The following is a 72,089-nucleotide window of genomic DNA, read 5'->3' as shown; positions in this document are numbered from 1 at the left end:
GCTTAGTGAGGTTTAGATGCTTCCCCAAGTTTCTTACTTACACAGCAAGTAAGGAACAGAGCTGACTCAAATTGTTTGACTTTAAAACCTGCACTGTGCTTTTATTAAGGACAATGCAGTGAGTTATCTGTGATGCTAAATTTACCCAACATAAATAGTAGTACTTTCTAAAAGATTAGGTCCTTCCTGCTTTTTTGAGAGGAACATAACCATTCTTTAATGAAAAGATGAGATTGTAAACAGTAACTTTTATTCTTCAATGTCCTTCGTTAGGACATTAAAAAGTTAATAACCTGATATCAGTTCTCCCATTTTATTTGCACTGGTCCTAAAATGTAAACGTTAAGGAGCCGTGGATGATTGCAGGAGCAGCATCGGCAAATTTCATGAAACTACATGTAAAAATATGGTTATATGTGACAACATGCTTTCTTCTGGAGAAAGGCTCCATAGCTTCCTGATTCTCAAATCAGATTCTCAGATCAATCAGATTCCTGACTGAAGAGATTAAGAGCCTCTCTTTGATTGTTTCTCCCTTTATTATCTAACACACACCTTCACTAGGCCATGGGATCCCATTCCCTCCCCTTTTTCTGAGACCATCCTTCATGAAGTATCTTTTCCCTCCCCTCCTCTTTATACCTTCAATCTCTTTCTCTATTCTGGTGCCTTCTTATTATCCTACAAATATGCCCTAGTTTTCTTAAATTAAAAAAAAAAAATTCTTCCCTCTCCCTTAAACTGTCATCTGTCTCTTCACTCATACAATGAGAACATACTAGGTATCTACTCTGTCAACCCCTAGAAACAGAGAAACAAGACAAAGTCTCTGTCCTTATAGAACTTCATTTTTGGAAGACAAGCAAGGAATACCTTATCAGTTAAGAATGCTTCCAGCTATAGGGACACCTGGGTGGCTCAGTCAGTTAAGCATCCAACTTTGGCTTGGGTCATGATTTCATGGTTCATGAGTTCGAGCCCCAAATCAGGCTGTCTGCTCTCAGCACAGAGACCACTTCGGATCCCCTGTCCTACTCCCCCCACCCCACCCTCTCCCTCTGTCTGTCTCTCTCTATCTCTCTCTCTGTCTCATGTGTGCATGCACACACACACTCTCTCAAACACAAACAAAAAATATTAACATTAAAAAAAAAAGAATGCTTTCAGCTACAAGAACTAGAACCTCATTAGCAATGGCTTAAACTCTTCTCAATAACACTAAGTCCAAAGGTAGGTGATGGCTGGCATCAGTTGCCATCAAAGCAACTGTACTTTTTTTTTAAATGTATTTCTGCTCTGGTGTCTTTAGCATGTTGACTTTTTGCCATTATGCTTGCCACTCATTGTCACAAGGTGGCCACAGCAGCTCCAGGATTCCACTTTCAGGGTGCAAAGAAGAAGGTAACAATAGAACAACAGAGGCTACCTCTTTTATGAGGAGAGAAAAAGCCTCCTTCCAAACATACCAGAAGACTGACTTCCTTCCATTTCATTTGTCAGGACGGAACAAGGAAAACAGGCATCTGGGATTCCTGCATCTGCTTGCAAACAGGTAAGAAGGAGGCTGGGAATATCTGTGGGTTAGCCCAGTAACAATGTTCAAAACACATAATCAAACAAATAAATACAATAAACTCGAAAAGTAGCAAGGGTGTCACTTCCTACTCCTTAAGTATGGGTTGTGCATACTGACTTCCTTCCAAAGAGTACAGGATCAAATGGAGGAGGGAGGGGGGAGAGTAATTTTCTAGTGGAGAACCTAATAAACACTACCTCAGCCAGGTGATCAAGGTCAACACCAACATAAACCAAACCAGATCATAAATCATAAACCCTTGATACAATGTGATGAAAATACTCTTTTACGTCTATAGTCTTTCTCCCTTGAACCTGTAATAATCATGGAGTCCCCCAAACTCCAGGATAATCATGAGAAAAACACCAGACAAATCTCAGTTGAGAAACATTCTACATAAGAGTTGACCTGTACTCAAAACTGTCAAGGTCATCAAAAAAAACATTATCACAGCCAACAGGAGAACTCAATGCATGTACTGTGGTACCCTGGATGAGGATGGGACCCTGGATAGGATCCTGGGCTAAAACTAAAGAAATCTGAACAAAGTCTGGTTCAGTTTCATATAAGGCATCAATATAGGCTCATTAATCATGACAAATGCTCCACACTAATGTAAGATGTTAATAATAAGGGATATTGGGAGTGCAGGCAGGAGTATATGGGAGTTTCCTATATGATCTTTGGGGGTGTTACTGTAAATCTAAAATTATTCTAAAAGAATAATTATTCTTAATGAAATCTAAAATTATTCTAAAAATATAGCTTATTTAAAAGAATAATAGGTGCTATAAAGTAAATGAAATAGGGTAATGAGAGAGAAGGGTGGGAAGGGCTACTTTAGAGGGGATAGTCAAAGAAAATCTCTAAGGAGGTGACACTTATGCTGCCACCCAAATGCTTAAATAAGCTGGCCATGTAAGAGCTGGGTGAACAGCATTTCAGGCAGAAGGAATGGCAAACAAAGGCCTGAAGGAGTTTAAGGGAGAAAGAAGGTTCATGGGGCTGAAGCAAAGCAAGTGAAAGGAAAAAGGCAGGTGATGAGATTGGGAGATGGACAATGCTGACGGAGCCTGGTCTGCAGACAGTAGCCAGCAAGGAGTGTGTGATGTCCACAGGTCGACCTCTGGATTTGACAGCATGTGGATATCAAGTAATATAACTGTGTTAGTCTCCTATTGCTGCCGTAACAAACTGCCACAGATTTAGTGGCCTAAAATAACACAAATTTATTATCTTACAGTTCTGTAAGTCAGAAGTGTGACACGAATCTCATGGGCTAAAATCAAGGTGTCACAGGGCCACGTTCCTTCCACGGGCTCTGTTTGCCTTGCCTCTTCCAGCTTCTAGAGGCTGCTGGCATTTAGGGGCTTATGCCCTCTTCCTCCATCTTCAACCCCAGCAGTCACAGCCCTCCACCCTCTGCTCCCAGCATCTCCTCTCCTGAGAGTCTGCCTCGCCTCTTTCACTTCAAAGAACTCTTGTGATTACATTGAGCCAAACCAGACAATCCAGGAGAATCTCCCCAACTCAAGATCCTTCCTCACTCAATCATTCCTGCAGCGTCCTGTTTGCCATTGCCATGTAAAGTCACATTCATGGGTTGCAAAAATTAGGATATAACATATCTGTGGACCATTATTCAGCCTATAATAACAACAATGACAACAGGACTACAGACATCAGATTGTGGACTCTTGTCAAGTTGAGGCATTACAAAAAAAATCGCCATATACCAATTACAGTGGAAAATCATCCTCAGGTTTTAAACCGAGGAAAGGCATGATAATGGCCACCATTTTCTGTAGAGACTCCTTTGGGAGAATGCCGGGCCCCCTGAGAGATTCTGTCCTGCAGATTTCTGCCTCCCATTGTCCCCCAGTCTGGCACACTTGAGCACAGCATAACCGCACAACCATGAGCAGTCACCTTGGATATAACCTCGTTTATGGTCTAAAAGTTTACTTTTAAAAACCCCTTACTATAGGAATCTCAAGCAAATACAAAAGTAGAAAATATACTAAATCTCCATGTGCCCATCACCCAGCTCCAACAATTACTAATACCTATCATCTATATTCCCACCAACCTCCCTCCCCCACTGGGTTATTTGAAGCAAATCAGACATCATTATTTCAATCATAAGTAAACACTTTACCCTTGATATTGGGCAGAGAAAGGTTGTTTAGGGAAGAGGCAGTGGGAATGCAAAAGTGTGCAGGGCAGAGTGGAAGTACGGAGACCCGCTAGATGGCTTGGAGTAAGACAGGAGAAGTGGGAAAAAAAGAGATGTGGATACATTGGGGCTATACCGTGGAGGCAGAGCTAACAGTGATAGCCAGTGGACTGTACGTAGGCCATAAAGAAACCCGTCAAGATGGCACCTACAGAATGGCAAACAATGCTATGGCTTCACCAAATTCTAGTTCCTCTTCTTCCTGGGCACCCAGCAAGACTACATTTCCCAGGCTCTCTTGCAGTTAAGTGGGGCCATGTGACCAAGACTGGGCTGATGAGATTTTGTCAGAAATAGCATCTGTTACTCCGGGGCCTCAGATCTCCCACACAACCCTCATGCCCCCGCTCCTCCTTTCTCTGCTGATCAGGGGCAGAGAGACCTAGGACTCTGAGGCTGAGGTGCTAAAAGAGTGCTTCCGAAACTATATGTAGTGAGGAGCTTTTCTTTTTAGTTCTAATCTATCATGGCCTGCTACTTTTATAAAATACAGTAAAAATAATCACTGAGAAAATTACATTTAAAAAAAGACAAAATATAAGCCCAATTCTATTTTTTATTATTAGATTCAATAGACCTAAAATTATTCTGTCAAACTGCTATAATTTCTGAACACTCCCAGTTCCATAATTATCTTGGCACAAAATGGTGACAAAGAGTTCATGAACCCGCACTGGCCTATGGACCACATTCTGAGTAGCACCTTGCTAGAAGACGGCAGAGCCAGGTAGAAGAAGCCTGGGTCCTGACTGGCCGCGTGGAGCGCAAGCATCCCCTCCCCCAACACTCCTTCCCCAGCCAACATACACTGGACTCTGACACGAGTAAGAAATAAACCTTTGTTGTCTCAGGCCACTGAGAGTTTGGAGTTGTTTGTTAAGACAGCTAGCACATCCCAACTAATACATAGGGTTTTGGTCTGAGCAGCTGGCCAGATGCTAATAATTGAGATGGGAAGACTGAAAAAAGTCTTTCTCTCTCTCTCTCTCTCCCTCTCCTTCCCTCCCTCCCTCCCTCTTCTTCCTTTTAAGCCAAACTGCCTGGAAGTATAATTTAACCTTACTAAATACTTTCTTAACTTCCTATAATTTGTTTTCCACCCTTATGGTACTCCTGAAATCGCTATGCTCAGGGTGATATACACTGAGCCCCAACCATGTACCAGTTCAAAAGTCACCTCCTCTGTAAACACTTTGCTGATTCCCTCAAGAAAGGTTAGTTGTCATTTCTGTGTGAATTCTATCCACCTACACACCGCTGAGCCTTATGAGTCCTTGAGGATGTATTCCCTCTCTTTATACCACCCCAACCCCTAACACCTAACTGGGGCTTGTCCGGGATCCTTCCTAATAAGTGTTGCTAACAGACTCAGCCACTATGCACTTCCTTATGAAGCCCAGGTTTAACGCGTAGTAACCTCCAGGTAAAGTTCTCAATTTTAGCCAGAATCCTTCAAGCACTTCAGTGCTTTTCCTATGGAGAGCTATCAGGGGAAAGGTAGCAAAGAATATTTTGTCAGTTCCTTCTTTCGCTTGTTACACTATTGTTGTATTTAAAAAGATACCATCCTGGGGCACCTAGGTGGCTCAGTCAGTTAAGCATCTGACTTCAGCTCAGGTCATGATCTCGTGGTTCGTGGGTTCGAGTGTCAGGCGGGCTCTCTGCTGTCAGCGCGGAGCCCTCTTGTGATCCTCTGTCCCCGTCTCTCTCTGCCCCTCTCCGCTTGCGCTCTCTCTCTCTCATTTCTCTCTCTCAAAATAAATAAATAAACTTAAAAAAAAGGTATCATCCTTCAAAGGAGTGTAAAACAAGATCATGTTAATTGACCTCAAGCACAGTCAGCAACCAGACTGAAATTCTTTTTTTAAAGAAGGCGAATCTTCAAGGCTGCTGTTTGTTCACTCAGCAAATCTTCATTAAGCATCTACTCTATGCTGGCACGGAGTTAGATGCTGAGGATACAGCAAGAAGCAAAATAGGTAACATCCCTGCTTCTGTTAGCTTCCTAGGGCTCTGTAACAAAGCACTGCACACATGGTGTGGCTTACAACAAACATTTTTTTCTCTCACAGTTCTAGAGCCTTTAAGTCTGAAATCACAGTGTTGGTAGGGCCACACGTGCTCAGAAACCATAGGGGAGAATCCTTCCTTGCCTTTTCCTAACTTCTGGTGCTATGCTGGCACTCAGCTTGCAGCTGGACCTCTGATCTCTGCCTCCATCCTCGCATGGCATTCTCCCTGTGTGCCTCTGTTTCTGTGTCTCTTCTTTTTATATAAAAAGACACCCGTCATGTTGGGGCAGTGACCCACCCTACTCCAGTATGGCCTCTTTTTAACTAATCATACCAATAACAACCCTATTTCCAAATAAGGTTATATTCTGAGGCACCAGAAGTTTACAACTTCAACATATCTTTTTGAGGGGACACAATTCAACCTACAACACTGTTTTTGTGTTTTGGGTTTTTCTTTTTTAGTTTGTTTATTTTGAGAGAGACAGAGAGAGAGATCATGCACGCAAGCAGAGGAAGGGCAGGGAAAGAGGGAGAAAAAGAGTATCTGCACTAATAGTGGGGAGCCTGCGTGGGGCTTGAACTCTCGAACCGTGAGATCATAACCTGAGCCGAAACCAAGAGTTGGTTGCTTAATGGACTGAGCCACGTGGGCGCCCCTAAAACACTGCGTTTATAGAGTTTATAGCTTAGGAAGGAGCCATAACTCGACATGAAAATGCCATTTGTGGTAAATGCTCTAATGGTAACAAGAACCGGGAAGACATTATAACAAGAAAACCTAAGCTAAGGTAGTAGTCAGGAGGAGATAGTCAGGAAAGAAGGAGGGAGTCAGGAAAAGTTTCTCTGGGGAGGAGAAACTTGAAGTGAGGCCTGAAGAATTTTCAAGCTGGGAGCATTCCTGGGCATGGAATGACAAATAGGGAGCCCCAGGCTGAGGAGAAATTTGACAAGGGACACATAAAAGACCCTCCAAAAAGGACAGCTAGAGAAAACTTGAGACGAAATAAAATCTCTCTCGTTTCATTCACTTCAGTAATCTGAATGGCCCCAACAGGTTGTGTGCATAGGAAATTCAGTTACTCCACTGAGTCTATGAAAGAAGGAAGATCTGTCCTATCATCAGGTTCCCCGACTATTTTAGTGATTGTTTTGCTTAGTCTTTTCAAGACCGTGTTGAGTGAGCCAAATTTCACTTACCGTCTTCTCCCTTTGGGAGCTGGCTGAGGCCGCCGGGCGTTTTGTCTGACCAGGCAAATGTGATAGAGTCACTTCCAGTTTGAAATGTTTGAGAGAAACATATCACATTTACAAGATTTCTGGATTAGCGAACATCGATTTGAGTGTACGATTTCAGTCAGTTGCTGCTGGAATCATTGTGAGTTTTCAGCCAAACACTGTTTAGTGAGCAAACCTCTGAAAGTATGCTTTTATACTTTCCACTCACCCCCCAGAAAGTCTCCAAAACCCAGCTATCCTAAAGGGAGTTAAGACTTCCTGAAGCAGTAGACAAAGAATTGAGTGTTAGCTTCTTGGCCAGGTTTGGATTACCTCCGAAGGCAACTGGGCCATCGTACGTGGCATATATTTTTAGAGTTAGATGGGGAGAAGGGGAGGGCCTGTTGTCCCGGGAAAGGCTGTGCTGTGGCTGGGTGTGGTAGGAAGTCACCCTCCCTCTTTGGGGACAAAGTGTCCCACCCTAAGCCGGATTGTGACATATCACAGCTCAGCCTCCCAATTTCACCCACTGGCCTCTTTCCCATATCATCCAAGGTCAGAGAGACCCAAACCAACAGAGGTGACTCCACAGCCCACAGGAAGCTGAAGCTGTGAGAATAAGGATGTGCCACCCCGTGCACGTCCCCAAGGAACTGTCTGTGCACCGGGCCAGGGCTGCTTCCGGGCCAGCGGCCAGGTCTACCGCTGAGGGCCAGGTGGTGTTGGAGTTGACCCATTACCCCTCCTCCATCACATTTTCCAGGAAGGGGTGGGTAGGGACTGGTGGTAGGTGGGGACATTGTCGGCAATGAATGTTGGTGTTTTTTGAGTGGGAGCCAAAGCATTGTGTGTTTCTGGGGGTCTGGCAGACTGCCTCCATTGAGGGAGACACACATGACAAGATCGCCACCTCGGCCTCTAGCAGATTTGTTTGAACTTTGCAGGGTAAGACGGACACTGGGGTGAGTTCCATCATGAGGGTCAAGCCTTTCTCCCCCTTCAATCTTCAAGCAAATGAAGGAAAGGGGCTGAATGATGGGCTTGATGAAGTGGGAGGGTGCTGTTTACTACCAGCCCTGTCAATTATTTCCAGGGGTTAGATATTGACACAGAGTTCTTCTCCTTCTATTGCCCTGTACATGAGTCTAGATCTTAGCTGAAGCAAGTGGGCATTAACAGTGGTCCAGGGCCCCCTGAGTGTCTCAGTTGGTTAAGCGTCCAACTTCGGCTCAGGTCGTGATCTCGCAGTTCATGGGTTCAAGCCCCACGTCGGGCTCTCTGCTGACAGCTCAGAGGCTGGAGCCTGCTTCGGATTCTGTGTCTCCCTCTCTCTCTGCCCCTCCCCTGCACTCGCTTGCTCTCTCTCTCTCTCTCTCTCTCTCTCAAAATAAGTAAACATCAAAAAAAATATTTTTTAAATAATGGTCATCCAGCCCACAGCCAGGGTAGCATAATCAAGCTGTGTTGAGTTCCTAATTGTTTGTCAAACCACTTTCCCACTGTGATTAGTCTTCTTTCTCACATAGACTTCAGTGGCCTAAGAATAACTCAGGAGAACAAAAGCAGGAGAAGAATGTCAAAGTCCAGAATGGCCAGCTTCTAGCAACTCTCCAGGATCTTTTCTTTTTTATTTTTTTTTTAAGTTTATTTATTTATTTTGAGAGAGAGAGAGAGAGAGAGAGAGAGAGAGACCATGCATGCACATGCACCCAGTGGAGGAGGGGCAGAGAGAAGGAGAGGCTAAATCCCAAGTGGGTTCCACGCTGTCAGTGCAGAGCCCGATGCAGGACGCAAACTCAGGGACAGTGAGATAATGACCTGAGCCAAGACTAAGAGTCAGACGCTTAACCCACTAAGCCACCCAGGCGCCCCTCTAGGAAATTTTCTACCAGAAGTGGGTCTTGCCAGCACAGAATGTTCTTCAGGAGCTAGGTTGCTGTGGGATTTGGTTGGCCCCTTCTACACTCTGCCTGATCACAGCTTGTTTGCATTTGGAAGCTTCAATGCTGCAGGCTGTTGCCCACCTGATGTACATCACAGGGGCTACTACTGCCACCAGGCCTGGCATTTGTTACAAATTTGAGGCTTGTGGTCTTTGAAGCCAGACAATCATTTGGGAGACTGAATATTCATGGAGTGGAGGTGGGGTTTGGTGAGGGAGGCTGATGACGTAGTACAAGCCCCAGAGGAGACCGTGCCTGCTCTGAACTCCCGGTCTGAGCATAGCCTACAACCCTATCAGTCAGAATTTCAGAGAGTCCTTCAGAGGTTGCCAGATGTAACAAGTAAAAATACAGGACATCCCAGTAAATTTGAATTACAAACAGGCAATGAAGACGTTTTCAATATAAGTATGGCCCAAATATCACATGGGATATACTTACGCTTAAAAAAGTATTTGTTCTTTATCTGAAATTCAAATTGAACAGGGCACCCTTATTTTCTCTGAAAACCCTAACCCAGGTGCAGGATGCCTCCAGAAGCCTCTACTAAAGGCAGAAGTGAAAGGAAACTCTGTGAATGCTGGCTTTTTAAAAATTTGATAATTAGCCTTTAGAGGCTAAAATTAACCAGTTTAGAGGCTGTTGTCAGACTCCAGCAGTGTTTGCTTATGGGATGAACAACTTCATGCAGAGAACCTGAATGGCCAGTTATCACCAACGCAGCCAAAGGGACTGTCACAGAAAAAGAAATGTTGGGGTGCCTGGGTGGCTCAGTCGGTTAAGCGTCCGACTTCAGCTCAGGTCACGATCTCATGGTCTGTGAGTCCGTGAGTTCGAGCCCCGTGTCGGGCTCTGGGCTGATGGCTCAGAGCCTGGAGCCTGCTTCCGATTCTGTGTCTCCCTCTCTCTCTGCCCCTCCCCTGTTCATGCTCTATCTCTCTCTGTCTCAAAAATAAATAAACGTTAAAAAAAAAAAAAAAATTTTTTTTTTAATTAAAAAAAAGAAAAAAGAAAGAAAAAGAAATGTTGTTTCCCTTGTAGAAAAGTTAAACCTTCAGGTATTTTAGCTTTATCTCAATGGCTGGCTGAGGCCTTGGCAAGGAAGTGCCTCAGCCCACGCCCTGGGGCACCTGGGCTTGTCTTCTCTTTTTTCTTTGCCCTCTTGGCCTCTGGCTGTGAGGAAGGCAAGCCCTTGGGTGTCTCTCCTCATTCCTCCATGTACAGTATTTCCCTAACCCTGGTTACCCGAGAATCTGAACCATTACTTGGCAGGAAAAGTAATTTAAGTTTTGTACCGAGGTGAAATTCACATAACATTAACCACTTTAAAGTGTATGACTCCACAACATTTAGTACCTTCACAATATTGTGCAACCGCCCACCTCCATCCTGTCCCAAAACATTTTCATCGCCCCGAAAGAAAACCCCGTCCCCATTAAGGAATCTCCAGCGACTCACTTCTGGTTTCTTCGAAAAACAGAGTGCTTCCCGCTGCGAGGCTGGAATAAGGGAATGAGAGAAAAGGAGGCAGCACAGCACGGCTGTTAGGAGCCTAATCACACACCTTTAACTGGTTTGTAAAATGGAAGATCTCACGGTTAAAGGGCCCCAGAAAGACAGGTGTGAGAGCAAGTGAGGCTGTGGTTGACAGGAGAGGGTGTGGTGCAGGGCAGGGCTTCCCAGGGAGAGTTTGGAGAAGTTGCCAGCCTGTGAAACAATGGGAAGGGAGCCTTCCGGCAAGAAAGGGTGGGAAAGGTATAAATCTGCTCACGGACCACATTCTTGGGGGATAGAGTAAGGGAAGGGGCACCACAAAGGTGTAGAAATGGGCCTGACTTTCCGGGTTCCGCGGGAGTAAATGACTCACTTTGGGGAGGTGCCGGGCCTTCCCTTGGACTGTCAGTACTTCGACGTTTCCTGATTTTCAGAAGTTGGTTCCTTCTTGAAGGAACCCTTGACTGTCTCCTCTCCAGAGGGACCAGCCCTCCCTATTATATATAAAATCTGGTGCAATGGCATTTTTGGAGACAGCTGCTACTTCCTGCAGTGACTTGAGGCAGCTTTATTATCCAGATGCTTCCAGTTTCCTTTATTCTTTTGCTGCCAACAGGGGTCCCCAGCTTACTGCAAAGTCAGAAGCTTCCTCGCTTTGAACAGAGCTGCAAGGGGAGCTCTTTGTTCAAGATTTAGCTCAGGTATTGAGCAAATGCCCCTTTTGTTAAGGGAGGCAAGAAAAAGAACCAACCGATCTCCCAAAAGGGAGATCTGAGACAGTTCAAGCCACCAGGGTGCACAGAGTTGAACGTCCATCCACTCAGCAAACACCTGTCGAGTTCATGTTTGCATAAGGCACTGGAGGAGAGGAACGAACGCAAGGGAACGGTGTTGCGTTCTTAGGTGTTCGGTGTTGCATTCTGTGTACGAGGCACCGTTCTGAGTGCCTCACTGATATTCACTCACTGAAGTACAACAATCCTGTGATTATTGACATGAAAATGAGCTCCTCTCAGGGTGGGGGTTGTCCTCAGTGTGGTTCACCCTATGTCCAGGCCTTAGCCACCACCCCAGCCACCAAAAGGAATTCAAACCCCCTCCTCTCCCATCTGAGGTAATTACAGGACCCAAAGAAGTTGCAATAATGACAGCAGAGAAGTGGAGGGACAGAATACTCCCACCCTTGTGTGCATAGTTTGCCCTACAAATATCTTTACCCCGTCCCCTTGCCCCTGTGTCCGTGGAGTTGAAACAGTTGCCCACTCTGTACAGCCTATGGACACTTTGCTCAGGTATCAGAGAAGTAACAATATTCAACTAGATGCCCTAGATAACTGAACCAGGAGAATCTCTGGCCCACTCTGCAAGGTAACCAATCATTCATCCTGGGTTTGGGGAATGAGAGATGTAATTATACCTTGAAATTAAGAACTAAAGGAGGATTTAGTAGTAAATTGAGAATAGAGAGCTCAATTGAATTGGGCCACTTATTTCTAATAATTTATTAAACGTATAACAAGTTGAGGGGCGCCTGGGTGGCTCGCTCGGCTAGCATCCAACTTCGACTCAGGTCATGATCTCACAGTTTAGTTCCTGAGCTCAAACCCCACGTTGAGCTCTGTGCTGACAGCAAAGAGTCTGGAGCCTACTTTGGATTCTGTGTCTCCCTCTCTCTCTGTCCCTCCCTCACTCGTGCTCTCTCTCTCTCTCTCTCTCAAAAATAAATAAACATTCACAAAATTTTTAATGTATATAACAAGTTGATTTTACACCCTTATACAATTTCTTTCATACTAACATCCATAAATTAGGAAAAACTCTTTATTGTGCCCAGTAGTGCAGATCAGGAAATATAGTCCCTATGTTTTGCCTTCCACACTGTATTTAAGCAGAATTGTGACTTCTCTAAACTACATTCCAACTGAAATTAAGTCTCACTTTCAAATGTACTCTTGAATGCTGCATACTCTTACCTTGTTTTCCTACCTCGGATCAGGGTGTAGATGCTGTGTGTGTGTGTGTGTGTGTGTGGGTGTGGGTGTGTGTATGAGAGAGAGACAGACAGAGAGAGAGAGAGATTGAAGTCTTTCAAGGAAGGGTTAAAGAATCTGTGCAAATCAGCTTCTTTCTCATGGTGGACACTTAGAATCACAGTGCTTAGAAGAAGTGGGATAATGAGGGAGTTGCTGGTTGTGGAATTGCTTCCCTGGGAAGCTTCAGGAAGGGTGAAGAGACTAATTGGCTGGTCTGGCAAACAATTCAAGATGAGTCCAAAAGGAGGAGCCAGCTGCTGTTAGGAAGTGAATGGAAATTCATCTTCCCACTGGCCCTTCAGTGGTGGGTACGCAGATGTGAAAAGCAGAGCGCTTAGGGAGAGAGCAAAGACCCTTCTCTAAATCACCTGCCAAGAGGAAAGCAAAGAGGATTTGTCATTGCCTCCGGGGAACAGCCTTTGCTGTCATTTCAAGATCACCTAAGGAGTTTGCCTACATTGCAAGCCTGTTAGCATGAGCTTAATGGCTTCAAGGGAGTCTCCAGGCAGCATAACTAGGGAAGGGTTATGAGTGAGGCTTTAGTGGCAGCAAAATAGATGGATGTAATTAGTTTAAAATACTGGACATGGGGGACGCCTGGGTGGCTCAGTCAGCTAAGCATCCAACTCTTGATTTCAGCTCAGGTCATGATCTCACGGTCAGTGAGTTCGAGCCCCACGTTGGGCTCTGTGTTGACAGTGTGGAGCCTGCTTGGGATCTCTCTCCCTCTCTCCCTGCCCCTCCCCCGCCTGTGCTCTCCCAAAATAAATAAATAAAAACTTTTTTAAAAATTAAAAAAAAATACTGGACATGGGCACCCTCTAATGTGGGATGACCTAGGGTAGTTACACAGGTCGTGCACTACAGAACACTAGGGGGCACCGTTGACATGGAACCGGCATTCCCTAAAACACCCCACCCCACCCCAATCCTCCCTGCTGCAGCTCACAGCCTACACAATTCCCTGTGGCAGTCCTGCTCTTGACTGCTTGGAAGCTGAGTCTCTTATCCAATTTCATTCTACCTGCTCAAAGTGGCTCTTCTAGTTTCCAACCAGGAAGCATTTTCAGGGGCAATGCTCTCCGTATCCTCATTTCCTCAAGGGACTGGTAGTGTATGTTTTTCCAACATATTCACCTCCAGCAAAGAAATCTCACAGATTCAGATTAACTTGATAGCGGATAGAAAATAAGGAAGAAGGCAATATAAGTTAACCAAAAAACATCTGAGTACTTATAATGACATGTAAAATCTTTATGCTTGAGTACATAAAGGGAATTAATTAGGACAGGGCTATAATTTTTTTTTTAAGTTTAAATAGTTTAAATGATATTGAGAATTTACTATGTTGCTTAACAAGAAGTCTTGTGGTAGGGCAGAAGCGAAGTTAGTTAATTTAACGCTTCAACAATGTCTAGAAAGACAGGTTTTTTACAACCATCCCATACCATTCTCACTTGGAAGGTCAGCTTTGTCCCTCTGGCTACCTTACCTCATAGTAACAAGATGGCATTCATGGTTCCAGACATTCTGCACAAACCCCACATCGTCTTTCGGACAGAGTCATTTCCTGTGTGTGTGCAGGTGTGTGTGTGCGTGTGTGTAGGTACACGTGTGTCTTTTATCAGAGCGGAAAAGCTTAGTCAGAAGCACTCCATATTAGAATACAAGTCAAGCTGCTAAAACAGAAAGTCTCAAAAATATGATGGTTTGAATAAGAGAGAAGCGTGTTTATCTCTCATGTACCAATCCCAATACGCGTAAGTCTGTCTTATTACTCTTGAAGTCACGCTGTGTCTTCAAGTTGAATCACCAATATCACCTCCCAGTCTGCGGGAAGTGGAAAGGAGAAAAAGTGAAGCACAGCAATCCCCTTTTAAACACACGATCTGGAAATGAGACTCAACACTTCTTCTCATATCCCCTTGGCCAAAACAGCCACATGGCCATACCCTGCAGCAAGGGAGGCTGAGCAGTATGGTTTTGTGGATGGGCATATGCCTAGCTCACACTGAAGGGGTGTTACTACTAAAAAGGAAAAATGAATAAGGGCAGGTAATCAATATTCTCTGCCCCATTCCCCTCATGGATTGCTGCTCATGTCTTATTGACCAGAATTACTTCACATGATCGGATCTAAAGCACTCACTGCATGAGAAGTGGAAACGCCGCGATTGGCTTCGACCAGGGTTTCTCAACCTCAGCACCGCTGACATTTTGGATTTGATGATTCATTATTGTAGAAAGCTATCCTAGGGTCTGCGAAATGTTTAGCAGAATCTCTGAGCTTTACCCACTAGATGTCAGAAGCATAACCGTCCCCCTATTATGACAACCAAGAGTGTCTCCAGACACTGCCAAATGACATTTACTTGAAAATCCCTGGCTTAGAGCAGGAATAGGATGCCTCTTCCTTGAGTCATATTTGAGCAAGATGGACACAAAATCAGAGCTATTCCAACTGGAGTGATGGAAGAAATAGCAACCGACAGTGCCTGTGATTGCCAGTAACACAACAAATGTCAAACAACATGTTACCAAATGGATGTCCTGTCAGATCATTTTAATTAAATAATTTATTTATACTACATATATATGTTTTAAGAGCATACATGGTGGCAAAGTGTTCCAGGTACATTCTTGGCTCTGGAAATACAGTAATAACAAAGCAAAGTATAAAATCCCTGCCTTTGTGGATCTTGAATTTTAGCACATAGCTACCTAATAGTTACAAGTCAGCTCTGGGGGCAGTATAGGGTAGTATGGCATTGGAATTAAACACTCCTGCACCCAAATTCTGATTTTGCCACTTATCAGATACGTGACCCTGGTCAAGTTACTTTCAGCCCCTTGAGTTTCACTTTAGAAGAAACTTATACTATCACCTCTTAACATTATTTGGAGGATTAGTTGAGATATACTTTGTAGCCCAGCACCTAACACAAGTCTTAGATGTGTGATAACAGAAGAGCACTGGACTGGGAGTCAGAAGTGTTTCATTCAACAAACATTTATTGAGCAGCTACTATGTGCCAAGCTCAGTTCTAGATACGGGGCATTCTGAGAGTCAGGTAGCTAAGACATACACTCTGTGCTTAAAGGGACCTCCAGGTTTAATACCTACTGGGATGATACGGTGGGGGTGGGGGTGGTAAGAGGATGAATATAACCTGTGTATAGGTCCCAGTTTAATCAGACCATTTTCTTTCTAGCACCTGGACCAATGCTTGGCACATAGGAGGTGCTCAATAAAATATTTATTAAATGAAGAAATGAATGAATGTCTCTATACAGTGAGAACAAAAATTCTGACTCACAGAAATGTTTTGTAGACTTACAAAGTCCAACGTAAATATCAGTGAAGTCAGGAACCTTGATAATCATTTGTCATTATCAAAGTAAATGACTTACATGCAAATTGAAAATGTGAAAGCTTTTTCAAGTACTTGGAAGCCATTTGACTTCTTAAATAGATTGAAATCATATTTATATTATTTTCCTAGTAAACCCTTTCCCCCAGTAACTGGAAAAGTAAACTTTAAACCAACTCGTATCCAAATCATGGCAAACATGGGCGAAATCCAAATGAATGGGATTTCACTACATAATTTATCTGGATTTAAAAGTTTTAAAAAATGATCATGTTAAATTCATTGACTTCATCTATAAAAATACATTCAAATGTGCTTAGAACTTGTTTTGGCTGGAGATGTGGAAACAGAGAGTAATAACAAATGACACTCTACAAATTCTAAAAATTATTGGTGACAAAATTGAGTCTGTTCTTCCAATTTGCTTATAATTATTTTACTCTGATTTTTATTATTTTTTCTTTAGAGAATCAAGCTGTTTCCACTTAGATTACCTCTAAGTCTTCAAATCTGGGTATATTTAATATAAATCAGGGGGCAATTCCAAAGTTTGAGTGAACACAGAGGTCCAAATTAATGTCATGCTGTGGGGAAGGGCTGCAGGAACTGTTATCACATGCTTCATTTCTCTAAAACACTGTATTTAAATCTAGACAATTAAAAAGGTAAGGTGTTTGTTGGCTGGGGGCAGAGGTGGAAAAAGAAAAGATAAGTTTTACAGAGAACTAAAGTTGGCAGGAAGTTGCAAGATGAGATTCGGCTTGAAATATAAATTTATTTACCAAGAAGGAAACTATGAAAAGATCAAAGTACCCACGTCCCCTTGCACATTCCCCCAATTGATTCTGGGTATGACTTGCAAGATCAGGGTAGCCACTACCTATGCACTATATTAAAACTAGAGACACTTGAAATATTCCCCTTGCTACTTTGCTTGAAATATGGGTCACTGCCCCAAGGTGCACGGAGGTACTCAGCTTACAGCTTTGGCCAATGAGCTATGCTTTTGCATGCATGGATAACTGCATTTCTTTTTATACCCTATAATCCATTTATATATATATTTTTCCACTAAAAGGATGTATTGAAATAAGAAGCAGAAGTCATAATCACTAAAGGCATTTTTTACATATGCAAGACAAAGAATAGGCTAGAACAAGAATGAAAGACATAAAAATAAGGGAGTCTAATGGAGAACCTTCCTCATTAAGTTAACTCTAATATTGTCTGATTTGACCTCAGAGATTGAGGCATTTATTGTGAATCAAATTTTATTAGGGACAAAAGAATTCTTTGCCGTCAGAGCTTACTGTACCTAACAGACACCTTTGGGAGATGTGCCCAACCCACAGCCCAGCCCATGTGGCCTCAGCTTCTTCTTGGGTGTCTTCTCCATGGCTCTAGTTCTGCCGGTCTTCAGTGATGCCCTTCTTTCTTCCATGCCCTTCAGGCCTCAGGATGGTACTGGTTTCCTGCTGTTGTTAATCTCTTGGTGCTTCTCCATCACTTTGTGGTGTCCTTGACCTCCATAAAACCATTACTTACAGTCTGTTCATGTGCCATTTGTGTCTCTCAGGGACCCAGACAACCACACTCCTTGTATAAGTAGTTCCTATTGCTAAAAAAAGTACCACAAGGTTGGTGGTTTGAAAAAATGTATTATCTCACAGTTCTGGAGGTCAGAAGTCCAAAATGGGCTTGACTTGGCTAAAATCAAGATGTTGGCATGGCTTCATTCTTCTGGAGGCTCTGGGTGAGAATTTTCCTTGGTTCATGGCTCCTTCCTCCGTCTTCAAAGCCACAGTGTACCATCTTCAAATCTCTCTTTCTCTGACCTCTGCTTCTGTCATCCTCTTGGCTTCTCTGACTCTCCCTCTCCTGCCTCCCTCTTTCCCTTATAAGGCCCCCTGAGCGTAGACTGGGTCCACCCAAATAATCCAGGATAATCTCTCTATCTCAAGATCCTTCATTTACCAAATCCCTTTTGTAGTGTAATTTACTCACAGTTCCAGGGATTGGGACATGGATGTCTTTGGGGGGTGGGTGGGTATCACTCTGTCTACCACACCTTCTTTCAAGGCAAAGGATTCTTCTGTTTCCTTCCTGGACTCTCTGTTCTCCCATGCTCTATTTTACCCGCCTCCCTTGTGGCATTCCATTAAATTTTGTGTGTCCACTGCTAGGAATTTACCCAAGGGATACAGGAGTACTGATGCATAGGGGCACTTGTACCCCAATGTTTATAGCAGCACTCTCAACAATAGCCAAATTATGGAAAGAGCCTAAATGTCCATCAACTGATGAATGGATAAAAAAATTGTGGTTTATATACACAATGGAATACTACTTGGCAATGAGAAAGAATGAAATATGGCCCTTTGTAGCAACATGGATGGAACTGGAGAGTGTTATGCTAAGTGAAATAAGCCATACGGAGAAAGACAGATACCATATGGTTTCACTCTTATGTGGATCCTGAGAAACTTAACAGAAACCCATGGGGGAGGGGAAGGAAAAAAAAAAAAAAAGAGGTTAGAGTGGGAGAGAGCCAAAGCATAAGAGGCTCTTAAAAACTGAGAACAAACTGAGGGTTGATGGAGGGTGGGAGGGAGGGGTGGGTGGGTGATGGGTATTGAGGAGGGCACCTTTTGGGATGAGCACTGGGTGTTGTATGGAAACCAATTTGACAATAAACTTCATATATTGAAAAAAAAATTTTTGTGTGTCCATTATCCCTTTCTGTCTCAACCTTGACAGGTCAGATAGCATGAGAAATTACCTAGTACCAAGAGTTCCATGGTTATAATGGATTTTTGTGTTGCCCCTCCCACATTGTGTTTACATTTTAACCAGATCTCTACTGCCCCAAAGAAGGGGATAATCATGGGGTTTCCAGGTATTCAATGAAAAGATTATACAGTTTGTGTTTTACAGCCCATTTGGCTGTCCTTCAAAGCCCAATATAAGGGGTGGTCTTGCCTGGAGATTATGAACTTTTGGAGGAATAAGATCTTATTATACAGTCAGTGGTTAAGCTTAGGCTTTGGATTATTGTACAATTAGCTCGGGTTCTGGATTCAAATCATTACCTGAGTTAAAATCCTTTTGCTGTCATTTATTACCTTGGTGATCTTGGGCATGTTACTTAACTTCTCCATTTTAGTGAAAGAACATGCTAAGATGCTGTAATAAAGACACCCAAACTATAGTGATTCAAACAAGACAAGTTTACTTCTTGTTCACATAATAATGCAAAGATAGATTTAGGGTCAGCATGTACATGGCTTTGTCCCATAAGCTCATCTACAGACCAGGTTCCTTCTATGTCGTTGCTCTTCTCTTCATCCTATGGTCCTTGTTTCCATGGTCAAAGCTGGCTCACTACTGTCCAAGCATGGGGACAAGGAAAAGAGGACAGAGAGAGCAAGAAGCTTCCTTTCAAGGATGGAACACTGAAATTGCAGCCCTCTTTTCTATTCACATCCAACTGGCCCAAATTAAGTAATGTGGCCACATCAAACTGCAAGGGAGGCTGAGAAATGTGGCCATTCTTGGGCACCCCTGGGTCTAGCCAAAATCCATCAGCTTCAATTACTTAAAGAAAAATAGAGAAGACAGAAATTAGGGAACAATTAGGAGTCTCTGCCCGTTGTCTACAGCTTAGTTTTCTCATCTAGAAAATGAGAGCACAGTTTTGATGATTAAATGTAATACGCAGAGAGAATTAGAACTGTGTGCAGCGCATGGTAAGTGTTCAATAAATGCTAGTTTACATTACAATACTACATGTCTCCTCTTCCCTTCCCTGCCTGGGTCCTAATGTCTGTACAAGGGAAAGGCAGACAGTGAATGATCCAAGGACTGTTGGAGGCTCATTCCATTGGGTGTTGTCCTGCTGGGTGTGGATGGACTGGCTAGTTAAAGGTGCAAGTAGGTGCACCATTTGGTATTCACAAGACAGCCTGGCCCTAAGGTACTGAATAATGTGTGCTGTGATGAATTAATCTCTTTATGAACATGGAGCAGGTTCAGCCTAAAGAGGAGAGTAAGGAAGGAGAGAAGCTGAAGCAACAATGATGAGAAGGACAGGAACACAGTGGAGGGGGCCAGCACCTTTGTGTGAATTTGAAAAAGACTCCTCTTCTTCAAGACATCTTACTGCCATCTGCCTCAATGCTGTCGTAATATGCAAATGTACGCTATGATATGAATGATGCCCCCTAGAGTTGTTCAGCTACAACCTGTACAAGTCCTAGAAAAGCCATATAAAGATTCAAGGATGGGTGAATAACAGGAAGTAAGAAAGAAAAGCTACATTGGTAAGAAGTATGAGAACAGAGTTTATAAATAAAAGTGGTATTATGGACTGAATTGGGTCTCCCCAAACTCATATGCTGAAGTCCTAATACCCAATGTGATTGTACTTGGAGATAAGGTCTTTAGGGAAGTAATTAAGGCTAAGTGAAATCATAAGGGTAGGGCCCTAATCTAATATGGACTGGTGACCTTACTAGAAGAGGAAGAAATACGAAAGCGCTCTCTCTGCATGTGCCTAGGGAAGAATCACGTTAGGATATAGTGAGAAGGTAGCCATCTACAAGCCAAGAGAGGGGCCTCACCCAAACCAACCCTGAAGATATCTTGATCTTGAACTTCTAGCCTCCAAAACTGTGAGAAAATGTCTGCTGTTTAAGCCATCCAGTCTTTTGCACGGTAGCCCTAGCAGGCTAATACACGGGTGGGGCGGGGGGCAAGGGGAAGGAAAGGTTTATCACAGTAGAGAGAGGGCAGATATTAGAGGAAAAGGAAGGACAGAAGAGGAAAGGGGTTCAGTTCTTCATACCGCATCTGGGACTTCATGAAGGAGGGAGTTTCGCCAACTCCAATGAAGTCCTCTGGTGGTTTGGTTAGTCCCTATAAGTGAGGCACTACTGCCACCTGGTGGCAACACACTTAATCCAGTCCTCATTCTCTCAAACTTCTTTTGAGCACCTGCTCTGTGCAAAGAAGGTTGCCAAGCAGAGGGAATAATATTAGTAAATGTTGATTAACACCTGCTATGTGCTGATCTCTGTCCTATGTGCTTTACACACACACACACACACACACACACACAATTTAAGATTCACCACAACCCACCACAATAATATAGCAATATTATTATTGCTGTTTTACAGAGGAGGAAACTGAGATACTAAGAAATTCAGTAAGTTGCCTAAGAGCCTACAGCTAATAAGTGAGAGAGTCAGATCTTAAACCAGGAAGTCTGGCTCCAGAACTCTTCACAGGCATCTTTCCTGCTCTTATAGTTTCTTCCTAATAAGAAGTAAATAACCAGCTAAGGGAGTTGTGTAAAATACTAACAATTTGAAATGATAGCATACCATTTTATTTTTTTATGTTTTTGAGTCATGACCAAGAATCCTCAGGGTGCCTGGGTGGCTCAGTCAGTTAAGCCTCCGACTTCGGCTCAGGTCATGATCTCGCAGTTTGTGAGTTCGAGCCCCACGTCGGGCTCTGTGCTGACAGCTCGGAGCCTGGAGCCTGCTTCAGATTCTGTGTCTCCCTCTCTCTGGCCCTCCCCCTCTCACGCTCTGTCTCACTCTCTCTCTCAAAAATAAATAAACATTAAAAAAAAAAGAATCCTCCTCTTTAGCTAAAAGACTGACTGACTCATTGTGCATCCACTGGGTTAGGGCACTGGCCCAGAATGTGAAAGTCCATATTCCACAGAAGCTATTTCAGCAGAAGGGAGAGGGACGGGTGAAGAAATAGGTAGAAGAGGCAAACCAAGAGAGAGGAGAGAGAAAGAAACTATAGAGCTATGCTATCCAATACAGCAACCACTGGTCCTTGTTTAAATTTTCATTTTAAAAATTAAATTAAATTAAAAATTTTAATGCTTCAATTGCACTAGCCATCAATTCATCTCAAGTGCCCAGTAGCCACTGTGGCTGATGCTGTCATAATGCACTGCATACAGAACATTTCCATCATCACAGAATGGTCCATCTGTACTGCTATAGATCCTTTATCCCGGAGAATGGAGTCTTCTCCATGGCTGATCTGGGCATAAGTTATCCAGAATCCACCTTGCAGCTGGCAGTCTGCAGGTCAGTGACAAAGTAGGAGGGCAAAAGTACAATAATCCCAGAGCAAAACGGATGGTACCTCCCTTGCCCTCTAGCCTGTCCTGGGGCAGGCTGAGAGTGAAGATGTTGAGGCTAAGTAGGACTTAGCTCCTTTTTTAGGTGAGCTGATGGGAAGCAAAGAGGCGCCTTGTTCCTCCCTTCCGCTGGGTCCTGGAGCTGGCTGTAGGGTGCTGTTGCACATAACTCTCAGGGTCTCTTACTGGATGTCCTCTTAGCTGGTGGTTAGGGAAGGCAAGGACAACTTCACCACCCAGTTTCCATTTTACTCAGGGCCTTTGCTCTTAGCTGATGCTCCATTACATTGTCCAGGAGCTGCCTATCACCACACGCTGAGTTGTATGGGCCTCTCAACTCCCAATCCTATCCCTAGGAAGACCTGAATGTTGTTTAATAAAGCTCCTTTTTTGTGATAATCACGGTTATTGGCTCATACGTGAGCCTCTGTCTAACATTAATTTTTCTACTGTGACAAACTGGCAGAGATGGGTAATTTAGACAGGCAATAACCAGCTAGCAATATGAAATTTAATTTAGTTGGCTGCTCAAGAGAAGTCTACTAAAACACACACAGAATGGTACATAAATACACAGAATGGGGTAGCACTCGAGTTTCAATGTAACTATTGTGCACCCCATTCTGTACCACTGCCTTGTTCATTCTTTGATTCCTGTCCCTTTTCTTCAATCCCACTCTTCAGTCCCTCGATTATATTTTGTACCAGCTAAGTTCATTAGCCTCCATAAAGGTGTCCCCGCTCTAGGCTCAGTTCCCTCCAAAACACTCCTCAGCTAAATTCATTCAACAAATATTTACTCAGCATCTACTGCCCCCAAAGAATTATGGTCTAGTTCACATCGGAACAGTCAAATAGCTATAGATACATGGTAGAATACATCTACTGGTTAGTATTCTCTGGTCGCAAATGAGTGAAAATTCCATCTGGAGTAAGCTGAAAAAGGGAAGTCTAGCTCATCGAGTCCAAAGGGTGTATCTTGAATTTAAGTGGGGTTTGACCCAGAGGTTCAAACAATGTCTCCAGCAGGCTTTTTCACTCTCCTTCCTTTCTCCCTGTCTTCAGTTTGGCTTCATTCTCGGGCACAGTGTGAAGACAGAAGGCTGCCGGCAGCTCTGGACTTGCAATGGAATCATGTGTTTCTCTCCACCAGCTCCCGTCGTGTCCCAGGATTCACTTGGATTAGACCAACCTGGTTCACATGGTTGCCTCTGAATTGTGGCATTAAGGAAAGCCTCAGATCACACGGACCACCCCTAAAATGGGGGAGAGGTGCATCACAGAACTGGTAACAGAGAAGGTAGACTAGAAGCCGAGTAGATTAAAAAATAGCCCATGTCTCAATAAAATGATCAAAGCATATTAAGAACACAAAGAAATAGGTGCATAAATCTTTGACTTCCAAGTCATGGAAGGCTTCATAGTAGAGGGTAAACATGAATTGACTCTTAGGAAAAAAAAAAGCGCAGAAATTGCTGGTCAGGCAAGAGAAGGGGTGAGAATGGGAGGGAGGGGATGCCAGTGACAAGAATGGCCTATGAGGTCACAAAAGAGAATGACCTAGGCATCCATATTTTGTTCCAGGCAAAAAGCTTGACTAAAAGCCAGGCTCTGCAGCTCTAGTGCCTGGTTGGAACCCAGTCTCAATTCTGAAACTTACTAGCTGTGTAATCTTGGCTGGTTACTTAACCTTAGGTTATTTTGTAACTTGTGTAATGTGGAACTTAACCAGGACAGTGCTCGTGCCTCAGTTTCCCCTTCTGTAAAATGGGAAAAGCAATCATACCTACTTCTCAGGGTCGTTGTCAGGATTAATAGAAATATGTAAAACAGTAAAGGTCATCTATGATAAGCCCACAGCTAACATCCTACTCAATGGTGAAAAGCTGGAAGCTTTTCATTTAAGATCAGGAATGAGACAAGGATGACCATTCTAACCACTTTTATTCAACATAGTATCAGAATTAAAATCTTTGAAACCTCTGTACTATCCAAGGCAAGCTACAAATTCAATACAATCCCCATCAAAATTCCAATTGTATTTTTCATAGAAACAGAACAAACTATTCTAAAATTTGCACGGAACCACACAAGACTCCACGTTAGCCAAAGCAATCTTCAGAGAGACGAACAAAACTGGGGGCATCATGCTCCCTGATTTCAAACTACATTACAAAGTATAGTAATCAAAATAGTATGGCACTGGCACAAAAACAGACACATAGATCAATGGAACAGAATGAAGACCTAGAAGTGAGCCCAAGTATATATGGTCAATTAATTTGTGGCAAAAGGAGCCAAGAATGTACTATGAGGAATGGACAATCTCTTCAATAAATGGTATTGGGAAAACTGAACAGCCACATGCAAAAGAAGGAAACTGGACCATCATCTTATACCATATACAAAAATAAACTCAAAATGGATTAGACTTAAATGTAGAACCTGAAACCATGAACTCCTAGAAGAAAGCATAGGCGATTAGCTCCTTGACTTCAGTCCTGGTGATGATTTTTTTAAATTGGACACCAAAAGCAAAGACAACAAAAGCAAAAATAAACAAGTAGGACTATACCAAACAAAAAAGCTCCTGCACAGCAAAGGAAACCATCACCAAGATGAAAAGGCAACCTGCCAGATGGGAGAAAATATTTGCAAATCATGTATCTGATAAGAGGTTAATATCCAAAATATATAAAGATGTATTCAACTCAATAGCAAAAAAAAAAAAAAAAAAAATCTGACTAAAAAAATGGGCAAAAGATCTGAAAATACGTTTTTCCAAGGAAGACATCTTGATGGCCAGCAGACACATGAAAAGACGCTTAACATCACTAATCATCAGAGAAATGCAAATCAAAATCAAAGCCAAATGCAAATCAAAACCACAATGAGATATTACCTTACACCTGTTAGAATGGCTATTATCAAAAAGACAAGACATAACAAGTGTTGGTGAGGATGTGAAGAAGAGGGAAGCCTTGTGCACCGCTGGTGGGAATATAAATATGATGCAGCCATTATGGAACACAGTCTGGAGGACCCTCAAAAAACTAAGACAGAACTACCATATAGTCATTCTCTTTTCCTCCCTGGCTCCTTGAAGCTCAGCCACCATCAAGAAGGACACAGTACCTATCTAGGCCAGGAAGTTCATGACCAACCAACTACTTCAGAGGAAACAAGTGCTCATTGATGTTCTTCACCCTGGAAAGGCAACAGTACTTAAGACAGAAATTCAGGGAAAACTAGCCAGAACGGACAAGACCACACCAGATGCCGTCTTTGTATTTGGATTCAGAACCCATTTTGGTGGTGGCAAAACAACTGGCTTTGGCATGATTTATGGTTCCTTGGATGATGCACAGAAAAATGAACCCAAACGTAGACTTGCAAGACATGGCCTGTGTGAGAAGAAAAAGACCTCCAGAAAACAGGGAAAGGACCATAAGAACAGAATGAAGAAGTCAGGGGACTGCAGAAGCCAATGTTGGTATGGGCAACAAGTGAGCCGGAGATTGGAAAACAGAAGGAATAAAGGTTCTGCAGTGACTTTATCTGTGGTGATGGTGCAGATTTTTCATGAGAGGATTAATAAGCCAAGAACTTAAAAATATATATGAGGCGCCTGGGTGGCTCAGTCGGTTAAGCACCCGACTTTGGCTCAGGTCATGATCTCATGGTTCAGATAGTAAGTTTGAGCCCCACATCAGGCTCTGTGCTGACAGCTCAGAGCCTGGAGCCTGCTTTGAATTCTGTGCCTCCTTCTCTCTCTGCCCCTCCCCTTCTCTCTCTCTCTCTCTCAAAAATAAATAAAAATTTAAAAAAAAAGAAAGAACTTAAAAAAAATAGAACTACCATATGATCCAGCAATTCCACTCTGGGTATTTATCTGAAGAAAATGAAAACACTACCTTGAAAAGATATATGTACCCCCATGTGCATTACAGCATTATTTATAATAGGCAGGATATGAAAACAACCTAAATGTCCATCAGTGGAAGAATGAAAAAGAAAATATGGTGTGTATGTCTGTGTGTGTGTGTATATGTATACATACAGTTATACACACATATATACACATATACCTACACTTACAAACACACACACACACACACATGGTTCAGCCATAAAAACAATCCTGCCATTTGCAACAACAGGAATGGACCTTGAGGGCATTATGATAAGTGAAATAAGTCAGGAAGAGAAAGATAAGTATATACCTACATACCATATGATCTCACTTATATATAGAATTAAAAACAAAACCAACCTGAGAGTTACAGAGAACAGATTGGTGGTTGCCAGAGGTTGGAGGCAGGGGGAGTGGACAAAATACATGAAGAGGGTCAAAAGGTACAAACTTCCAGTCATAAATAAGTAAGTCACGGAAATATAATGTGCAGCGTGGTGACTGCAGTTAATAATACTCTTGCATATTTTAAAGTTGCTAAAAGAGTACATCTTAAAAGTTCTCATCACAAGAAAATAAAATCTGTAGGTATGGTGACAGATGTTAACTAGACTTACTGTGGTGATCATTTTGCAATATACACAAATATCAAATCTTTATGCTGTATACCTCAAATTGTTGTAAAAAAGAAGTTTAAAAATTATGTTAATATGTCTAAAGCACTTAGAATAGGGCCTGACGTAGAGAAAATGCTAACATAAATTACTAAATAAAACAAAATGTGTTTATTGATGAATGCCGTGCCATATCTAGTTTAAAATGATGGCCTACAATTCAGTGCAACTACAGATTTGGTTAAGAAAACATCATAACAAAAGAACAACAAAACTTTACCTTTCTCATGATCATTTATACAGATAACATTAAATGTCATATATAGTCCTACTCCTTCTCACACATAGATCGCCCTCTATCCAGTCATACTGTTGGCAAGATGTTATCCAGTAGTTCCACTTTTTATAGGAAATGTAGTTTCTCTTTCCGGCTTTTGTTTCCTAAGGTCTAATATTGCAGACTTATTTTAGCAAAATATTGCTCAATTTAGCCCACCCAGACTCGTGAGACAACCTGACCGAAACAACCAGGAAGGGAGAAATGGAACAGGATGTACATACAACCCACTACCTTGTGATCATTTTGTAAATGTCAGATTCTGAAATCGGGTCAATGGTCTTGTTATTCTCAGTCTCTGGATGACATTTTCTTAGTTAATTAATTAACGTGTACATGTTAGGGACTTTGGCCAGATATTCTCATTGTATTTCCTTCTTTGGAAACCCTCCAACCTCCACCCTTAAGAAACAATGACTTTTGAAATGGTCTAAGCAAAAGGAAATCTATCTCATTTGCAATGTTTCATGCAGTGGGGTGAAGAAAGGAAGTTAGAAAAAGGCCTGCGGTGAGATCAGGCTGCAGTGCTGTGCTCAAAAAGGATGTGCTCTGGGGTCACACTCCCTGGTTGGAACCCACGGTCTGCTTTTTCCAAGCTAGTGACTTGAGCAAATTACTTATTTATCAGACCCTCGGTTTCTTCCTTTGTAAAATGGGGATGATAATAATGCCTACCTCGTGGTAGTAGCCAGCTCCAACAAGGCTCCCAATGTCCTCTACCTCCTGGTATTCATGTCTTTGTGTAGTTCCCTCCTATGGTATCAGGGTTGGTCTTGTGTGACCAATCAAATATGGCAGAGGTGATGGTACGTCACTTTTCAAGGCTCAGTGATGCTAGTTTAACCTGGAAAGGTAAGTTTCCAGTGGCTGTGATTTCTTCCGGTTCTAGGGGACAGAAAACCTCAATGAATCCCTGCCCTGATCACTAGGCCAGGGTGGAATGCACAGCCCCAGTGCACATAGGCATCACAGGTAAAATGTGATGGATTCGTCCTTTGGAAATACATCTGGGGGTTCAAGAAGTGTGAGCTATTTTTCTGAATTTGCATTTGGTATCTGACTATGCTCTTAACCATTAACGTCTTAGGAATTACTGTCCCTTTCAATTACCCATCCAAACTTTACACATTCACTCAGGAGAGGTTTCCAAAGCAGGATAGACAATGCATGCAGCAATCATTTGGGTACAGGCAGGAAATACTAAACCTCTAATTTTATTTATGAAAGGGGTCTGCTTCACAGATACGACTTGTGAGATGTAATCATAAACAACTGTATTTTGTTCTTCTACTGTCCCTTTAACTTTTCTCAGTGGGCTGGCATTATTTCTGTTGCCCCTGGCCAAACCCCTATGCAGGCTCATGACTTTTCTGAAGGCTCAGGTAATTGGAAGTGCTATGCTTAGGTTTCACAGATTGCAGCCTCAATGCAGAAGTTACCATGTAAGTATAAGTAAGCAAACGAAAATGGCAGAACTAATGCTTCTATTCCAAGATAAGGTAGGTTACCTCGATTTAACAAACAAAATGAAACAATGATGATCAAATCAAATCTGACAGGAAGGTAGCTCTATACGATGCAAAGCAAAATTATGAAGATGGTTATTTAAAATTAAGGATTTATATTCACTATCATTGACCATGACCCTTCCTCTCAATGTATTTTGTGCCATGAGATATTCATTAGTTACATTAGCACATGTAAAGAATTTATAAACAAGCAAAAAACCCCACATTTTTTGAGGGTGTGCCCCCCAAATTTTTATTGATATTGGTTAGCAATTTAAAAAAATGAGACCTCTGCTTTATGTTTCCATGCACGCCTCACTGCTTCCAGAAAGATGCCCACAGACCTCTCCACTGAACTCCTACAGCATTTGTGGACTGGTCCACCTGAATACCCTTTAGTTATTCAGTCACCCACTCTGTTCTCTGGCGGTTTCATTTTATGGTCTTCATTTGCCCAATAAGGTAATGAATTTCCCAAGGACAAGCCAATATCCATGCTGCTTGCTACCCATGAAAGGTGTCTGGTAATATCTCAGAGTTGTATTTAAGCCTGCCTTGAGTACAGTTCCTTTTGGCCTAGAGTTGGGGAATTATAGGGCTTTCCTGCTCCAAGTGAACAATGGGTGAAGAGTGGGCAGAAGGAGGAAAAGGAAACATTTTTTTAAAATTCCAAAGAATCTGGAAGATTTGCTCTGTGTGATTCCTTAAAGAGCAGAAATAAAAGCCAAAGCTATCACAAAATAGCACTTAATTTCTAATTTTATGTTATTCTAGTTCAATGATTCCTCTCGGAAATAAAGAGGAAGCATTTGAGGACTGTGAAATTCCGGGAATCCAAGCTCTCTTTGACAAGCAATAATCTCAGCTTCCACTGTTCTTTCCTCCCCCCCACCCCCCCACCCCTCCTTCCTTTGTCCCATCCTCCCTCCCCTCCTTCTTGGATTCCTTTCCCATCTACTGAGGACCCACCTACCACATTGTACTGAGCTGGGTGCTCTGAGAGAGTAAGGTATCCCTAGGGAAAGCTTGCCACCTTAACTGCTTTGGGAACAGAGAGAGGTTGAAAGAAACAAATGTGAACTGACTGGAAGGGCAAGAATATGTACAGTTGACTCTCCTTACTTGCTGTGGTTGTGTTCTATATAAAGTTGCAGTGAGCACTGAATTAGTGAAACCTGAACCACTGCTCCCAGGGGAAACACAGTGGGGTTCTGTGAACTTTTGGTGGCATTTCTCAATCAATACATAACTTGTTTTAATTTTTTTTTAATGTTTATTTTTGAGAGAGAGAGGGAGGGGGGGAGAGTGCAAGTAGGGGAGGGGCAGAGAGAGAGGGAGACACAGAATCTGAAGCAGGCTCCAGGCTCTGAGCTGTCAGCACAGAGCCCAATATGGGGCTCAAACCCATGAACCATGGGATCATGACCTGAGCTGAAGTTGGATGCCTAACTGACTGAGCTACCCAGGAGCGCCTTAATACATAACCTTGTTTTATGTGTGCTTCTGTCCAAAGATACCTTATCTAATACAGGGTTGATTCATTAACATCAAACTCATAGCCCCCAGCAATGTGAGTCATGCCTGAACGAAGCTTCTCTAACACATGTATGTTCTCCATGGGGCACATCATAGCGTTCCTGTGCTTAGGAAAACAAGACAGCACTTCAGCATTTGCTTGGAGGACATTTAGAACAGTGAAATGACCCCCCCCCCAAAAAAAAGCACAAAAATGTGAAAAACATGACACTAAACACCACAAAAAGGACACTTGTTTACAGTGTAAGCTGTAGGCAGAAACAAGAAGGCTCAGCTTTGCCTTGTTCAGCTTCAGCTGAGAATGTGAGCCTCAGGCAACTCAATTTTTTCACTGTTCTGCATGTGTCCACAAAGGACCATGAAAGGGCTTCAAGTATTGATTTGGGGTAACAACTAAATTTTAGTGAGTGGATGAACACACAAATATGAAATCTGCAAATAATGAGGGTTAACTCTGTGTGTTGTGTGTGTGTGTGTGTGTGTGTGTGTGTAAAGTTCCTATTCAGAAAACTTCAGGACCAACAAGGGAAGGACAATACATTGGGAAGATATTTCTGGAGAAGGGGACCAGCAAACAGGGGAGAGAGGAGTGAGCAGGGAATCAGTCCAGCACCTTGGCCTGGGGGAGAACAGTGGGGTGCACCCCTGGGAAAGAGTAGAGTCTGGCTGGAGAAGGGTCTGTGTTGGATGCCCGGAGGAGGCAGCACTTGGAAGGGAAGTGGAAAGCAGGGTGGGAGGTGAGGGGACGTGCATGGCTCAGCTGGAGAAGTACTAAGGCACACACCTGCCGGAGAACGTGAGAAGTCAACTATATGAGCCTCTTACTTGGGTTTGCTCAATTCCAAATACACAGCACAAGAGCCCTTTTATAAGAAATGACAAAATACTAGTTAGTTCTTCAAACACAAATTTGTAAAGGAGAAGAATGTTTAGAAGGAAAGACTTTTAGGTAGGTCTTTGCTGCAAACGTATTTCATAAGCAAATAGCAATCACCCCTGCTCTGCAGGCAAACAAGAGAAACTGGGCTCAACGCCAACCAACCTGAGACAGAAATACTGTTTTTGAAATCAGTAATGACACTTGTCAAACCCCACACATGCTTTAAGCCATCAGAACAAAAGGTGTAAGTACCTACTTTGATGAAATACCACTGGCTACTTAGCAGGAAAAATGTAAGTAGAGCCGGAATCTCTGAGTCAGAAAAAACCCCAGTGCGGTTGAATCTTGCAATCAGGTGCACCTAGAAAAGAAACAGTAGGGACTGAGAAGAAAATAAAGTATGATTTAGATCAGCATTTCGGAAGAATTTTTTTAAGTTTATTTATTTATTTTTGAGAGGGGGAGAGAGTGAGCAAGAACACACACTGGGGAGAGAAGAGAGAGAGGGAGAGACAATCCCAAGCAGGCTCTGTGCTATCAGTGCAGAGCCCCGTGCAGGGCTTGAACTCATGTGAGGCTTGAACTCATGCGGGGCTTGAACCCAAGAACCATGAGATCATGACCAGAGCTGAAACCAAGAGCCAGCTTAACTGACAGAGCCACCCAGGCGTCCCTGTGAAGAAAATTTGTTTCTTGTAACTTGAAAACAGCCTCCCTTCCTGCTTGATGCACCTTTCCCTACTCCAGCTGGGAGCTTGTTGGGTTTGAGTCCATAATGAGAGAGCCTGGGTTGCTGCAATGAATGAGTTTTGGCTTGGTGCAGAGGTCCCAAAGGAATGGGACCTGGCATGGGTCAAAGCAGCACGTCCAAACCTGGCTGCAATATGTCCACCAAAAGACATGTTCTGGAATGTGCTATAGCAGCACCATTCACAGTAATGCAGAACTGAAAATTATCCTAATGTCCATCCACAGTAGGACAGATAAATATATCGTGGTCTACCCACACATGTAACACTACACAGCAATGAGGACACATAACCCAGAACTATACATAACAATATGGAAGAATCTTACAAATATAAGAGCTAAAGAATCCAGGCATGAGAGTACCTACTGTACATTTCTGTTTAAGTAAAGGAAATATAAATAACAAAACAGGTAGAAGTAATATGTTGTTAGCAATCAAGCAGTGATTACCTCCGGGGAGCGAGGCTTATAGAGAATAGGAGAGAATTTGAGGGGGCCATCTAGTGGGGTGGTGGTGATGCTCTGTATCTAATCTGGGTACTGATTGCACTGGTGTGTGTTCAGTTTATAAAGCTCAGTGAGCTATGCACTTATGATATGTGCACTTTTATGAGTAGATACTATGGTCCAATGAAAATGTTTGTAAAGCGTTTACCATTTACAAGAGGACAGTAAGTGCATTTTCTGTTGCAAGCAAACATATTGCCTGGTGACATCAGAGGACAAGAAAGAGTTCAAGAAGCAGCTTTTTCTTTGCTTCAAAGCCATCAAAGAGTAAAGCACTGAATAAAAGTATCCCTGGAACCTCATATGAAAGCCTCATTCATTTGTACGTTTATTCATCCATCCAACAAACACGCTCAGAGATGGAAAATATACCATCTGGAAATTCAGGACACTCCATCGAGTGGGGAAAAAGGACAAATAAACTGATACTTATGCTGTATTGGGGATGACATTAGAGTATTAGAGGAGTACCAATTTGAGGATCCAGGGCCAGGACTCCAAGAGAAGGAGTCCTGATATGTTTGATAACTCTTGAACTGAATTTCCTCCAATCCCAAAAGTATCCTTTGAGTCTCTAAGGCAGTGGTTTAATTTAATATTCATACTGATCCCTGGGAGTATCTTATTAAGAAGCAGATTCTGAGCCAGCAAGCCAGGGCCAGGGCCTGAGATCTGTATTTCTGGTGAGGCTTTTAAGAGACACTGATACTGCTGGTCTTGGAACCCTACTTGGTGTGGGGGAAACAGAGAAGGTCATGTGACCAGCAGGCCCACCCAGCACAGCTTGACAATCTATCCTGTTCTGGCCAGTGCCTCCCGTGGGCACAAACAGAGAAGCAAATGGCAAATCTGTGTGAGAGGCTCTCCAGACCCAGCCTGCTTTCAACCAGGGATAGGGGCCGGGGAGGGGGAGAGAGGAGGTAGAAGGAGTCAGGGCAGGTGGAGAGGGTCGCTTATGCTATTTTACTAACTGGGAAGAACTTTGTCTTGTGCTCCCTTCATTTCTGGCCTCCCCAGCTGCCCTCACCTTTTCTTGTTACGACCAGACTACAGATGTGAATATCAAGTATAACATTCTTGAACACACAAAAACAGATTTCATAGAAAAATGCAGAAATGGGTCAGGGCTGCCTCAACCATTTTGTGAACTAAACATGAAAAAAAAAAAGTAGCTAAAATAATTTCTTCCACTTTCTCACCCATTGGAAGGAGAACAGGAAGGGCATCACGTACACTTCTGTTCTGTCAGGAAAAGAGATTCTGCTAGACTCCTGTCCAGACGAGAGGGACGGGAGAGAGCTCCTGGGAGAGAACTCTTTCTAGGAGCCCTGGGGACTGGGTGGAAGTTAAGTCTTAAGGAAGAGCTCCAGAGAGCTGAGATCTTTCTTGCACAAGCTGCTCTGAGCTTGGCTGAAGTTTGGCGTGTGAAGGTGACCCTGAAGAGCTAGACATGATGGAAATAGGAAGTCATGTGTTAATATACCTATTGCGATTTCCCAAGTTTCCTAAATGTAAATATATTTCAAAAACAGGTGATCATCACTAATGTTGGGAACTCTCTTTAGAGGTCTCTTTTGGCTCTATCTGCTGATTTCCCATGTCTTGGTTGCTTCTCATTTTCCAGGTCTTCCTAAAAACTCTGGCTAACAAAATAAGGAAAAACACATATTAACATGACCAAAATGGACAAAATAAAAGCCAATAAAAATAATAGCAGCAAACATGTAACAAATGATCACTATGCCAAGTACAATGCTTAGCACTTCACATGCATTATTTCATTTCATCCTTCCAACAACCCCATGAGGCACAGGTATCTCAATTTTCCTGAAAAGATTGAGGATTCTAGGGATTAAGTAATTTTTCCAGGTGAGCAGTAGAGCTAAAATACTCCCTGTTCAAATGGCTCTGTAAATATATTTACTACTTCTTTTAATAAAATTTTACATTTCATCCTTAATAAAGTCTCCTTTTGTATATCATTCTTAGTGTTATCATTCTTTTATAGAAGCAATGGAAAAGTTCATGTTTTTATTTTTTTAATGTTTATTTATTTTTGAGAGAGAGAGAGAGAGCGTGAGTGGGGTATGGGCAGAAAGAGAAGGAGACACAGAATCCAAAGCAGGCTCCAGGCTCTGAGCTGTCGGCACAGAGCCCAACGCAGGGCCGAAACCCATGAACCATGAGATCGTGACCTGAGCTAAAGTTGGATGCATAACTGACTGAGCCACCCACGTGGCCCAAGCTTCATGTTTTTAAACCTTCCCAATCCACCACTGGATATGAAGAAAACTTCTATTGTTTGTGAATTGCTAATTTTGTACACTGTATTTGGGGTCAGTGGTATCTTAGAAGGTAATTGCTACTGAATATCTATCTTTTGACTAATCTATTAATCAATTTGAGGAATTCATTTGTGGTTGCCTGTGACTACCACTTTTTGCACACATTGGTATAAACCCTGTGGGCTCCTGGTAATCGATAATAGAAGATGATGATATTGACATTCTTTTATTAAAACAAACTATCCTTTCTCCATGAGGAAGATCATTTGATCTTCAAATGTATGCAAATGTCAAAAAATGCAAATCTCAAAAAAATGTGTGCAAATGTCAACTATGTCACGGATTCTTAGGTCCTATGAAATTCAGACTTTTGCACATGTAAAATATTGGATTTCATAGTTTTGGATGTTTTTATTTTATTTTGTTTTCCTTTGGCTTGCTTAAGCCAACACCAACCACACTTCCTAAATCTTCAATTTCTTCTTCTCTAGAAACCCGTTCACATCTATATCTAAGCATGTTAAAGAATCTCTTTCCCTAAAAAAAATAAAAAACACTCTCAATGCCACATTCTTCTCTATTCCTCTTTTGTCTTCCTTTCTCAACTTGGCCAAACGTCTTGACACGTTCTATCTCCCTGTTCTCTTTTATTGCTCAACCTACTGCTCTCCGGCATCCACCTTCCACGAAATTACAAACCTCAATAAAACCACCATCCTGCCTACTTCTACCCCGTTGCTGAATCCAAAGGAGGCTTTTTATTTTTTATTTTAATGGCCCTCCAGGCTGCATTTGACACTGCTGTTTGGCTCTTCCTAGTTTGTTTCATGAGTTCTTACTCTCCTTGACCCTTTTTAAAAATTTCAGCTTTATTGAGATATAATTGACAAATAAAACTGTAATATATTTAAAGTATACATTGTGGTGATTTGATATATGCATACATTGTGAAAGGATTCCCTCCTTCCTTTAGCCTTTTTTGTTAGAACCTGCTGTTCTCCCAGCTTTCAACCTGTTTTCACTGCTGTTCCCTTTACACACTCTACTTGGACTGAGCTCATTCACTGCCAGAGCTTCACCTGCCACATTCCCGGATGTTCTGATATCTGCCATAAACTTCCCCAGATCTATGGATTTAAATATCCAAGTGATTCACAGACATCTCCACTTTGACTCCTATACATTCTAAAACTCTGAGTGTCCAAAATTAAACTTAGATCATCCCGCCTAAATCTGTCCTCTTAATATGGTTGCTCACCTTAATGATTGCTCACACACTGAAGCCAAAAATCTGAGAAACACTTTAGGCTGCTTCTTAGTCTGTGAATCCACTTATCTCTTAAGTATTCCTTCTTTTCTCTCTTTACTTATTCTCTTTTGTTAGGCCCCCTGCATCCTCTTCCTGGACTATTCTAATAGTTTCCTAACTCACCTGCCTCTGTTTTTGATAACTCATAGCCATTCTCTGAATAACCACCAGCATTCTCTCCATGACATGAATCTGACCATGTCCCTCACTTGTTTAAAATTCTTCAATGCCCCGCTTCCCCCCCCCCCCCACCACCCCCACCCCGCTCCATGAATTCAGGATTAAAGAACCAGCTATTTAAAGTCCTCTGAATCCTGTCCTCTCCCAGTTTTTTCCAGCTTCAACTCTGAGGTCCCATCCCAAAGGAAATCATCCTTCAATCTTTCCTCACCTTCTGGAAGAGCCCCAGAGCCGAGCTAGATGTCCCAGCTCCAAATTCCAATCTTGTGGCCAGCACATACTCAACATCACAGAATTCTCTCATTACAGTATATTGAAATGACCTTCCTAAATTTCTAAAACGGGAATATTGGCTTATTCTGTTTTTGCTCTCCAGGGCTTGGAAATGTACCTAAGAAGCACTAAAGAAAATCCTGTTGAACTGATGCAATATTTAGCTCACGTGTATTGGGTTGCCAACACGGCAAGCCAGCAACCAAACAACTCTTAAAAAGTAACGCTTACAGGTAATTTGACATTGGTTATTTCTTCCGTACTAACTTTTAAAATGTTTGAAGGTGCACTTTTATCACAGTTGTTGTAAAGGTAATAAAAGAAAACGAAAAAACTTTTAAAATGTTGAAGGTGCACTTTTATCACAGTTGTTGTGAAGGTAATAAAGGAGAACGAAAAAAACCTATTCGTGCCTCCCCGTCGGGGAATCGAACCCCGGTCTCCCGCGTGACAGGCGGGGATACTCACCACTATACTAACGAGGAACTGCACAAAGGCAGCCTTTCTGCTAGACCTCTTATTGCTTCTCACCCTGCCCTATCTTTACTGCCCGCTACTACCAATAGGTCTGACATTCTTCAATTGCCATTGCAATTTCTACCGAAGTTGGACGAAACTAAAATGGAAGCATTCAATTGATCTCCCCGCTACACTTGGGATCATTTCCGTCGGCCCACCCCTCCACAGGCTGCTCCCACTCCCCTCCTCTTCCTCCTCCTCCCCTTTCAGGAATGTCCCCAGTCCTTTCAGCACCCCTCCACACACACTCCCAGGGAGCATAGCGCACGCCTCCTCGCTCTGCATCACGGAACTTGTAGTTCCAGCCACGGGGGCAACCTACTCTTCTCTCACTTTGAGAAACTTCCCTTCCCGGCGGGCGCCACGAGTCCTTCAGCTCTTCTTTACCTCCCTCCCTCCTCTCGCTCTCAGTCGAGTAGTCTGGCAGCTGGGTTTTGGGGTGCAGATCGGCGTGCGGAGGGACTCCCCAGAGCCATGCCCGAGGTAGTGGATACGTGCTCCTTGGCCTCTCCGGCTTCGGTCTGCCGGACCAAGCACCTGCACCTACGCTGCAGCGTCGACTTTACCCGCCGGGTGTTGACCGGCACCGCCGCGCTCACGGTGCAGTCTCAGGAGGACAATCTGCGCAGCCTGGTACGGTGGGACGAGCGCCCAGTGTCCGCCTCTCTCCGGCCGCCCGCGTCGCGTCCCTTTCCCCGCTGCCGCCCCTTCCCAGCCCCGCACCTCGGTCCGTCTGCAGCCCTCAACTCACATTCCACACCTCCCCTTCAGCCCTCACTCATTTCTCAGCCTCCCCTTCCTCAGCCCCCACTCACCCTATATCTCCTCCTCCCATACCCACTTATGTCTCTGCATCCCTCCGTCAGCCCCTGAATATACCTAAGTGTCTTTTCCTGCGCCCCTCTCCCCAGACTCTTCTTCCCAGTCCCTGGGCACATCCTAGCGCCCCATCCACGCCCTGCTCCTCACCCAGCGCTCAGGCTTCATTTTAGCACGAACCCTCCCTCCCCTGTAATCCTAGTTTCTGGCGCTAACCCCCTTGTGGCCTCCCCATTTCCTCGGCCTGCAGCCCAGAACTCCCTCCTCGGGCCCCAGATTTCTTCCAGTCCCCCAGCGCACCTTCCTCAGTCCACAGTCTCATCTAAGTCTCACACCCGATGTCCTGCGGATGCTGATCCTTTGCTCCCACGCACCTTATTTCAACCTGCACGTCTGCAGGACGGGACCCATCGACCTATCGTAGTCTTTCCTCAGCCTCCCTACCAGTGTTTCTCAAATCCCTTAGGATTTCCAGCTCCAGACCCGTCTATCCCTACTGCTTTGGTATTTCCAGTCTCTGCTAACTCTAGATGCAGCTCTTTTTCTCCAGGGTCATGGTCCTTCTACCTTTGACTCTTATTGCCCTTCTCTTCAAATAATTTAAGGACCGTTGGGCCATTCAGGCTTTCTAAGCGTATCTCAATGCAGTGCATTATAGTTGGTTCCAAGGAGCGAGTAATTATTGCGTTTCTTAGAAAGTAATGTACTTTCACAAGATCGCTAGCCACTTGAGTGATGAAAAGTTTGTTTAGATTTATGGAGCGTTATTAAATTATTTTATGTGTACAACATAACTTGTTTTCAGTGTTCTTACTCAAAGTGATAGTATTTGGATTGTACCTTTCACCTGAAGAATTTCATAGGTGAGCATTTTAGAAATAAGAGGGACAAGGGTTTAAAATGTCAGGCCCAGTGTATTTTGCATAGAGTATTGTGGCATCTACTAAAGCACAGCCTTAAGCAACCTGACCACCATATGTTGTAGGCTTGATGGTGGGAAATTAGTGGGGTCAATTAGTTGGATATAATTATAAGTTTAGATAAGAATTGGTGGTTCTCATGACTCCTGTTTGTGTAATAGGCCTGTGTTTTGAGTTTATTAATATGAACTAATGTAGCAGGTAACCTACTCTTTGTCCTTTAACATCTTGCTAGACTGATTCTGATTTGAAAAGTAGGTGGACTCCTCTATATATTGATATTTAGTCACCAAAAATACTACAAGGAAGAAAATTAATATCACAGGCAAGAAGATATCTATTTCCTTGTAGGTTGTACTTTGTTCTGCCTGAAGTACCATGCTATCTTTTATTGCAGGCAGCTTTGCCCTGGTAGGATTGGCCACTTCAATGCAATCTCTCTTTTTATTAAAAGAAAGTAGATTTTGATAGTTTATCACTGCTTAATACGACCTTGCACTCTCACCTGCTCTGTAAAAATACTGAACTCTGATCCCTGAGGAAGCACAAGACAGGATGCTTCAATCTGGAAAAGAATGTACATTCAATGTTCCAATCTAAAAACTTGCCCATTGTTTTCTTCATTCCCCAAATCTTGAGAGAAGTAAGGTTTTTAAATCAGGATGTCTGGCTGGCATGTCTGTTTAGTAAATTAGAGCCTAGAATTATAATGTTAGATGTTATGCAAGGAAGTGTAGTTGTATACAGTGACATCTGTTTGTAATTTGCTTATTTATCACAACAACTTGAGGCCAAGAGTTTGGTTTTATTTATTCAACATTAGCATCTTTCCTCCGCTAGATTACAGGCTCTTGAAGGTAGTTCTGTGTTTCATGGCTCTTTGGATCTCAGGTTCTTAGTATAGCACCTGGCAGGTAGAGGACGTGTTGTTAGTTTGATGAACTAATGGATGAATTCAATTAGAAAGCAGTGCCTAAAGTTTACATGGGCTGCACTAAAAATGTGCTAAGTGTATCTTGAAGGTGAGAGGACCTCATCCTCACCACCACCAATAGAGAGGACCCAGTGGCAGTGCTGGGTGAGGACATCAACTGTCCTTTCTCACTTCATTCTCAGAGTCCTTGATGCTGGGAATGTTGAAGGAACCCTGCTAGGACTAAATCCCAGCTTTTCTGAAAATCCTTCTGAAGTTTTGGGTTATTTGCACTGAAGTTTAATACTCATTTGTGATAACTTCCAAGCATTTGTTTCTTGTATTAAAATTTTCAATTTCTTTAGGTGTTCTGTCAGTTGATGGCTCAAAGAGTTTGTAATGTCTTGACCAAGATCATTCACTAGTAAGTTTCAGAAGCCAGGATGTGAACACAGATCTTTCTGACTGCAAACCCTCCTGTCTTCACTAAGTAAACAGCTGAGCTGGGAATCAAATCAAGGTGTTGTTTTAGTTTTGGTTTTAACAATAACCCCATGCTTTTTTCATTATAGCATCCTGCAAATAACAAGTAGAAAATGTAGAGACATAATACTGAGGCATAAAGCTTTTTAACTTAATTTTTTTTCATGTTTATTCATTTTTGAGAGAGAGAAAGAACATGTGCGTGAGCAGGGGAAGGGAAGAGAGAGAAAGAGACACAGAATCCAAAGCAGCCTCTGAACTGTTAGCAGAGAGCCTGCTGCGGGGCTCAAATCCACGAACTATGAGATCATGACCTGAGCCAAAGTCCGGTGCTTAACCAACTGAGCCACCCAGGTGCCCCATAAAGCTTTTTAATTTAGAGCCATGCTTTGTTGAAGAAAGAATTTGAGCTTGCTTTAAAAAAGCATATACAATATTATGAGATTAAAAATACTTTAAGAATTTAGAGGAAGAGAGGGGCACGTGGGTGGCTCAGTTAGTTAAGCATGAGACTTCAGCTCAGGTCATGATCTCGTGGTTTGTAGGTTTGGGCTCCCCATCGGGCTGTGTGCTGACAGCTCAGAGCCTGAAGCCTGCTTTGGATTCTGTGTCTCCCTCTCTCTCTGCCCCTTCCCCACTCACACTCTGTCTCTCTCTCTCTCAAATAAACAAACATTAAAAAAAATTTTTTAAAGAATTTGGAGGAAGAGAGAATAAGGGTAGGGAAATCAAATGTATGGCACAAAGTCCTAAAAAAAGAGAAGTGGGTTGCGAGGTTTAACATGGAGCTTCCCAGCAGCCTGTGCAAAAAGGGAATTAGTTATATATTCCATGGCATCTAGCCAGCTGGTTTTGGGGGTGTTATTCAAAGAGGATACTGTGAGATATAGTAAATCAGTAACTTCCTACTGTTAGTAGGTCTGTTTCTTACAACTGCATGTGGGTATCTTGGTCTTATACACAGTTGGTGTTCAGTAAAACTTTATTGAAAAGTACTAATTCCAGCTTTTCAACTATCCAGTTTCCTTTTTGTCCCTATTACTATTTTTGATCAATTGCTTAATAACATTTATTAGTGAAATTTGAAGGGGAATTTCTTAATTTGAGAATGATAGCTGAGGTTAAGACTTGAGATATATAGCTTAACCACTGTGTTTTCTATTGTCTCTTGGCTCAGCTCTTGCTTCATGCTGATATCAACTGATACATACTACTTTTCAGGTACTGTGCTGAACTCTGGGAATGCAAACCTAAGAAGGTTTCTGTCTTTTTAAGAACCCTCAAGCTAGTAGAGAAAACATAGCAATATAATATGGTACAATAAATGCTATAGGAGAGATTTGGACCAACTACTGTATTAAGTTCAGAGGATATGAAAAAGATTAAAAAAATAGTCATAACAGTAATCTGACTCTCTGACTGAATAGATTTGAAAAGTTTAGGCAATACAGACAATAGAATATGTTCCTCTGGGAAATGAGCCAGTTGAGTCATCCTTTTGGTTATGAAAGTCGTGTAAACATGAGTAGTTATATACATAGATATTCAAATTAAGTTTTTAAAATAAATCAGTTAGCCAGAAATAGGTGCTGGAATAGGAAGGCACAAAGGAGTAACCCTCTCATTCTTAATAAGATATAAATCTAATAAAACCAAATATTCTGAATATGCAAGTGCAAGAAGATAAGTCAGTTCTACTAATTTAGAGTAAGGGAGATGGTTGCGGTGCCCCCAGAAGAAAGTAACCCAAAAGGAATAATTACCTATTAGCAGGAAAACAGGTGGCTCCCCTAACAAATATGGCTGCTTTAAAAAAAGATCAAACCAGAATGGAGATTTTTTTCCAACCAAGTTATCATTGACTCTAGAGAGGTAGGAATCAAATTAATGACTGCCCTTGTGACTTTTCCTGAGTTTATAATTCAGTTAACCAACTTGAAAGAGAAGCAGCTGGTCCTCTAACTCCCCATGCTACTGCAGCCAGATTTCAGTAAAAAGATGCCAGAAGTAGGGAGATCAGACCGCAGGTGGTTCTAAGGCAGGGTCTGGCCTACAGTGGTTGTAGAAGGACAGAGAAGAAAGTATGAGGACGGCATGAAAGAAAAATTTGTTAACTGGCTATGGGGGATTGGGAAGTGGGATCAATTGTGGATTATTTGAATGTCTCAAACCTTAGGTACCTTGAGGATTCTGTTAACAGAACAGAAATAAAGGGAGAGAACTGATTTCAGGGACATCCAGGTAGCTTCATTTTTGGAATTTTGAGAAGCCCACTGAATATGAGGCAATATTTCCCATGGAAATGTCAAGCAGGCAACTAAGAAACCCAGCAGCAGTCCTGGGGAAGAGGTAACAACTGTAGAAACAGACTATAGTCATCAGCACAGAGGTATTGGTTGATGATACGGGATGAGTGAGAATGAGAGAGTGACGAATATGGTAAGAAAATCTAGGGATCCAAGCTAGAACATTGGGACATATCCATTTTTAGGAGCTAGAAAGGAGGTGGAGGAAATGGCATTAGACAAAGAGGAAAACCATTCATGTTTAAACTCAAAGAAGCCAAGGAAAGGACTTCGAACAGATGAGGTGGCCCATAAGGGCTATGAGTGGGTGGGGGTCCAGATTACAGAGCAGAAAAGACCCCTCGATCAGGAGGAGTGCCCTGCCCTCTCAGTAGCAGAGGATGGAGAAGCCAGACTGAAGAGGGAGAAAGGAAAAAAGGAGGAGAGATTGATGAGGAAGAGGAAGTAGCAGCCATAGGTTGCCCATAGAGTTTAAGAATGGAAGGAGACAGGGGTGCCTGGGTGGCTTGGTAGGTTGTGTCCGACTCACGATTTCAGCTCAGGTCATGATCTCAGGGTTTGTGAGTTTGAGCCCCATGTCAGCCTGTGTGCTGACAACACGGAGCCTGCTTAGGATTCTGTCTCTCTCTCTCTCTTCCCCTGCTCATGCTCTCGCCTGTGGGTGTGCATGCTCTTTGCCGATCTCTCTTTCTCTCAAAATAAATAAACTTTAAAAAAAGAAAGGAAGGAGACAAATAAATAGGTATCAAGGCAGATTGATCAAGTGAAGTTTAAAAAGTAACATTGGGAGACTTGTTCAGGTTGTTTGGAAACAGTCTTGTGGCATAGGAAGGTTGAAGATTCTAGAGCAAGAGAGAGAGATGATGAAAGGTATGGTCTCTAGGGCTCGGATGGAGGATTATGGGGATGGAAAGCACTCAGACACCTGCTGCCACTCCCTTGCTGCCCCACGCAGTTGTCCTTGATGGGCCACGGCAAGTAGACACCCTCTCCCAGTCCTTGGTAGGTCATGTGGTAGGAGCTGACCACCACCCCACCCCCCCACCCCCCCACCCCCGCCCAGGTTGAGCTTTTTCAAGGTACATAATGGCAGTATACAGCCTGCGTATTTGCCCAGCAAGTGCCAGGGGTTCTTTTAATATTGGGATAGATGCAAGTACATAGGAGTTAGAATTTCAGGAAGAAATACATGGTGAGATACATCAAGGAGTGGTGATGAAAGAAACTTTTAAGTTCAAGGTGAATTTTTTTCATAACAGGGAAGTTAAGTTTTAGGAGATAGGAACAAAGGCATTTTAAATTAGATCTGACGTCCACTTAAAACCTCAAATTTGTGGGACTATCCCAGAATTACCTAATGATATATATGCAAACTTTAGAACCAAAAATTTTTCAGGAAGCTTAGAGCCCCAAGAGACGAGACCTACACTAACTTTTGACTTCTTTAATTCTTGTAATTTCACTCTGTATTTTACTCTCTATGAGCAACTAGTTCTACTCTGTGATCATTATAGTTAACCCATAACTAATATTAGTTTTCTCTGGTGTATATAAAACAATTTTCTTATCACTTAAAAACACTAATTTAATTCTAGATTTTGGATACAAAGGACCTCACGATAGAAAAAGTGGTCATCAATGGACAAGACGTTAAATATGCTCTTGGAGAAAGACAAAGTTACAGAGGATCACCAATGGAAATCTCTCTTCCTATTGCTCTGAGCAAGTATGAATATTATTATCTTTCTCTTTTACATAGCTAAATAATAGAGAAAAAGCATTTTTAATGTAAACAATTTTCCTATTTCTAGTTTGAATATAGGTAGTAACTGGTGCTCTTACTGATCTCCTCAGATTGAAGTTTATGGTAAAAATTATATGTTCTTAAGATACTAAAGAAATTCATTGTACAAAATCCTGAAGAATAGGAGTTTTGATAACTGTTACTTCTTTACTGATCATTTTACTAATACCTAGAGTGATGATGGGAGCATGCCATCTTAAGGAGGCATTTCAGGATCACCTGGGAAACTTTTACAAGCTGCACATTTTTCACCTTTTCCCCAGAGGCCAGCCACTTTTACTAATGGAATAATGACAATGACAAACATAGAACCGTTTCTGTATACCAGTCTTGAGATAATGCTTTAAATACGTTTATCTAACTTACCGAATTTACATAATTTATCTAATCCTTACAATAACCGTTGTGGTGTGATTTCCATTTTACAAATGAGGAGAGGGAACCTCAGGGAAATAAAATAACTTATTCAAGAAAGTGGCAGCCACAGTTGTCATATCAGGGGTGTATCCCACTCCTTGATAAATTGGGAAGGGGAGAAAGGGTGGAAAAACCATTGGCCTAAAATAAGAGTGATCTACCCTCACCTTCCAGTGGCCAGTATTTTCATGCCTCCTCTTCCTGTTTAAGAAAAAGAAACAACCACATGTAACTTGTCAGGTAGATATCATTGACCTCTTTCTGCAGATAAAGAACTATGGCAGAGGGTGGTCGAATAACTTGCCCAAGTTCCCTGAACCAGTAGGTTGTAGACTCAGGATTCATAGGCATGGCTGCCGGTCTCCACAACTCTTGCTATTTCCTCATTATGAGTGCTGCTCAAACTGTCTGAGGTAAAGGGCCAGTTCTTGGTATTTCCAATCTGTCACAGGCTGATTCTTTTATAAAATGCAATAAAAATGAATTGCTAGGAAGAAGAGATTAAAAGCAAGCACACATTTTTGATTACTAGATTCAGCAGATGTAAAAATGACTACAAGTTTCTAAATGCTTCTTCTCAGTGTCGACCTGTCCTGGTAAGTTTGCAGGCCAGTACAACTCTGTGTTGTGCTGTGGCATCCACTGCGGGAGTAGTCACGGTTCCAAAATTATTTCTTCCACTTTCCCGTTATCATAAAAGATTACATGATACCACCACAAGCACAAGTGTGTGACAATCAGTAGTGTACTCCATGAATATTAGTTCCTGTTCCTGTTACATCTTCGTAAGCAGTTAGCATGTTGGAGTGAAAAGGACCCGGAAGCTGGCATTCAGGTAAGAACGTGAGAGGCAAACTTGACCTACTTAGGAGGCAACATTTCCTAGAGCTTAGGCTCCATCAGTCACGAGACCTTGTAAAATATTATTTATAGTATATACTCTGTGTATTATGAACCCAAACTTTAGTTAGATTGAATTATATGCTACTAATGTATTTGTTTGTTGCATACAGAAATCAAGAAGTCGTTATAGAAATTTCTTTTGAGACATCTCCAAAGTCTTCTGCTCTTCAGTGGCTCACTCCTGAACAAACTTCTGGGAAGGAACACCCATATCTCTTTAGTCAGTGCCAGGTAAAAGAGATCTGGAATGATTCATTATACATAGAATTCCCAGCACATTCAGTTCAATGAAGCAAAGTGGACAGTGGTCTCAGGTCTCACCTAAGATAGCATTTTAATGTATGTTATAACAACAATATGTATTTTCATTGATATCTCTCATTATTAACACATTCAGATATTACTTTTAAAAAGAAACTCCCTTTGGTTTGAAATCATGTCCCTTTGAAGTAGACTATCTAGGTCATATTTATATTTTTGTCCCCAGCACCTGGCATAGAACTTGGCATTCTTGAGTGGGCACTCAAGAAATGGTTATAAAATAGAAAGGAAAAAATTAATAAGGCAAAAGTGATATGTACTGGTTATGAAAATGTTAATTATAAATGGAAAGTGAAAGATCAGATTTTTCAGTCTTCTGCAGACATCATTGCCCAGAAGTAACCACCACTGAGTTAGGTTTGCATCTATTCCAGATTTTTCTTACACATTTACAACTGTATATGTTTTGTAAATATATTAAAATACTGTTAAAATGACACGACTTAAACTATTTCTCTTTAAAAACTAAGAATGTAGATGGAACTGGAAGGTATTATGCTGAGTGAAATAAGTCAGTCAGACAAGGACAGATATCATATGTTTTCACTCATATGTGGATCTTGAGAAACTTAACAGAAGACCATGGGGGGGAGGGACGGGGAAAAAAATAGTTACAAACAGAGAGGGAGGTTAGGCAAACCATAAGAGACCCTTAAATACAGAGAACAAACTGAGGGTTGATGGCGGGGTGGGGAGGCTGGGGAGCGGGAAAAATGGGTGATGGGCATTGAGGAGGGCATTTGTTGGGATTCCCCAAAAACCAAGAGAATCTACCCCGAAAACCAAGAACACACCTTACACACTGTATGTTAGCCAATTTGACAATAAATTATATTAAAATAAAAATAAATAAAATAAAAACTAAGAATAAAGAATCCTATAATTAGAGACAATCTGTCACAAGGATAATACATATCAAACTATCTTCTAAAAAGAAAAAAGACCTAATTCTGTTAGTAATCAAATAATTTACAATTAAAGGAACTCACTTTGTTAAACACTTACTGTATTTTCCAGCACTGTGTTAGGTACTTTGCATACTTAATCCTCTCAGTATTCCTCTGGGATAGATACTATGTTAGGCTCAAATTTGAATACAAGTCTATTAAAAGAGAAGCCATAGTGGAACACAAAATAGACATGTTTCCTTTCTATTGGCAATTGGAATACCTTTTTAATCCAAGAAACCCTTAGTTCAGTAATCTGAGATACAGTTTTCTAGGCACGAGTGTACAAGTTGTGTGCTCTCTTAGAAACATCTGATTTTCAGTCAGTACTTCTTTTAGAATGTCCATAATCTAAAGTTGGCAACATGTGCAAGATTTGAGAGTCACAAGAATGCGAATTTTCAATATGGTATTCCACTTCTCATTGGCAACAATGTTTGAAATACAGGAAAGAGATTGCAGTTAAATTAAGAAATGACTGCGGTTAATGGGGAAGCTGGACATGATTTTGTTCGACAAGTTTGCTACGGTTGCCCTCCGCACGTGTGCCTGGGTGTGGGCTTTTCCAGTGAGACACTTGTCAAAACCACTTTGGTGCTGCTGAGCCACCAACTAGAGATCGTTAAGGAACTCCAAAGACATGGTCTTAGAGGCCTGTTTTCGGAGAATCAGGTGGTTCTTCTAGTCTTACTTAATCCAGGTAGAAGTCATTTAGGATCCCATGTCCTTGGAGAATCTATTAGATAGGAAGTGAAAAGGGCTAGAGTTTGGGGGTTGTAAGGAAGCATGCAGTGGCAGCAAGTATGTCTAGGATCTGTAACAAGTTCAGACAGAGATGTTAGTGTCCGTGCTCCTTTAAGCTCAGGGGACTGTCTCAAGGAGGCTGGGGCTGCTTTGCTCACCGGCAGTCAGTCCAGAGTTATTTGTCGGCCAGGGTACAAAATCATGGGTACTCTGGCCATTCTTCTTGATGGAACTGGCACTCGTGACAGATGGATGGGGAAGCAGAAAAACACTGCATCTCATGCGAATGAATCTGTCTAGATGGTATTGAGGAAGACTGTTCTTTCTCCTTTTCATCTTCGTTTTTACTTGTCAAGACTCTAGCGACATTCCCCAAGCTGTTTTCCTCAGAACACAGATGTCCTATGAGATGTTAATAACTGACCAGAGAAAAATGGTTCCCCGTCAAAAACAATTGTAAGAATTCAAACAGGTTTCTTTATTGTAGGTCTTTTCAGAGTCTTCAGGAGGCTATGTTCCAAATGACTCATTAAGACAGGGATGTAGAATGCATGGTTTGCCATTTTATTTCACCAACGAGCCTTTTTTTCTCAGGGTCCCTAACAGCTTCTCACTGGGCACTACTGTTACTCTAAGTAGAGAGTAGGAAACAATGTTTAAGGTTGCTTCCTGCTTCAACTGAAATGTGACGATTGACCATACATTAAAATGGAAAATCAAACTTTTTTGTCCACAAGTCTGCTTTTGCTACTTCAATAGATCTGAGCAAGTGTGAGACATACTTTTAAAAAGAACGTGTCTAAGGACAGTGCTGCAATTTTAACGATTTCTTAATGACTTGATTTATAAGAAAGGAGAATAGCTTTCTCTTTCTTCCCCCCCTCCGCCCAGGCCATCCACTGCAGAGCAATTCTTCCTTGCCAGGACACTCCTTCTGTGAAATCAACCTATAGTGCTGAGGTAAGTATCACAAATTATTAACTAAATTAAGTGAGTCATGTAACTAAATGTGGTAGAAATGATAAGCAGAGAAAATAGTTGGATTTTTATAGTTAGCAATACTTTACTTAATTAAATTCTATATGAAATATGTACCAAACAAGCTGGGGCCCTCATTTTGCATCTCTCAAGATTTTATTTTTAAATAATCTCTACATCCAACATGGGGCTTAAATTTACAGCCCCGAGATTCAGTGTCTCATGCTCTACCGACTGAGCCAACCAGGTGCCCCTGCATCTCTCTTTTAAATAAGTTATTTTTCTTTTATTTTTTTAATGTGTATTTATTTTTGAGAGCGAGAGAGGGAAGGGCAGAGAGACAGGGGAACACCGAGTCTGAAGCAGGCTCCAGGCTCTGAGCTGTCAGCAGAGCCCAACGTGGGGCTCAGACCCATGAACCCATGAACCGTGAGATCATCACCTGAGATGAAGTCGGACACTTAACCGACAGAGCCACTTAGGTGCCCCTGCATCTCTCTTTTAAAGGTAGTTTTGAACATAAGTGTAATAAAAGGAAATGGGTACTATTTTGATTGTAAAAGAAATTCAGAATAAAGGACCTCAAAGCAAGAACTTGGGGACAATGTCTTTTAACTTTTAAAAATTAACATTTGCAGGATTAAAGGTTCTAGAAATGTGCTCTGTAGCCACATAAACTTCTGTCTAGGTATCCTAACAGGCATATATTGCAGATTTACTGAATACGTTTCCGTCTTGTTCTTGTCATAGGTACTGCTAATCGTTTTTCAGAAAGGACTATGATAATAAATACATACTAAATAAATAATAAGCACTAAATAATATTAAGTACATACATACATTCATACATACGTACTAGCTCCCAGGCCAGACCTATTTGGACCAAGCAAATAGAATTGAGGACCAACCTGTCTTTACGGGGCCTTCTTGATTCTGAGATCATCCCACAACCAGACCACACCTACTGTGTATAGGGCTATAGAACACTATATACTTGGAGGCAAAGAATCTCAGCTTCTAGACTCTCCTCTACCACTTAATAACTGCATGACCCGAGGCAAGTCTTATGACCTCACGACCTCAGTTGTCTCATCTGTATAACACATCACTGCCTAAATAGAGAGAGGAAGCAGAACGAAATTATTTCCCAAATGCTTTTCAGTGCTAGAATTATGGTTGTTGTAGCACTGGTTCTGGAGCTCCTGATTCTGTATCTGCCCCAGAGATAGCTTTAAATACTGGGCCATGCAAGAAGAATATGAAAGTCTAGAACTTGGAATGGATGTTTCCTCGATCGTTAATACTGAGGGGATAGTCCTTGATTCCAGCAGTCCAGGCATTTAGTAAGTAGCACAGCTAGAATTTTAAACTAGTTTCTACCTAATGCTTGTAATATGGATGGATGAATGGATAGATAGATACTTCACATTTGTTTTCAAAGAAGCCAGTTTTATGTATTGCTAGCTTTATTTATAAACCTGATATGTACAAACTTACCTGGCCAACAGTCTATCGCATAGTTAAGAAGGGGAGAATACATTATTTTACATACAGAGTTGAAGATACATAGCATCTTTTATTTATAACTGGAAATGACTTCTCTTCTTGATTAGGTGTCTGTTCCTAAAGAATTGGTGGCACTTATGAGTGCCATTCGTGATGGAGAAGCACCTGACCCAGAAGACCCGAGCAGGAAGATCTATAGATTCAGCCAAAAAGTAAGTTCTTAGCGTCTAAAGTTTTGGTTTAATTGGTGGTGAACTACGAATAGCTTTTACCCATCCAGAGAGAAAATTACATTTGAAATATTTCAGAATTTAGGAAGCAGCTTCTTTTTTCTTCATTTCTTTTTCTTTTGTGCCTATAAAATGTTGTGTTCTACTTACAGAGTTGTACTAAAGAAAGGGGTTGCTGGATAAGCAAAGTGAGGAGCATGGCCTGATCCCATTTTCTCTTATCCCAGTTAGTAGCAGATTTTCTGTTATTTTAAGTTACACTTTTGCCCGCCTTGGTACCACGGTACAGGCATGTGGTTATTTAGTGTTTATAAATGGAAGGGCTATATTAGACCAAAAAAAAGAAAAAAGAAAAAAGAAAAAAACCAACAACACTGTGTTACAATCCTTAAAATTAAAATTCCTGTGTAATTTAAGCTGGTAATTTGACTTGCATCTTTGACCTTTGATGAATTGTGTGTGTGTTTATACATAGTGCTTTTAGGTTTTTTTTTAATGTTTATTTATTTTTGAGAGAGACAGAGACAGAGCACGAGCAGGGAGGGGCAGAGAGAGAGGGAGACACAGAATCCAAAGCAGGCTCCAGGCTCTGAGCTGTCAGCACAGAACCCAACGCGGGACTTGAACCCATGAGCAATGAGATCATGACCTGAGCCAAAGTCTCACACTTAACCAACTGAGCCACCCAGGCGGCCCTGTGCATGTTTGTTTTTGTTTTTTTTTTCAACGTTTTTTTTTTTTTGGGACAGAGAGAGACAGAGCATGAACGGGGGAGGGGCAGAGAGAGAGGGAGACACAGAATCGGAAACAGGCAGAGAGAGAGGGAGACACAGAATCGGAAACAGGCTCCAGGCTCCGAGCCATCAGCCCAGAGCCTGACGCGGGGCTCGAACTCACGGACCGCGAGATCTTGACCTGGCTGAAGTCGGACGCTTAACCGACTGCGCCACCCAGGCGCCCCATTGTTATTGTTATTGTTTTTGTTTTTAAATGACCTCCTTCACAGTACATGTAATTGAGCCACAGCGGACAGTTTTGCTCCTACACCAGCATCTGGGATTCCAGGCTCCCAAACCTTCAGCATCCTCTTACTGCTGGATTCTTTTATATGTCTCTCAAATATACCAGGAGCGGTTTTTAAAAAGAAAGTAAAATATTGTTTTAGATCAAGGAAAACACTGAAAAACTTAAGAGAAAAAGCACAGTTCCTTCTTACAGATTACTTTTTGAGAAATGCTTGAAATAGACCTTGTACAATCATGATTTTCACATTTCAGAATCTGTCCTTCCTAGTAAACTGAAAGAGAAATAGATGTTTTGAAATGTTTTACATCACAATTTTGAACTATTTGACTCCCTAAAAATGAGAACTGTGAAATTTGAAAAGGAATTTATTTACTTTTAAATATGAATTGTCTTGCTCTATAACATTTTTAAGCACTAATTTGAGCACGTGTGTGGGTTGTTTTTTATTGTTTTTCGTTTTTTTTTTTTTTTTCACTCCCTTTAGGTTCCGATCCCCTGCTACCTGATCGCTTTAGTTGTTGGAGCTTTAGAAAGCAGGTGAGCTTTCGAACAAATCTTGAGGTTTATGAAAAGGTTAAACTTTAGGCATCTTGAATCTCTGGCAGGATTATTAACTAATAGCTCATTTGTGCATTTCTCAAGATACCAAGCTGACAGCTCTGGAAAAATCAAATCTAATTATAAAATGTAAATAGCAACTAATTTTAAATTAAAGTCTTTACCAGTTGCCCTTCAGATTTTCCAAGTATTATAGAATGAGCATGCTCTTACCTTTTTTTTTTTTTTTTAATTTTTTAATGTTCATTTATTTTTGAGAGAGACAGAGAGATAGAGCATGAGCAGGGGAAGGGCAGAGAGAGAGAAAGACACAGAATCCAAAGCAGGCTCCAGGCTCTGAGCTGTCAGCACAGAGCCTGACGCGGGGCTCAAACTCACGGACCGCGAGATCATGACCTGAGCCGAAGTCGGACGCTCAACCGACTGAGCCACCCCGGTGCCCCCCACTTTTTTTAAAATGTGACTACTAGGCAATCTAAAATTAAATAGGCAGCTTATACTTGTGGCTCCCTTTAAATGTATTAGACAATGTAAGTTACATTTCTACTCAGTGTGGTCTAGAAACCAATAGCTTTGGCATCACCTGGGAGTTGGTTAGAAATGCAAATTCTTGGGCCCTATCCAGACCTACTAAATCAAAGTTTGCAGATGAACAAGCTTCCCAGATCATCAGTAGGCACATTATGCAAGTTTGAGAAGCAACAACCTAGAATCCACTGCCTCTCTGGGACGGGACACCTAGGCAAAAATCTTGTTGTTCGGGGTTTGGTGCTACATAAAATTTTTAAGATGAAATGTAGATGAAAAAAATATTTTTGAGTTCTAGCCCTATATAAGTGATATATGTAGTTCCATTTGTTTCTTCCTTTTTAAAAAAAAAATTTTTTTTAATGTTTATTTTTTGAGAGAGAGAGACAGAGACAGAGGTACAGAGTGAATGGGGGAGGGGCAGAGAGAGAGGGAGACACAGAATCTGAAACAAGCTCCAGTTCCAAGCTGTCAACACAGAGCCTGACGTGGGGCTTGAACTCATGGACCATGAAATCGTGACCTGAGCCGAAGTCAGAAGCTTAACTGACCGAGTCACCCAGGTGTCCTTCTTTTTTTTTAAATTGTGGTTTAAAAAACCCCACAAAATTTACTATCTTAATCATTTTTACATGTACAGCTCAGTAATCAGTAGTGTTCAGTATATCCACATTATTGTGAAACAGATTTTCAAAACTGTTTGATTTTGCAAAACTGAGACTCTATACCCTTTAGAAAACAACTCCCATTTCTAAATCCCTCCACACCCTGGTAACCACCATGCTACTCTGTCTCTATGAATTTGACTACTTTAGATACCTCATGAGTGGAATCCTAGAGTATTCATTCTTTTGTAACTGGCTTGTTTTATTAGGCATAATGTCCTCAAGTTTCAGTCATGTTGCAGCATGTGACATGATTTCCTTGTTTTTCTACTTGTTTCTTCTTATATGAGTGTTCAACCTGTAAATGCATAACAAAGTTTACATCTGCCCCTGTTCTGGAATAACCTCTTACTGAGCCATGATTGGGTTTCTATAGCTGTGAGATTGTGGGAGGAAACTAGGTCCCCAAAGTTCTTACCAGAGCCAATCAAGGCACTTTATGTCTCAGTTTTCATTTGGCTTAGCCTGTGCCTCCTTCTAGAGCTGCATATACAACAGCAGGTTTGTATCTCAGAGAAGCCATTTAACCTCACCTCCTCCCCATAAGCACATGGTAAATCACACTAGTACTGCAAGGATTTGTGTATAGTACTTCAGCTCTTTCCTAGAACCAGGGAGGTAAGTTGTCTTGAATTTCACTTATTAAGCTTTTTAATTTTGCAGGAAGATTGGCCCAAGAACACTGGTTTGGTCTGAGAAAGAGCAGGTGGAAAAGTCTGCTTATGAATTTTCTGAGGTTGGTCATCTAGTTCCCCTTTTTAATAATCGTGGTAGACAGTAGATTTAAGGTTTTAAGGATGAAATGTTATGGTGTTAAGTGATGTAGTAAGAGAATCAAATACACCTTATTTTATGTGAATTTGTAGTTGCTACACTTTTTGTGCCAATATCATTTAAAATGAGCATCATTAACTCATAACCTTCATAGAAAGCAATATACACATTTAAGAAATCCATCATTGTGATGAATGACTAAGACATACAAATATATATGCATTAATTTTCCAGACTGAATCTATGCTTAAAATTGCAGAAGATCTGGGAGGACCGTATGTTTGGGGGCAGTATGACCTGTTAGTCCTGCCACCATCTTTCCCTTACGGTGGCATGGAAAATCCTTGCCTCACTTTTGTAACTCCTACTCTGCTGGTAAGTATAAATATTTCTTCCTTTCAGACCGAGTTCTCCCCAAACATAAAGCTAGACACGAAGAGCCTTAGACTCCTAATAATATGTTTTTTAAAAACATATTTTCTCTTATTTATGTAACTCCTCTTCCTTCCTGATTTTATTGCTTATTATGGTTATTTTCATCTTATTTTTCAAAAGAAAATAATTTGTCCCTTAGGGAGAAAAGAATATTATGTCCAAGGTGTGCGGGGACGTTGGGGGAGGGAAGGCTGTATAACAATAATCTGTTGATGAATGATGCAGCCAGACAGAGAAACTAGACCATTTACACTTGGTGTAGAGGTACTGGTACAACAAAATAAACAAAAGCTTACTTGACCATGCATAGGGAAGGATTGGACCTACAGTGTATAGCTATAGCTCATATGCCTTTGTAAGCTGCTCTAAATCACTACAGATTTTTCTTAAATACACTGTGGGCAATAAGGAGAGAATAAGGTACATGAGGGAAATTAGGGCAGATATCAAAAATGGAAGTAGGAGACATGTTTTCCCGAAAGTTAATCACAGATAAGTATACTGGCCTTCCTGGTCCTGGAAAAATCCCTGAGATGAGGGAGAGAAAGCATGACGCTATTTTTTTAGTCCTGCATTTTTTGTTTAATTTTCTCCGTACATACCCTTTGGAGTGCCATAGTAGAAATACAGTGGACTACTGATACCACAATACATCCTGATGCAGGCGGCCTTCTAAATATAGTCTGTAATTTGAATACTAAGATAACTTTCTTCTTTTTTAGGCAGGAGACAAGTCACTCTCCAATGTAAGTTAAAATTTGTTATCAGGGTCTTACCCTCAAGAACTATTAAGTCAACTGATTTTTCTAAAATACCCATTGTATTGTTACATTGAAGATATGGCTATAAAAGATAATTTGGGGGTTGTTGTTACATTAACAGTTAGATTTAATAGATTTCATAACTTTATGGTCTGATCTTCATACGTTTATGAAATACGTCTTAATGGAGTGATATCTCCACTTAATATTTTCTAAATAGTTTTTTGTTTCTAATTTATTATTATTTTTTTAACGTTTATTCATTTTTGAGAGACGGAGATAGTGCGCAAGCAGGGGAGGGGCAGAGAGAGAGAGAGGGAGACACAGAATCCAAAGCAGGCTCTGGGCTCTGAGCTGTCAGTACAGAGCCTGCCATGGGGCTTGAACCCATGAGCTGTGAGATCATGACCTGAGCCAAAGTTGGACGCTTAACCGACTGAGCCACCCAAGCATCCCTGTTTCTAATTTTTTAAACTGTACTTTTGTCCTTGGCCAAAGTATGATTCATATGCTGAACTAACTCCCTGAATATCTCAGCTGATGCTAAAAAAAAAAAAAAAAAAAATTGAACATGGAATTAAAAGACCTAGAGTGTCTACTGGAGTTTAGATTAAAGTGATCCATTTCACTCCTAACCCCTTCCACTATTTACTATGAATCATTTCCATTTTAGGTTATTGCACATGAAATATCTCATAGTTGGACAGGAAATCTAGTGACCAACAAAACTTGGGACCACTTTTGGTAAGATTTTTTTATTATTTCTTTTTTTTTTTTTTTAATTTAGAGAGAGAAAGATGCGGTGGGGGTGGGGGGCAGAGAAAGAGGGAGCGAGAATCCCAAGCAGACTCCATACTGTCAGCGCAGAGCCTGACATGAGGCTCCAACTCACGAACTGTGAGGTCGTGACCTAAGCCGAAACCAAGAGTCAGATGCTTAACCGACTGAGTCACTCAGGCACCCCTATTATTTCTTTATTGGTCCTTGTTATTAATTTCTTCCCTTACTTCCTGGCCCTCTGAATTGTTTTGTGGAAACATCTTGTTCTTTGTTATCATCTCTTTGATAGACAGTTAAAAAAAAAATTCTGCAACACTTGTCACAATGTTAGGGAGAGTGGAGTATTCAGCTTAAGCTTGTTATTTAGTTCCTGGTATGGTCATATTTTAATACACACGTGAAACAAGAACCAAGGCTTAATTTTCCCCTAGGCTATCTGCTGGGCTGGGCTTCCCATTGTTCTGAATGGAATGCAGAATAGCCACTTAGGCAATCTGCTTTGACTGTAGTGTTTGTGCTTTACAATGCTTTACTCCGGAAAAGCCAAAAGGAAATTTTTGTTCATTAAAATGCTCTTTCCTTTCGACTGTGTCACTGTTTTTATTTTATTTACAACAAAAAAAATTTTTCAGGTTAAACGAAGGACATACTGTGTACTTGGAACGCCACATTTGTGGACGACTGTTTGGTGAAAAGTTCAGACATTTTCATGCTCTGGGAGGATGGGGAGAACTACAGAATTCAGTAAGTGAGTCATGATGTGAAAAGCATTCATCCAAGGTTGTACAGGCATTCAAGTATAGTTTGTAAACTAACTTTACTAGGGAGCAACAAGAAAGCCATTTTTACAGGTGTGGAAAATCAAGCAGATCTGGTATAATATTCCATTGATACATGCTAATCATTATGCTGTGTAAGGTCATGTTCATGACCAGTAGGACCTCATTGGGTCTTTACAATTAATGTAGTCAGTTACTTAGTTTGAATTTTATTTGGTATATTTATGTCATTTTTCAGTGCTCCCTCCTAAAGGTTGAATTTGCTGACCAGGAATTGAAACTTCTTTCTAGTTTTTTATAAGAATAAAACCCACTATTGGGCAGGAAATGTTATGGAACATGACACAAGTAGCCATTCCATTAATAGACTTCCAGAAATTTATGCTAACATACCCTACAACTTCTAGTCTCTCAGTTTAAGTTCTAGACTGTCCTACTAAAGTTATGCCCCTGGGCTTGCGTGGTGGTAACCAGTCTTCATATTTGAACATTCATCGAATTCTGTGTCTTGCAGATAAAGACGTTTGGAGATACACATCCTTACACCAAACTTGTGGTTGATCTGACGAATGTGGACCCTGATGTAGCATATTCTTCAGTTCCCTATGAGAAGGGCTTTGCTTTACTCTTTTACCTTGAACAACTTCTTGGGGGCCCAGGCAAGTAGTTGGCACTTTCTGATTTTTCTTTTTTTTGAGAGCAATTAAATTTTATTTAAAATTAAATAAAATTGTGGTGCTTGTCTTTAAAGAAAACACATCAGTATTTTAAAAATTATGAAAATAGTATGTACTTATTGAAAAAAAATTATGTGGTACAGAAGTTTGTAAGAGTAACAAGTGAGAGTCCCTCAGCCCCTTTCCACTCCCTAGCTAACCACTGTTAGACATCCTTCCATGTCAGAACATACAAATCTGTCTTAATGTTCTTTAATGCCACCATACTCGTTCATTATACAAATGTGCTGAGTTTATGTAACCTTCCCCTATCAGTGGGTGTTGAGGTATTCTCCTTTGCTCATGGACTTTGAAGGCCCTTCTTCACCCATACGCATTCTGCCAGTCCCAAATTATTCTTCTCCTTTCGGGTCACGCCGAGGCCATTGCTTTTAGAATTTGTGTTGTGGGTTCTTTCTATGTTTCTTTCTCTTTTTTTAATATTTATTTATTTTTGAGAGAGAGAGAGAGAGAGCGCACGCGCATGAGAGCATGAGCAGGGGAGGGGCAGAGAGAGAGGGAGAGACAGACTCTGAAGCAGGGTCTAGGCTCCAACCCCATGCGGGGCTCAAACTCACAAACTGTGAGATCATGACCTGAGCTGAAGTCAGACACTCAACCGACTGAGCCACCCAGGCGCCCCCTATGTTTCTTCATTGTATCTTCCTCTTAATTGTAATTAGGATTTCTCTTCTCCCTTCCACTAAATTACATTTATTTTTCAAGGCCCAGCTTAAGTCCTACCTCCTTTTTTGAACATTCTTTCACCACTGGAGCCCTTACTGGTTTTGCTATTCTCTGAAAATTCTCTGTTCTCTATGGTTAATAGTACTACACTAAGGACCCCCCAAAATATTAAATAGTTACCTTTCCATTAATCAACTTCTCTTTTTCTCTTTTCTTTTTATTTTTTAACTCTTAGAGGTTTTCCTAGGATTTCTAAAAGCTTATGTTGAGAAGTTTTCCTATAAGAGCATAACCACTGATGACTGGAAGGATTTCCTGTATTCCCACTTTAAAGATAAGGTTGGCTTTTAAAAACTTTCTTATTTTTCATGCCCAATATATCTTCATCTAATGGCTATTTGATAGGCTGATTTGAATTACTTAATAGTAGTACTGGTCTAGAATTTAAGATTCAACCTTTCATTGTATTTTTTCCTATTTAAAATGTGATCTCAACAACATGAACTAATGTGTATATATTTCAGAGAGATCTGCAATAGCGTGTTTCAGAAATGCATTATAATTTTCTTATTTTAGTTATGTCAGTATAGACAAAATTACAGATTTGAGGACCTATAAGTCTGTTTTAGATTCTTTTTGTTTCCAATGGAAAAGCCTATTCTGTAGCAAACTGGGTGCCCTTCCTGTTCGCAGGTTGATATTCTCAATCAAGTTGATTGGAATGCCTGGCTGTACTCTCCTGGAATGCCTCCTGTAAAACCCAAGTCAGTACTTACCTGTTAATGCTTTCCTTCTCATTCTCCTAAATCCTCAAGCTCCTCCAAGATACTGGGGAGGGTTTTATGACTTCCTTAAGCTGTAACTAGTTAGCGAGTAGACTTCATAGGTGTTTGAACCTTAACCCTGAGGTCAAAAGAATCATTTCCGTGATATAAATCAATGAATTGCAAGTAATTACGGAATGCCTCCTTTTAGCTGAAGGTTGGTGATACAGAGAAGAGTGCGATATTTCCCTTTCCTTCAAAACCTTTGTAATGAGAAATAACTTGTATAAGTATTATGTTGATCGTTACAACAGTGTTATAAGTTGTCATCCCATTTCCAGAGAAGACACATTAGGCTTAGCTAGGTAAAATGTCTTCCCTAAGTTTGCACAGTAGGTAGTAAGAGTTGAGATTCAAACCCTGGCAGTCTTTACTCCCCAGTATACTGTTGTTGTTCTTGTTGTTTGTTGTTTTCTAAGTTTGTTTATTTAGGGAGAGAGTGCACATGAGTGGGGGAGGGACAGAGAAAATCCTGACCCAGGGCTCGAGCCCACAAACCGTGAGACCATGACCTGAGCCAAAGTCAGACACTGAGCCATCCAGGTGCCACTCCGGGGTGCTGCCTTTTAAACTAAATACCCTCCTGAGGTCAGAGACCTGAACTGAGGTTGTTCACTACTATTAGCCCTTCCCGCCACATGGCGTAGTCTTGACCCGGGTAATTACAGTCTCAGCTCAAGAACCACTTGCTCAAAGGAACATTCCTTGACCTCTATGACCAGGTCAAGTCCCCGTATAGGGTTTTCTGGTGCCGTGTATGGCCTCTTCATTGTTGTTACCACAGTATTCGTTTTAAATTGGTTTGTGTGATTACCAAAGTCTTTCTCCTTCCCTACACAGAAGCACCATGCAAGCAAGGCTCATGTCTGGTTTTGCTCACTACTGTTCTTAGGACCTTGCCATAAGTAAGGGTTGCTTCTCCTCCTGCCATAAGTAAGGGCTAATTCTTACAAGGTTCTTTTTGTGACACAGAGAAGGAAGTTTCAGGGCACAAGAAAGAGATAAGCAGAGGTTTTGTACTGCCCTTTTGTTCCTTAGAAATCAGTGCTAAGAAATATTCTAGCTGAAGGTGATTTACTGCCTGAGCAGTTTACTGCCTCTGATCCCCTTTGGTTTTGGGGACAAACAAGAGGCTTTCCCTGCAGTCCACACCCTGACTACTTTATGGAGATTGACTGGCAGCTGCTTCAAAGGAGTTCCCTGCTTTAACCCATTTGTAATCTCCCCTAGGGCACAAACTCTCTTTGAGCAGGTTCAATGGTAACTTCTAATCAAAACTTTAATTTAGACCCTCAGGGGCAAGTTCCCTACTGTTCTCTCTTGGAAACATTTCACAGCAAGCAAGCATGATTTATGGACAAATAGGGATATTTTGCAAGAATTTTGCACACATTTTACAGTCTCTTCCATCGTTGCAAAACGTGTGGTTTATCTTCTAAGTTGAGAACTCACAAATTTTAATGCAGTTTGCTTTGCTTTACAATCAGAGTTTATTTCCACTTTCTTCTGAGAAGAAATAAAATCATCACATTGTTTTGGAGTCTCCCAAGGGTCTCCTGGGACACCGTTATTTCCCCGGTGTCTAGAACAGTGCCTGCCACGTAGGCACTCGCAGATTTGTGGGATGATTAGATAGCTGGAACAACAGAATGTAAAATCCACGAAAGCAGCATGTTGTCACATTGTCATGAACACCTAGAACTGTGCCTGCCATACAGCAAACACTAGATCTGCCCAACTGAGTCCCAGCTCCTTCAGCACACGCTACGGAAGCATCTGTCTTTGCGGAGATGTTGGGGTGTTCTCTCTGAAGGATAGTCAGGTGCTTCACTAATTTGGCATCCACGTGGATTTCCAGGTTCTTAGATGATGCCAGAATATTTAAGTCAGGTAGAAGATTTCCTGTTTCCATCACTCTGGTGTTCCTGATCTTTATTTAAAAAGAACTTTGAAAGTTAAGTGCGTTCTGTAGTTTCAACGTTGCATTTATGGAAAAGCATGTACATCTTTATGAAATTTAATCTCCAGTATTTTTTCATCTTTGCAGCTATGATATGACTCTGACAAATGCTTGCATTGCCTTAAGTCAGCGGTGGATGGCGGTGAGTACTGATGTGTGATTTTTGGCTCCTTGTTGAAATGTACAAATATGTCTCTACTCCTCAGGGACTTTACTTATAAACTCATGTATTTGGAAAGGTTATTCATAAATCAAGTCTGGGGGTGCCTGGCTGGCTCAGTCAGTGGAGTATGTGACCCTTGATCTCGGGGTTGTGAGTTTGAGCCCCAAGTTGGGTGGAGAGATTGCTTACATAAATCAAATCTTAAACAACAACAGAAAATAAGTCAAGTTTGTCCCAAGTGATACCAGCCCTCAATGTGTAAAGTTAAGTTTGGGGTGGGGGGGGGAGCAAATAGATGTTTGGTACTAGTTCTCATTTTTCTTGCTCCTTTTTCAAGTCTTAAAAAAGGTATGCAAAAATATTTGCATTTTCTCTGTCTTCTTTTCCTCATAAATCACTTGTAAGATACTGTTTCAAATATAGCGCTTACCCATACCAGGTAGGTCTAAACTGGTCTCAGGTGAGTGCTAATGCCAGCTGTTAGGGAAGAACCGAGGCACGTTTGCTCTGTCGATCGGTGTTGTTCACATCTATGAAGCCTCCTAAAGAAGAGCCTCTCTGTGTATATACTGAAACATAACCCTTAGAGAAACCTGAGTGAAGATGTACCCTGGACAGCGCTTTAATGAAAAATATCAGAAAATGTAGGAGCAATCCTTGTAGGGGAAGAAAAGTACTTTTCCCTCTGCCCTCTGAGTTCTTAGCTGAGAGTCCTGTAATAAAACGCAGATTACCAAGAGAAAAACAAATTTATTAACATGTATATCTCATGCATACATGGGAGAGGCCCATGGAAAAATGACTAGCTCAGATGTGCCTCATTCAGGACTAAACACCATTTCAGTGGGGAAAATAAATGATTTTTAGGAAAGATAAATGGGCCCTCAGGAGAACAGATGGAAGGTATGACAGTGTGTGACAAAGTTTGTCTGGCTGTGGTGTCAACTTTTAGTTTCCTTTTCTGTGATAGGAGTCAGTCTTGCCTGATTGATGAAACAGTTGAGCTCCTTTTGGAACGTCTGTCTTTAGGCAGATGAGCATAGTGCAGAGAAAACCTCTCCTTGCCCTTCCTATTTTTCAAGAGCCTACAACTGAAATAATCAATATACTAAAGTGGCATATTTGGGAGTAGTGTATTTTGCTACCCTTCATCCTGTTATCTGCAACAAATTTAGATGTTGCCTTTTGACACTTGTTTCTAAAGTTTAGTTATAAGTAACTGATGCTAAGCAGTAAGTGATGAGCAGCATGAAAAAGATACAGGGGCACCTGGGTGGCTCAGTCGGGTAAGCCTCTGACTGCTGATTTTGGCTCGTGTCATGATCCCAGGGTTGTGGGATGGAGCCCTGTGTCAGGCTCCACTGAGCCGGAGCCTGCTTAAGATTCTTTTTTCTGTGTGTCCCTGTCCCCCCCACCAACCGCTTGCGTATGCACAGAAACAAATGAAGTCACAAGAGGTCACCAGAAAGAGCCAGTACCTCCACCTGGGGCGGGGGACAGTGCATTGGGGTTAGCTGCAGCATGGAGGACAGCTTTGTCCAGAAGAGGGTATTTCAGCTAGGACTGGATATGGTTTGGGCATGGATGAGGTAGAGGAGGACATTCTGGGTGGAAGGGACAAAGTCCAAACAAAGTTTTTTTTTAAGCAGCAACAAAACGTGGAACCTACGCAGATAGGTGAGTTCTGCCTGGTTAGAGCTTAGAGCCTATTCATCTGGTTCATCTCCCAACCCTCCTCTTCCCTTCTGACATGGGGCCATAGCCACAATGACTTCCGTTAAGTTCCATTGGGTTTCATTAAGATAGTGTTTTTCCATTCCTTCCTGCCTTCTATAATGCTGCCCTCTCTGCTTCCTCCCACCCCTCACTCTCTCCTCATCCCAGGCTAAGTAAGGCTTTCCTTCTTTTTCTCCCATAGGATCCTAAACAGCCTTATCACACCATTTCTGTCTTTGTGTGTGTGTGTGTGTGTGTGTGTGCGCGCGCGCGTGCACACGTGTGTGCTATCATTAAAGTACTCTTATCAGATTGGAATGACTCAGTTAGCCAGTTCAGTGAGCCAGTTAATTGAAAAAAATGGCTAAAGCATGGTGTCATAAAAACTAATCATAAGGAAGACATTTTATTTTAAAACATAAATTACTCAGATTTTTACTATGGGGCCAAAGCTGTGTATCAACTGCATAAACTAAATTCATGATGCACCTGTAACTTCCAATTTTAGTTTCTTTTATTTTTTATCTATTTATTTTTTAAATGTTTATTTATTTTTGAGAGAGACACAGTGGGAGCAGGAGAGGGGCAGAGAGAGAGGGAGACATAGGATCCGAAGCAGGCTCTGAGCTGTCAGCCCACAGCCTGACGCAGGGCTTGAACTCACAAACCGTGAGACCATGATCTTAGCCGAAGTGAGACACTTACCCAACTCAGCCGCCCAGGTGCCCCAATTTTGGTTTCTTTTAAAGTGGGAATAGAATTTAAATACACTTGCAAAGCAATTGGTAGCTCCTTCTAGATTTTTCTGTTGTTATTCCCATCTGTTTGCAAAGATCTTATCTACAAATTCTGTAGCAACATTTTTTGTACAGCACTTTTTAAGTTAAAGTTGACTTAGTTTGTCCAGAGCAATAAACTTAATATTTATAGAGACTTCTTTTTTTTTTGGCACTCCTCTTTCATCAGTATACCTATTATTTAACAGGATTTCCTGCTTACAACTACAATTGACATAAACACATTTGGAAACAAGTTTATGTAGTTAACACATAAATCAACAGGTGGGAGAAGAAAAGCACAGGTTTTGAAGGGGTGGCCCACCCACTCAGAGCAAAGGGCGCACCCTGGACACGAGCCCACACATTTTACAGAGAGGGTAGAAAGTATCGGTTAATCCAATGAGTGGTTTTAGTGGAGCTCATTTTTTTGTTGTTGTTTTTGAGAGAGAGAGAGAGAGAGAGAGCATGAGCAGAGGAGGTGCAGAGAGAGGGAGGGACTGAAGATCTGAAGCGGGCTCTGGGCTGACAGCAGTGAGCCTAATGTGGGGCTCGAACTCACGAACCACAAGATCACAACCTGAGCCAGAGTCAAATGCTCAACCAACTGAGCCACCCAACTGCCCCAGTGAAGCTCATTTTTAAAAAGCTTTTACTGTAAATGTATTTTCTTACAGTATTGCTTGTATCTGTTTCTTTCACCAGGCGATAAGCTCCTTGAGAGCAGAAATTGTTTTTATTCATCTCTATATCCCCAGTGCCATCCCCATTTATCCACTGTTGGATAAATACATGAATTAGTAGAGGGAAAACAAGGTTGGAAAGATGTATTAGTTTCCTATTATAGAGAATCTTGATGGTCAAACTAAGGAATGTAAAACAATCTGTAAACAGCAGTGGATCCTTAAAGGTTTTTGAATAGCAAATGAAATGATCAGAGTTGCTTATTAGGACCATTAATCAAGCTGTGTAATATATAGGATCAATTAATATGGAAAAGTGAGAGTTAGTAAGAAAGCCAGCTAGTAGGTCAGATAAGATGGTAGTTCAGACCAAAAGGCTTGTGGGGTTTGAACTGGAACAGTGCAGGAGGAAATAAAAGATTTGAAACGTTTTTGAGGTTTAATTTTAAATAGCTGGTTAAGATCTTGAAAACATTAAATGTGGAGAATAAGAAAGAGGAATAGAAAGTTCCAGGTTTTGAGGGAACCCTCTTAGAGCCAGAAGAAGGAAGAAAAACAAATCAGAAGTAAGGCGAATCAGAACAATGGAACAAGAAACCAAGGGAAGGGGCACCTGGGTGGCTCAGGCAGCTAAGCGACCAACTCTTGAGTTCAGCCTGGGTCATGATCTCACAATTGTGAGATAGAGCCCTGCATGGGGCCCAGGGCTGATGGTGTGGAGCCTGCTTGGGATCCTCTCTGTCCCTTTCTCTCCTCCAACCCCTCTTGTGTGCATGCACACACACACACACTCTCTCAAATAAATAAATAAACAAATAAACTTAAACCAAGGGAAAAGATACTGTAATTTAAAATAAAATATAAACATCTTTCTGAAGATTCTGGTAACATCATGACCAAGTTAGAACATTACTAACCCTTTAGATCTAGTTCACGATTTTTTTGAGGGGGTAGAAAGTGTCTAGGCAGCTCCTTACCCAGCAGGGTAGTTGTGCACATATGTACGTCCACTGTCAATACTTTGCCTGGAATACTTCCTGCGTTCAGTGTTGTAACAAAAAGGACCAGAGGTGTTGAGTTATGATTGGAAAAGTGGTTTAATCATGTATGCTAAATAATTTAGAAAGGTCTAATTATTCCTATGCAGGGAGGGAAATCTGGTGGCACATCTTGCCACAGATGATGCTTTAGTTCTTCTGTCTGTGTCTTAAATTTATGTTTTGTGTAGTTCACAAACATGGCCTGGAGAAAAGTATGAGGGATCCATGCTTGGATGGATCTTTGACAGCAATGTGATATATTAAGACCTCTGGGTTTTGTTTTGTTTTTAATGTTTATTTATTTTTTGAGAGAGAGAAAGAGAAACAGAAAGAGGGAGACACAGAATCCAAAGCAGACGCCAGACTCTGAGCTGTCAGCACAGAGCCCAACGCGGGGCTTGAACTCACAGACTACAAGATCATGACCTGAGATGAAGTTGGTCACTTAACCAACTGAGCCACCCAGGCACCCAGGACCTCTGTGTTCATTTGAAAAATGTATGCCAGCCCACCTACTAAAACTGCTCCTGCTCTTGATTTCTGCTTAGATATTCCTTTAGGCTCAGCAGCCAACACGGATGATTATAAATAGTTCACTATCAATAGGAGCGGGTCGTGTCAGAGACAGACTGAGGACATTGTAATCACTAGTTCTCCCTTTGCCTTGTTTTATTGTTCAATTGTTTTTCTTAAATATTAAAAAAAAATGCAAAAGAAAAAATGTGTATCACCTATCGGAAGGTATAAAAAGGTGTACCCACCACTAACATAAGAAAGAAAACCTCAGTGGTACTTTTGGAGCAACACTCCCCATCTCATTCCCCTCTCTATCCACGTTGCCTTCCCAGCAAGGTAACCATTACCTTGAATTTTGGTTTATCATTCCATTGCTTTTAATGTTTTTACCACTTACGACATAGCCTTAATAAATATTTTAAATTTTCATGTTTTTGAGCAGAGCATGAGATCTGTAAGTTTTGATAACCAAGGTGAGGTTCCAAAGAGAGATAGTAAAGGGGGTTCTGAACAGGGAGGAAGATGTAAAATAATGTTTCTTTACAAGGATATATTTATGCATTAAATTTCCTGGAAGGATATACGAGGAACTATTCATATTGGTCACTGGGGAGTAGGACCTAGAGACGTGGCAAAAACAAAGGAATTTTTCATTCAGTCCTATCTGATTTTTTTAAACATTGCATATGTTTCTTTTAAAGTTAAAAGAAACCCTAGTTTATGTGGAAGATAGTATGGAGGTTCCTCAAAAAGTTAAAAATAGAAATACCCTATGATCCAGTAATCACACTACTGGGTATTTACCCAATAAATACAAAAACACTAATTCTAAGGGATACATGCACCCCTGTGTTTATAGCAGCATTAATTTACAATAGCCAAATTATGGAAGCAGCCCAAGTGTTCATCAATAGATTAATGGATAAAGATGATGTGCACGTACACACACACACACACACACACACACACACACACACAGAGAGAGGAATATTATTCAGCCATAAAAAAGAAAGAAATCTTTCCATTTGCATTGACATGGATGGAGCTAGAGAGTATAATGCTAGGTAAAATCTGTTAGAGAAAGACAAATACCATATGCTTTCACTCAATGTGGAATGCAAGAAACAAAACAAATGGGCAAAGGAAAAAAGACAGAAACAAACCAAGAAACAGACTCTTAACTATACAGAACAAACTGATGGTTACCAGAGGGGAGGTGGATAGGAGGATGGGTTAAATAGGTGATGGGGACTAAGGAGTCCATTTGTCATGATGAGCGCTGGGTAATAACGTGGAATTGTTGAATCTCTATATTGTGTACCTGAAACTAATATAACAGTGTAGGTTAACTATACTAGAATTAAAATAAAATAATAATAATAATAATAATAATAATAATAATAATAATAAAGAAACCCTAGTTGAAAGGAATTCAAAACTACTTAAAGATTTTTTAAACAATTACTTTGATAATCTTCATTTAATATCTCTTAATCATATCTTCAAAGATTTTTGGCAGTGAATCCTAAATTAAAAAGTACAGACTCATTTTTCTTTTTCTTAGATGATTTCCAAGATTAAGTGGGGAAAACAGAATGTGTGGGGTTGGAGGGAAACATCGGTTTGTGGCCTTACCAATTAATTAGTGTAATATTTAAAAGAATATGCAATTTGATCCTTTACCCAAATTTTACAATTAGCCTGTAAATTAGTTGACATGCTGTTTGTAATATTTCTTTACTTTGACAATCTGTACATCTTGAATGGTACAAAGGATGTAAAAATTTTTTTCCTATTAATAGTCTAATTTCTCTTAAGTAATATAAATTTTAGGAGTCATGTTAGCTCTTTAAGTTAAAGTAACATCATCTCAAAATTATGAAAGTAGCCAAGGCTTAAATTTATTTTTTACCATCTTGTACATCCTTATATTTCTGTCTTTTTCTTAATTTTTATTTTTATGTTAGGTGAACGAATAAATATTATTAACTTGTACATTTTATACAAAATAACCAGGAAACATTTTTTTTAGGCCAAAGAAGATGATTTAAATTCATTCACCGCAGCAGACCTGAAGGACCTCTCTAGTCATCAGCTGAACGAATTCTTAGCACAGATGCTCCAGAAAGTAAGTACTAGCTCAAAACATGAGACATTACAATGGACATAATAAAAGCACAGCATTTAGGTCAAACCCAACTTGGAAAAAAATGTTAATGTGAAAACCAATGGGAAAAAAAATTTATAAAATTCATTTGTTTCTTTAAAGACATTTGTTGAATGCTTATTATGTTTAGTGTTATTATAAATATGAAAATATTCAAGAAAGAAAGAAACCATATCCACAAAAGCTTATAATCTAGTAGGAAAGGTCACACATACAAAATTTGGCAGTTAAAGGAGACATATTTTAGGTATCATTTGAGAAAAACTTAATCAGTAAAGAAGGACTCCCTTCTAAATGGCATCATCAAGGAAAGGTTTTGTGGGAGTGGAGCTAGCTTTGAGGAGAGCAGCATCATAATGCAGAGGTGGAAATTCAAGTCCGAGGGAGTAGCAAGCCACCGTGTTGCAGAAGTTAATGAAGATCATTCTAGAAAGCCTGGTATAGGATGTGATGAATCTTGAATGCTAAGCTAAGAATCAGATTTTGTAGGTAGGAAGGGATCTAACATTTTTAACAGGAAAGGATGGATTATAAAACAAGTCTGCTGGTGGATCAACATGAGGAACACGGGTGGTGCAGTTATCTGGGAGACAGTACCAGGGGGCACTGGTAGGAAAGGAGGGGGCAGGGGTGAAGGGTGAAAGGCATGGGTTTGTGCCTGGCTGGATTTGGCGGTTAACAGGAATGAGTCCAAGCAGATCTTAAGGTTTCAAACCAAGGTAATAAAAAGAATATGTAAAACAGAAAAAGGAGGCTGCATTTTGAGAGGGAGGGAATGACTGGGTCTTGGCTTTCACATTAAAATGCTCTGTTGGGCCTGAGGACCTTGAGAGGGATAAAGAAGACTGGACGGAGTTTCCTAAGGAATCAACACAAAGGGAGGAATGGATTTTAGGCAACAGGGGCTTGGTGAGAATCAATTTTTTAGGGCATAAAGTTGCCATTTTTCATAAATGTCTTTAGCGCTGCCTTGGGGCCAGGGAAAGGGAGGAACTGACGAGACGTTTCCAGAAAAGGCATGGCAAAAATGGGGGAAGATTGGGGGTCCAGGAGGGGACCTTAACCAGTGGACCTACCAGGGCGGACTTGGAGGTTAGCTGAGACCAAACAGTTTGGGAAGGGTCTGGCACTCAGAGCAGAGATGCTTCCGGAGCGAGCATGGGGTGGGTTTTGTAAGATGAGTCGTGGCAGCAGAGGAGAGTCACCACCCACCTAGCAGCACCTCAGCCTCCCTGCTTGTCCAAACTGAACTTGTCTTCCTTCTTTCCTCACCAGACTTGCTCCCCATTTTAGCTTAAGGTTAAGCCAGGCACAGGAGGTTCATGAACTCTTGAAATTGTATAGAGACATTTGTGTTTGTATGGTAAATGTATCTCTTTTTCCTAAGAAAAGGGTCCATATTACTCATCAGGTTCTCAAAGGACCTGTAATAGAGAAGTTTTAAAAGCTATTTTGTAGGCATATAGATCATTTAAAAGGGATTTCAGAGGAAATATGCAAAGATAAAGCTCAGGGTAATCTGTGAGGAAACAAAGAACTGTGGTTTAATACAGAGAATGGGATAAATTTAAGACAGATAAAGTATAAGGAAAAACTTGAGGGACTCTGGAAAGAGTTAGAAAGCTAGATTTTATATATACCAGAAGGTCTGAGGAGAGAAATTCTCATTTAATTCTCTAGGTACCTCACAAATTAAACTATCCCTTCGCTCCTAGTAGAACATCCTTATCCAGAATGAGTTGGCACAAAATTTATTGTAGTGTGCATTTGTTTTCATTTTATCTAACTTATTTCTATATTTGAAAATATTTAGGATTTTAATCTGGCTAAGAATTTCCCCCCAGCTCCTTTCTTCCAAGGAATCCTGTTGAAATGATATGTCATACTTCTTTATTTTGCTCTTAGGCACCTCTTCCATTGGGGCATATAAAGCGAATGCAAGAGGTGTACAAGTTGAATGCCGTTAACAATTCTGAAATACGATTCAGGTACATCATTTTAACTTGTCTCTGTGGAAGAAAGTAGAAACTAGTTTAAAATGTGGAGAAAGGGAAAGCAGAGTCGGAGCCATACATGAGTTTTAAGAAATCCTATGAAATCTTCTGCACTTGTATAAATAATCATAGGAATACTTGCAGTATCTGTAAGATGAGAGTATTAATCTTTTTCTTAGAATTTGTTCTAAGCTTCTCTTGACCTTAAAACAAAAAGGAGAATTAGGAATCCAGAGGTAAATAGTTCTTCCACAACTAGCCAAATTGACTCTGATAAGGGAATAGTTAGAAATCTCTGATTCTGGGGGCGCCTGAGTGGCTCAGTCTGTTGGGCGTCCGACTTCGGCTCGGGTCACGATCTCGCGGTCTGTGAGTTCGAGCCCCGCGTCAGGCTCCGGGCTGATGGCTCAGAGCCTGGAGCCTGTTTCCGATTCTGTGTCTCCCTCTCTCTCTGCCCCTCCCCCGTTCATGCTCTGTCTCTCTCTGTCTCAAAAATAAACGTTAAAAAAAAAATTTTTTTTTTTTTAAAAAGAAATCTCTGATTCTGTTATGTGGCTAATCTTTCTTAATTCTGATTTGTAGTGTGAGTCTTAAACCAAAGTTTAATTTCCTTTAGAAACTGCACAGATAAGGTACATGAACACCAATGTAAGCTAGCCTTTTAAAATGTCTGGTCTTTGTCAAGAACAAACTCCTCTTCCTTCTCTTCTCCAGTTGTTGAATTGTATATAAAAGGATTTGAAAAAAAAGTAGGATTTGAGATTCTCAGAATAAAGACATAATATAAAGAGGTGTGCAGTAGAATTATAATGGGATTACTTATCACTATGAAAGTAATCTTCAGATGTGACTGTATATCCCGCCCCTTCCTCCTCATTTCCTACCCCACGCCCCCTAAAAATCTTCCTTTCAGATGGTTACGGCTCTGCATTCAATCGAAATGGGAGGAAGCAGTTCCTTTGGCTCTAAAAATGGCAACTGAGCAAGGACGAATGAAATTTACGCGGCCCTTATTCAAGTAAGAACCCACTCAAATGGTGCTTTGAATTTAGATCAGGAATGGGGAAGAACAATCTTAAGTTTTTCCTGTTGTTAAAATACTTTGCAAAATTCCATCTAAAAATAATTTTTAAATTTGTTAAAGATTACAGGTATAATTTTGGAATAGGAATGAACACTTCTAAAATATTTAGAATTTGAGGTAATTGGATTAGCTGTTTTAGAAACATTATATATCAATTACCTATTATGGACCAGATAGGCTTAGACACTGGTGAAAAGGAAGTAAATAGAAAGCAATCTTATGTGCACCAAACGGTCTTTAAAAGCAAGTAGGAGATAATTGGTGGGTAGGCGTGGATAGGCATGGACAAGAGAAAGAGTCTGAAGTTAATTCAAACGCAATAAGAAATGAACAGATAAAGCCAAACCTTTTTGATTCAAATGTCCCAGTGAAGTGGAAGAATAGGTTGCTTGACATATAATAAAGCAATGCGCGGTAGAGGGGAAAAGTTGTATCTTGGCTAAAAGCTAGAATTTAAGAATATCTTAATGAAGTTATTTTGACTGTGGGTTTGGCAGGAATTCTGAAAAATATATAACCATGACATAGACAGTCATAATTAATCTTTTCATTAATTTCACAATAATAAAATTATACCTGCCACATAAAACATTACTTGCCAAAGTAATAAGTCATTATCCAACTTTCTTGCTTTTTTCCCGCTCCCACAGAGACCTTGCTGCCTTTGACAAATACCACGATCAAGCCGTCCGTACCTACCAGGAGCACAGAGCTAGCATGCACCCCGTGACGGCCATGCTGGTGGGGAAAGATTTAAAAGTGGATTGAGTACCTACCAATGATGATTTCAGACATTTTTCTTTTTTAAACTGCAGTCACAAAGAAATGGAAAAACTTCAGCTCACATTGTAACTAAAATGTTGTTTTTGTTTTCGGTTTCTATTATCTTGTCGGTGATTTTCATAAATAAAGCTGAGCTACCTTTTTTTTTCCTCCCTGCCAGTGGCATGTTCTTTGTAAAGTGCATTTTAACAAAGTTTGGTCTTTTAATTTATAAATGTAAAATTTGTAATTACATATTTATTTTCCCCAGCACGATCACCAAAAGTGTCAACATATTATTTACATGACATTTTAAGTTCCTTAATATGAAGCTGCTACACACCATTCAACATGATTAGGGTTTTGCTCTTTAAAGGTTTTATTTTTTTAAGTTTGTTTATTTTGAGGGAGAGCAAGGGCAAATGGGGGAGGGGCAGAGAGAGAAAGAGAGAATCCCAAGCAAGCTCTGCACGCTCAGCACAGAGCCTGATGCAGGGCTTGAACTCACGAACCGTGAGATAATGACCTGAGCTGAAATCAAGAGTTCGATGCTTAACCCACTGAGCCACCTTAGCACCCCAGGTTTTGCTTTTTAAATAACATGAACACTCAGTTGGATTTGCTCCCCTACCTGCCCAGTGAACATAGTATAAATGCCCTTTCCAAACTGTATAAACTCTATAGGGAGCATTGTTCCCCCCACCCTGCATCCACCTGCTGATCCACTGGACATGTCCTGCTGTC

General features: G+C 41.3%; 1 protein-coding gene, 1 non-coding gene and 1 pseudogene across 2 annotated transcripts; 2 read left to right on the top strand and 1 right to left on the bottom strand.

Moving 5' to 3' along the window:
- The first annotated feature begins 24,278 nt into the window (after window positions 1-24,278).
- Window positions 24,279-25,559, top strand: LOC122225452 (annotated as a pseudogene).
- Window positions 25,560-36,554: 10,995 nt separating this feature from the next.
- Window positions 36,555-36,626, bottom strand: TRNAD-GUC. Its single transcript has one exon. It is a non-coding gene; the product is annotated as a tRNA-Asp (tRNA).
- A 390-nt stretch (window positions 36,627-37,016) lies between these two features.
- Window positions 37,017-71,518, top strand: LTA4H (leukotriene A4 hydrolase). The gene is made up of 19 exons (XM_042947431.1): window positions 37,017-37,293; window positions 43,697-43,827; window positions 45,336-45,456; window positions 48,129-48,197; window positions 49,829-49,933; window positions 51,462-51,514; window positions 53,392-53,464; window positions 53,737-53,877; window positions 54,660-54,683; window positions 55,372-55,442; window positions 56,111-56,222; window positions 56,772-56,916; window positions 57,896-57,999; window positions 58,354-58,424; window positions 60,532-60,586; window positions 67,371-67,466; window positions 69,411-69,493; window positions 70,413-70,517; window positions 71,234-71,518. The coding sequence occupies exons 1-19, from the start codon at window positions 37,135-37,137 to the stop codon at window positions 71,349-71,351; spliced, it is 1,836 nt and encodes a 611-aa protein (XP_042803365.1). The 5' UTR covers window positions 37,017-37,134; the 3' UTR covers window positions 71,352-71,518.
- Window positions 71,519-72,089: the final 571 nt, after the last annotated feature.

Source organism: Panthera leo, chromosome B4 (assembly GCF_018350215.1).
Source record: "Panthera leo isolate Ple1 chromosome B4, P.leo_Ple1_pat1.1, whole genome shotgun sequence".
Taxonomy (NCBI): Eukaryota; Metazoa; Chordata; class Mammalia; order Carnivora; family Felidae; genus Panthera; species Panthera leo.
Note: the sequence above shows the minus strand (reverse complement) of the source record. Positions and strands in the feature narration are given on the sequence as shown.

Excerpts from the sequence above, each read along its gene's own strand:
- LTA4H (XM_042947431.1), top strand. The coding sequence starts at position 37,135 with ATGCCCGAGGTAGTGGATACGTGCTCCTTGGCCTCTCCGGCTTCGGTC. Across the intron at positions 56,917-57,895 it reads ACAACTTCTTGGGGGCCCAG|AGGTTTTCCTAGGATTTCTA; the intron begins GCAAGTAGTTGG and ends TTTAACTCTTAG. Across the intron at positions 60,587-67,370 it reads TAAGTCAGCGGTGGATGGCG|GCCAAAGAAGATGATTTAAA; the intron begins GTGAGTACTGAT and ends CATTTTTTTTAG.